This window comes from Nycticebus coucang, chromosome 23, assembly GCF_027406575.1.
Source record: "Nycticebus coucang isolate mNycCou1 chromosome 23, mNycCou1.pri, whole genome shotgun sequence".
In the NCBI taxonomy this organism is placed as follows: domain Eukaryota; kingdom Metazoa; phylum Chordata; class Mammalia; order Primates; family Lorisidae; genus Nycticebus; species Nycticebus coucang.
Genome location: NC_069802.1, coordinates 1,365,766 through 1,437,854, shown reverse-complemented (window position 1 = coordinate 1,437,854; position 72,089 = coordinate 1,365,766). Strand labels below are relative to the sequence as shown.

Sequence of the window (72,089 nt, the reverse complement as noted above, 5' to 3'; positions counted from 1 at the left end):
TGTGTTGCGAGGATAAAGTCTGTAAATGGACCTCTCCAAAGATCTTGTTATTCTAATATAGCCCAAAGAATACTTCATATATAACCTGTAAAAAAACTGGGGGGGGGGGAATTCCCCAATTTTGTGGATATAAACTCCACAAAAATAGAAACATACCTATCTTGTTCACCATTTTACCTCCAGTACTTAGTACAGTGGCACAAAGCAAAGACCTATTAAAGCTTTGCTGAAAAACGAAATAAGTCAATGATGATGCCTCCTATTTTAATCTCAGGTAAACTTCAAAGTAACTAATCTACATATTTCAATGGTCCTCTCTACTCTAAACCAATAGAAACAACTTCTCAGCCATGGAGGTCTTGATTAAATATGGAATGTTATATCTTTTTCTAAATAGTTAATATGTCTTCCCAGTAAAAGAACAACCAAAACAATTCCCACCATTCTTACCATTTATTGAGCAAGTAGTATAAAGCGAGTTAAGCCACTTGCCTGGTTGTCAAGCCTTAAAATAATCCGAAAAGGCAGAGATAAGATAAGAAAACCAGTTTTTAGCCAAGATAATAATTTGACCAAGGATATACTGCTAAAGCCCTAAGGCATTCAACTACTTATAAGCTGCCTGACTCCACGGCTGACTTGCTATAAACATCTAGCATACAATAGAACATGTGAGTGAAGGCAGAGAGGATTTTATCTAGTTAGGTTGCTTTTCCCCACGTGCATATATGGAGAGGCTACTCTTGGCAAATAGCTACTGTAGACTGTGGGATGTGTGTGTGTGTGTGTGTGTGTGTGTGTGTAGCAACTGCCTAAACAATTAGAAAGAGGAAGGAAGCACATCCTCCCTGACCTTTGGCCTCTCCCTTCCTCACCTTCTAGTCAATAGAGGATCATCCAAACCAGAAAATTTTTTCTACCTCTAGTAGAAATAGTGGCCCTAGCATAATTATTTTCCTCCCTGTACAGTTTTTAAAAAATCTGTTCTCATGGCTGGGCACAGTAGCTCAGTATACCTCCCACCTTGGCCTCCCAAAGTGCTAGGATTGCTTGAGCTCAGGAGTTTGAGAACAGCTTGAGCAGGAGCAAGGCCCCATCTCTTCTAAAAATAGCAAAAGACTAGCCAGGCGTTATTGCAAGCACCTGTAGTCCCAGCTACTCAGGAGGCTGAGGCAGGAGGATCACTTGAGCCCAGGAGTTTGAGGTTGCTATAAGCTATAAGGTCACAGCACTACCCAGGGTGACAGAGAAAGACTCTGTCTCTAAATAAATAAATAAATAAATAAATAAATAAATAAATAAAATCTGCTCTCATAAAAGGACTGCTCCTGGGGTTTGTTGATTTCCATTCCCTAACAGACACTCCATAACCCTGTTCCTCTTCCCCACAGAAGGTCTAGCTACCCACTGAACACAGATGGATATAAACATCCATAGAGGACACACAAGGATACCACTGATGTGGGCATGCAGGGGCCACAGGTCTGGTGAAGAAGCTCGTCCTGCCCAGAAACAGAAAATATGCTAAATTAGTCTTTAGTGAAACCTTCCAGTCTCTCATTAGTGTCTCTCTTCTCCATGCTGAAAACCTTCCTATCCAGCCAGACCCTTGTCTAGAAATGAACACGATTAACATATGGGCCTGAACGAGGACAAGTGATTACAGTGGAAATGTCCAGTTATTACAAGTAGGCTTTCATGTCATACAGGCTCTGTGTTATAAACCAGGGTTCCATTCCTAAAAACACATGTTATATCCTTAGATATCAACAATGATCAAAAACCCAAAAGAAAATTCTTATACATTTTCTTTTTAATATGAAATACCATAATCTAGAATAGTAGGTAAGACCTATTTATGTACTGTCAAAATAATAATTAGAAAGTTAATGCTTATCTTAACGTCCAAATCCCAAAAGATGTTCACTCCTGAGAACAGTTAGCTAACTGGCTTCTGGGACATAGCCGGTACCCCAGAAGCCTCCCCACATGCCCTTCACAATCACAACTCCATGTCCTCACTAGAGGTCATCATATCCAACCTCTAACGATAAAAAAAATTCCTGGTTGTTCCTGACAGTTTCAATATATACACATGTGTCCCCAGAACAATATAGAAATTGAAACTGTCCCCAGAACAATATAGAAATATGAGGGAAGTCTAGCTTGAGTGCTTTGAGGTTTCTCCATACTTCCTTCTGGAAAGGTTGTACTAGTTTGCAGTCCCGCCAGCAGTGTAAAAGTGTTCCCTTCTCTCCACATCCACGCCAGCATCTGCAGTTTTGAGATTTTGTGATGTGGGCCCTTCTCACTGGGGTTAGATGGTATCTCAGGGTGGATTTGATTCGCATTTCTCTAATATATAGGGATGATGAACATTGTTTCATATGGTTGTTAGGCATTCATCTGTCTTCTTTAGAGAAGGTTCTATTCATGTCTCTTGCCCATTGATATATGGGATTTGATCCGGCAATCCCATTACTGGGTATCTACCCAGAAGGAAAAAAATCCTTTTATCATAAGGACACTTGTACTAGACTGTTTATTGCAGCTCAATTTACAATCGCCAAAATGTGGAAACAGCCTAAATGCCCACCAACCCAGGAATGAATTAACTAGCTGTGGTATATGTACACCATGGAATACTATTCAGCTATTTAAAAAAAATGGAGACTTTACATCCTTCGTATTAACCTGGATGGAAGTGGAAGACATTATTCTTAGTAAAGCATCACAAGAATGGAGAAGCATGAATCCTATGTACTCAATTTTGATATGAGGACAATTAATGGCAATTAAGGTTATGGGGAGGAGGAAAAGCTGAGAGAGGGAAGGAGGGAGGGGGGCAGGGCCTTGGTGTGTGCCACACCTTCTGGGGGCAAGACATGATTGCAAGAGGGACTTTACCTAACAAATGCAATCAGTGTAACCTGGCTTATTGTACCCTCAATGAATCCCCAACAATAACGAAATAAAGAAATATGAGGGAAATTTTAATATGTAAACCCTCATAGACACAGGGCATCACTGTACCCGGGTATGCCTTTACAGTATCCCACAGGTTCTGATAATTGGTGTCTTCATTATTGTCTTGTTCCAAAAATTTGGTAATTTCCTTCTTAATCTCATTTATGACCCGGCTGTCATTCAGCATAAGATTTAGTTTCCATGTCTTTGTATGAGTATGAAGATCCCTGTTGTTTTTAATTCAACTTTTATTCCACGATGGTCTGAGAAAATGCAAGGAATAATTTCTATTCTTTTAAATTTGCTGAGGTTAGACTTGTGATGTAAGATGTAATCAATTTTAGAGGCTGTTCCATGGGCTGACGAGAAGAATGTGTATTCAGTTTTGTTAGGATAAAATGTTCTGTAGATGTCTGTTATGTCTATTTGTTGTAGGGTCAAGTTTAAGTCCAATATTTTTTTATTTAATTTATTCTTGGAGGATCTATCCAACACTGCCAAAGAGCTGTTAAAATCTCTGACTATTATGATACAGGAAGATATCAAATTGTTCATGTCTGTTGGAGTCTCCTTTATAAATTGAGGAGCATTCTGGTTGGGTGCATAAATGTTAATAATTGAAATGTCTTCATGTTGAGTGTTTCCCTTGAGAATATGAAGTGACCATTCTTATCTTTCCTTACCTTTGTTGGTTTGAAGCCTATCGTATCTGCAAACAAAATTGAAACCCCTGCTTTTTTCTGATTTCCAGTTGCCTAGAACATATTCTCCTTAGTAAACTATCTCAAGTATGGAAGAAAAAGTATCCAATGTACTAAGTACTATTATGAAACCAATTTATAATTACCTAGGCTTTCATATGAAAGATATAACACAACTATAGCCCAGCATGAAAGAAGGAGTGGAAGGGGGAGGTTGGATGAAGGGAGGATAAATGGTGGGACCACACCATATTGCAAGGGTACATGTCAAATCTATTAAGTATAGAGTAATGTCTCTTACATTGTGTTAAATGTCTTAACACAATGATTAAGTAAATGAGGTGCAGGCTATGTTAACCAGTTTGATGTAAACATTCCGAATTGTATATAAAATCAGTACATTGTACCCCATAAATGCATAAATACATAAAGTTATGATTTAATAAATAAATAAAATGGGAGGGCCAAATTATTATTATTATTTTAAAAAGAAAAGTGGTAATATTCAAAGAAAAACCATAGCTGAAAATGTTCTAGAAATAAAGAAATAAATGTGACCTTAGATTGAAGGAGCACACTGTGTCCTGAGCAGTAAAAATAAAAATAAATCTAAATCCAGATTGACTATAGAGTTATAAATATTAAATTCAAAAAGGAAAAATCTTAAATCTGCAGAAAAACCAACTATTTGTTAAAAAAACCAACTATCTCCAAAGAAATAACATTAGACAGACAGCAAATTCCCCATCAGCAATAATGCTCACCAGGAGACAATGAGATAATATGTCCACAGTTACGACAGAAAGCTGTTACCAAGAGTCATGTAACTGGCTAAACTGCCATTTAACAATTAAGGTGGAATAAAGATATCTTTATACTAACAAAAGTTGATGAATTTTTAATATGTAAACCCTCATAGAAAAGAATGTATGCAAGAAGAAAATAAAACCAGTAGAATGCATAAAATAATGAACAAAAAAGGTAAATGTATTATTAAATTTATATAAGAATTATCTTTTCCAAAAAGAACACTGGTTTTAGATCGTTAAATTTTAGTTAACTTGGAAAATGGGAAAGGGAATAGTTTAAAATTAATGTATTCTAAATTCCTATATTATTTGAGAAGAAGCTAAAAATATTTATTAATGTTTTACTTTGATCAGAATAGGTAGATTGTCTTAATGAGTGCTATCTTTAAGCATACTTTTTATATAAAAGTATTTTTATATAGAAGTATTTTTATGTTTTCTAATTTTAAAAATAATCATGTCATGTAGGCATTGTGCAATAAAGCACAAGTGGGATATGTAGCTTTCCACTGACAGATGTTCCCCCACCTTAAGGCTAAAAGAGATCAAGACTGGCCTCAGCATAATCCTATTCTCCTTGCCAATGACTGATTTAGAAATGGGCCACCTCTGACCACTGAGTGGCTGGCTGACACCTAGGGCAAGCAGGGTGGCAGCTTCTGAGGGTCATTTGCTTGCTTCTGAGAGCAGTGAGGATGAGGGGGTGTCTCTTCTGCCTCCTTCATTGTCTTGTTGGGACCAGCTGCAGCCATTCTGCTCCCAGTGTGATGCTGAAGTGGCCATGGACAGAAAAGTGGAGGGATGGGAAACACACAGCTGCTGACCCAGAGCAAGGCTGGAACCCTCCCTACCGCCACACTTCCTGTGATGTGAGGGGATACATTTCTAATCGTTTAAACCAGTGATTCCTCACTTTCACTGTGTCTCAGAATCCTTAGGGACATCTAAACACTACTTTTTATTAGGAAAACCTAATAGGTTTATTAGGTTATTAGGTTATTAGGTTTATTAGGTTTTCCTAATAAAAGGGCCTTTATTTTGTTTATTTATTTATGTATTTGTTTATTTATTTATTTATTTATTGTGGTTTTTGGCCAGGGCTGGGTTTGAACCCACCACCTCGGCATATGGGATGGGTGCCCTACTCCTTGAGCCACAGGTGCTACCCAGTCAGGGCCTTTAGAGGCCAGCCACTCTGAGTCAGGGTTTGATATTAATTACGTCTAAGACCATCTGACTGTGGGTAGCATCTGTAGCTCAGTGAGCAGGGTGTTGACCCCATATACCGAGGGTGGCAGGTTTGAACCCGGCCCCAGCCAAACTGCAACAAAAAAATAGCCAGGTGTTGTGGCAGGTGCCTGTGGTCCCAGCTACTCAGGATGCTGAGGCAAGAGAATCGCATAAACCCAGGAGTTGGAGGTTGCTGTGAGCTGTAACACCACAGCACTCTACCAAGGGTGACAACTTGAGACCCTGTCTCAAAAAAAAAAAAAAAAAAAAAAAACTGACTGAGATGGACACCTTTGGGGACATCCCACCATTGCTTTCCTTAAACTTTGAAGGCAGAGATTCGCTTTGAGGTAAGTTTCTTTGGGGACTGAGATCTTGGTTTCTAAAGTGCACTATTATTGATTTCTGTTTCATAGCTTTGTGGCTAAGCAAGGACCTGGAAGGCCTGCAGCACAGAGTGCCCAGGTCAGCAAAACCGTGCTGGGAGGAAAGCACCGCTCACTCCTCCTATCTCATCAATTGCCATTTTGTGTGATTTAACACTGCCCAGTATTAAATTTTTTTTTTCAGAGTTCAACTTTTTATCGAACACGTACCAAACCCCATGTCATCATAAGATTCCTCAGATTCTTCTTTCTTTCTTTCCACTTTTTTCTCCTCAGCTGGGCACTGGCCAGACCAGGTCCACCAGCCCTTACATTGTAGATGAGTCTCCTGATACTGACATTGGCTAGGGCCTTTGCAAACAAGACAGGTCAAAAAGCTCAACATTTACACCCACTGCTTTAATGAGGGCACTGATCTTATCCTCTGTGACCATCACCTCATCGTCATGCAGAATGAGGACCCACTAGATGCAGGAGAGCTCGGAGATGGAGGCCATCTCTGGCATGGGTGAGTCCTGGGGTAGTGCTGCTGGACACAGTGTTGGGTGCTGGATGAAGTGAGGGCCTCATTTCAATGCAGCCTTAGCTTCCTTGGAAGGACCGAGCACCTTGGCAGCCACTGAGGAAAGAGGCAATGTTAAATTTCTAAAAAGTATGTTAAACCATGCAAAACTGGTTCCAGGTGACTTTGGATATTCATTACAAATATCCAAAATCTAATGTAATGAATGAAACTTCCACAGTCAAGAAATAGAAGTGTTGATTTTATATTTTTAAAAATACATGGTGAGGCATCTGGGCAACGTGAGTCTGGGGAGATAGGACTCCAGGCATCTCTGCCTGGTGGGATCTGCCTATCATCACCCCTGTGAGAATACAGGGAGTCAGCGAGAGACTTCTAGACCCCAAGAGGAGGACTAAAACAGTGGAAAAACGGCACGAGAACTTAAAGAGCAAGAGGAAGTGAAAGGAAAATTAGGGCAAGGAAACAGTTAAAAAAAAATCACTCATGAGGAAGAATCAGCAGAAAACTCCAGGCAACATGAAGAACCAGTCCAGAACAACCCCGCCAAGGGACCATGAGGCAGCTACTGCAGAGGATTCCACAAATAAAGAAATGTTAGGAATGACAGAAAAGGAATTTAGAATACACATGATGAAAACAATGAAGGAAATGATGGAAACAATGAAGGAAACTACTAATAAAGTGGAAAATAACCAAAAGGAAATCCAAAAACAGAATCAAATAAGAGATGAATGCTATGAAGAATATAAAAAGATATAGCAGAGCTGAAGGAACTGAAACAATCAATTAGGGAACTTAAATATGCACAGGAAAGTATCAGCAACAGGTTAGACCATGCAAAAGAAAGAATTTCAGAGGTAGAAGACAAAGTTCTTGAGATAACTCAGATAGTAAAAGAGGCAGAAAAGAAGAGAGAGAAAGCAGAACATTCACTGTCAGAATTATGGGACTTTATGAAGCGTTCCAACATACGAGTTATAGGAATCCCAGAAGGGGAATAAGAATGCCCCAAAGGAATGGAAGCCATACTAGAGAATATTACAAAAGAAAATTTCCCAAATATCATCAAAGATTCTGACACACTGCTTTCAGAGGGATATCAGACCCCAGGTAGCCTCAACTCTAACCGAGCTTCTCCAAGACATGTTGTGATGAACCTGTCCAAAGTCAAGACAAAAGAAAAGATTCTGCAAGCTGCCAGGAGTAAGCGCCAGTTGACCTACAGTGGCAAATCCATCAGAGTGACCTCAGACTTCTCTAATGAAACTTTCCAAGCAAGAAGACAATGGTCATCAACCTTTAATCTACTTAAACAGAACAATTTTCAGCCCAGAATTCTGTACCCTGCTAAGCTAAGCTTCAAAATTGACAGAGAAATAAAATCATTTACAGATATACAAACATTGAGGAAATTCGCCACAACAAGACCAGCTCTACAGGAAATACTTCAACCTGTTCTGCACACTGACCACCACAATGGATCAGCAGCAAAGTAAGAACTCAGAAATTAAAGGACAGAACCTAACCTCCACACTGATGCAAAAGATAAAACTAAGCAATGGACTCTCACAAAATAGAATAGGGGCGGCGCCTGTGGCTCAGTGAGTAGGACGCCGGCCCCATATGCCGACGGTGCCGGGTTCGGACCCAGCCCCGGCCAAACGGCAACAAAAAAATAGCCGGGCGTTGTGGCGGGCGCCTGTAGTCCCGGCTGCTCGGGAGGCTGCGGCAAGAGAATCGCGTAAGCCCAAGAGTTAGAGGTTGCTGTGAGCTGTGTGATGCCACGGCACTCTACCGAGGGCGGTACAGTGAGACTCTGTCTCTACAAAAAAAAAAAAAAGACAAATAGAATACTACCACACTTATCAATTATCTCAATAAATGTTAATGGCTTGAATTCCCCACTGAAGAGACATAGATTGGCTGACTGGATTAAAAAACACAAGCCATCCATTTGCTGTCTGCAAGAAACACACCTGGCTTCAAAAGACAAATTAAAGCTTCGAGTCAAGGGTTGGAAGACAATTTTTCAGGCAAATGGCATTCAGAAGAAAAGAGGAGTTGCAATCTTATTTTCAGATACATGTGGATTTAAAGCAACTAAAGTCAAAAAAGACAAAGATGGTCACTTTATATTGGTCAAGGGAAAAATACAACAAGAAGACGTTTCAATTCTAAATATGTATGCACCCAATTTAAATGCTCCCAGATTCTTGAAACAGAACTTACTCAGTCTGAGCAATATGATATCTGATAATACCATAATAACAGGGGACTTTAACACTCCTCTTACAGAGCTGGACAGATCGTCTAAACAGAAATTAAACAAAGATATAAGAGATTTAAATGAGACCCTACAACAATTGTGCTTGATAGACGCATGTAGAACACTTCATCCCAAAGATAAAGAATTTACATTCTTCTCATCACCCCATGGAACATTCTCCAAAATTGATCATATCCTGGGACACAAAACAAACCTCAACAGAATCAAAAGAATTGAAATTTTACCTTGTATCTTCTCAGACCATAAGGTACTAAAGGTGGAACTCAACTCTAACAAAAACACTCGACCCCACCCAAAGGCATGGAAATTAAACAATCTACTGTTAAATAACACATGGGTGCAGGAAGAAATAAAACAGGAAATCATTAACTTCCTTGAGCATAACAACAATGAAGACACAAGCTACCAAAACCTGTGGGATACTGCAAAAGCACTTTTGAGAGGAAAATTTATCACTTTAGATGCCTACATTCGAAAAAAAGAAAGAGAGTGCATCAACAATCTCACAAGCCATCTTATGGAATTGGAAAAAGAAGAACAATCTAAGCCTAAACTCAGTAGAAGAAAAGAAATATCCAAAATCAAATCAGAGATCAATGAAATTCAAAACAAAAGAATCATTCAGAAAATTAATGAAAAAAGGAGTTGTTTTTTTGAAAAACTAAATAAAATAGATGAACAATTGGCCAGACTAACCTCAATCAGAAATGATAAAGGGGAAATAACAACTGATCCCACAGAGATACAAGAGATCATCTCTGAATACTACCAGAAACTCTATGCCCAGAAATTTGACAATGTGAAGGAAATAGATCAATATTTGGAATCACACCATCTCCCTAGACTCAGCCAGGAAGAAATAGAGCTCCTGAACAGACGAATTTCAAGCACTGAGATCAAAGAAACAATAAAAAATCTTCCAACCAAAAAATGCCCTGGTCCAGATGGCTTCACCCCAGAATTCTATCAAACCTTCAAGGAAGAGCTTATTCCTGTACTGCAGAAATTATTCCAAAAAATTGAGGAAGAAGGAATCTTCCCCAACACATTCTATGAAGCAAACATCACCCTGATACCAAAACCAGGAAAAGACCCAAACAAAAAGGAGAATTTCAGACCAATCTCACTCATGAATATAGATGGAAAAATTCTGAACAAAATCCTAGCCAATAGATTACAGCTTATCATCAAAAAAGTCATTCATCATGATCAAGTAGGCTTCATCCCAGGGATGCAAGGCTGGTTTAACATACGCAAGTCCATAAACGTTATCCACCATATTAACAGAGGCAAATATAACGATCATATGATCCTCTCAATAGATGCAGAAAAAGCATTTGATAAAATCCAGCATCCTTTTCTAATTAGAACACTGAAGAGTATAGGCCCAGGTGGGGCTATCTATGACAAACCCACAGATAATATTTCACTGAATGGAGTAAAACTGAAAGCTTTTCCTCTTAAAACTGGAACCAGACAAGGTTGTCCTCTGTCACCTTTACTATTCAACGTAGTGCTGGAAGTTCTAGCCAATACAATTAGGCAAGACAAGGAAATAAAGGGAATCCAAATGGGAGCAGAGGAGGTCAAACTCTCCCTCTTTGCTGACGACATGATCTTATACTTAGAGAACCCCAAAGACTCAACCACAAGACTCCTAGAAGTCATCAAAAAATACAGTAATGTTTCAGGATATAAAATCAATGTCCACAAGTCAGTAGCCTTTGTATACACCAATAACTGTCAAGACGAGAAGATAATTAAGGACACAACTCCCTTCACCATAGTTTCAAAGAAAATGAAATACCTGGGAATATACCTAACGAAGGAGGTGAAGGACCTCTATAAAGAAAACTATGAACTCCTCAGAAAGGAAATAGCAGAGGATATTAACAAATGGAAGAACATACCATGCTCATGGATGGGAAGAATCAATATTGTTAAAATGTCTATACTTCCCAAAGCAATCTACCTATTCAATGCCATTCCTATCAAAATACCAACATTGTACTTTCAAGATTTGGAGAAAATAATTCTGCGTTTTGCATGGAACTGGAAAAAACCTGTATAGCTAAGGGAGTTCTTAGTAATAAAAATAAAGCTGGGGGCATCAGCATACCAGATTTTAGTCTGTACTACAAAGCCATAGTGGTCAAGACAGCATGATACTGGCACAAAAACAGAGACATAGACACTTGGAATCAAATCGAAAACCAAGAAATGAAACTAACATTTTACAACCACCTAATCTTTGATAAACCAAACAAGAAAGACTTGTTTGGGGGAAAGTCTTGGGGGAAAGACTCCCTATTCAATAAATGGTGTTGGGAGAACTGGATGTCTACATGTAAAAGACTGAAACTGGACCCACACCTTTCCCCACTCACAAAAATTGATTCAAGATGGATAAAGGACTTAAATTTAAGGCATGAAACAATAAAAATCCTCAAAGAAAGCATAGGAAAAACACTGGAAGATATTGGCCTGGGGAAAGACTTCATGAAGAAGACTGCCATGGCAATTGCAACAACAACAAAAATAAACAAATGGGACTTCATTAAACTCAAAAGCTTCTGTACAGCTAAGGAGACAATAACCAAAGCAAAGACACAACCTACACAATGGGAAAGGATATTTGCATATTTTCAATCAGACAAAAGCTTGATAACTAGGATCTATAGAGAACTCAAGTTAATGCACATGAAAAAATCCAACAATCCCATATATCAATGGGCAAGAGACATGAATAGAACCTTCTCTAAAGATGACAGACGAATGGCTAACAAACACATGAAAAAATGTTCATCATCTCTATATATTAGAGAAATGCAAATCAAAACCACTCTGAGATATCACCTAACCCCAGTGAGAATGGCCCACATCACAAAATCTCAAAACCGTAGATGCTGGCCTGGATGTGGAGAGAAGGGAACACTTTTACACTGCTGGTGGGACTGCAAACTAGTACAACCTTTCTGGAAGGAAGTATGGAGAAACCTCAAAGCACTCAAGCTAGACCTCCCATTTGATCCTGCAATCCCATTACTGGGCATCTACCCAGAAGGAAAAAAAATCCTTTTATCATAAGGACACTTGTACTAGACTGTTTATTGCAGCTCAATTTACAATCGCCAAAATGTGGAATCAGCCTAAATGCCTACCAACCCAGGAATGGATTAACAAGCTGTGGTATATGTATACCACTAGATATACATGGAATGCTATTCAGCTATTTAAAAAAATGGAGACTTTACATCCTTTGTATTAACCTAGATGGAAGTGGAAGACATTATTCTTAGTAAAGCATCACAGGAATGGAGAAGCATAAATCCTATGAAGTCAATTTTGATATGAGGACAATTAATGACAATTAAGGTTATGGGGGGGAGGAAAAGCAGAAAGAGGGATGGAGGGATGGGGGTGGGGCCTTGGTGTGTGTCACACTTTATGGGGGCAAGACATGATTGCAAGAGTGACTTTACCTAACAATTGCAATCAGTGTAACCTGGCTTATTGTACCCTCAATGAATCCCCAACAATAAAAAAAAAAAAAGGGTAAATATGTGCCTTCCCAAACTCTAACCTCCACCCACAGCCTTCCCTTGACCTCTGCACAATGAACCATATTAAATTCCAGGAATAAAAAAGAAAAAAAAATACTTGGTGAAATGGTATATTTAATATGACACTTTCACTATGTATTTTGGCAATTGTTGGATTTGGGTACAACTGTTAAATGAATTCAGTATTCAAATATATACAGCTTTCCCCTCAGCGTGGCCTTGCTGACCCTGTGCTCCCTGCTCCAGGCCTACCTGGTCCTTGCTTTGTGTTTACAAAGCCACTTTCTTTTCATCCTACATCTAGGTAGAAGATTGGTACACTGCAGAAGGTACAGGGCTCTAAAATCTTCACACACTGAATTTTTATAAAGCCAATGAGCTTCAAAACTATTTTTTGATGCGATATATTCCTAAAATCACTCTTAGCAAGAAGGTGATTATAAATACAGTAGACCCTCCATAGCTGACCATCATCCTATACCACTTCCTTAAGTTGACCTAATTTTCACAGACCAGACATGCATTACATGTACCTATCTGTACAGTAGGCCTAGTTCCTTATGTTGACCACCCCTGTATGTTGATCAGTTTGTTACAGAGGTTCTACTGTACTACCTGGTTCAAAGAAGAGTTCAACAATCTCTTAGGATATCTGCTACAAGCATCAATTCTTAATACAGACCATTGAAAACACCAGGTCTGAACAGTTGATGGACAAATGGGGTAACAAAGCTGTCTCTTGAGGTAAATAGTGAAAAAAAAAAAAAAATCAGAGTTCCAACAAGAATGACAACTTTCAAACTTCCCCTGCTCACTGGTTACCAGGCCTAGGAGCACACTGGTCCCAGGAGGCCACTCTACACCTTCTAGGCCTGACCCTTCCCGCTCTGAGTGACACAATTAGCACAAGCTGTGGGCTGCCAATAAAACATAATAAGCCAGAGCAGAAAGGCACAAGATCACTGTGGGAACCCGGTCAGGCCCTCCACACTGCTGATGGTTTTTGTGCCATTTGCACAGCGAGTAGGTTAATAACTGCAGTGGTTTATCTCAAGGCGCCCTGCTGCTTTTAGTGCTTAACTCAAATGCAATGTTTCTCAGCTCTGCCAGTAGACAGGAGGGAGAGCTTTATCAGAGAATGTAAAGATGGCTTTGTGATTATTATTCTGCCTCAGGGCAAAGCTGCCCTTAAGTGCCCCTACCTACTCCTGGTGGGCCTTATCTCCTCAAGGCTCTGGAAACTGGTGCCCGAGCATTTAGAAGATTTCTGTCTGCAGCTACATCTCCCCTCCCCCAATGTGGTGGGGCCACATCTATGGTGCATCTTAGAATGGGTACAGGCGATTGCACTAATGCACAGCTATGATTTAACAATAAAAAAAATAAAATAAAATAAAAATTTAATACTGGGCTGTCTTAAATCACACAAAATGATGATTGATAAGATAAAAGGCGTAGGCTACAGCTTTCCCCTCAGCGTGGCCTTGCTGACCCTGTGCTCCCTGCTCCAGGCCTACCTGGTCCTTGCTTTGTGTTTACAAAGCCACTTTCTTTCCATCCTACATCTACTGCACAAACTCTGCCATCTGCTATGCTAAATGTATGAGATAGTCACACCGTCTCCTCACAGGGACTCAGGGCTTTAGGATGCAAGGCCTAATTCTTGTAGACTAAGAATGCCAGCAGGAGGCAGAGGCCAGGAGCGGCCTAAGACTTACTTCTGGTTAAGTGCTTGGTGGGAGAATCATTTAAGACAAATAACTAAAGCTTCCTAAAGTGATTCCCTCCCTAAGTATTCTCCATCATCATGGTGGACTGCAGATCCCGCCTGCATTTTAAAGAGAGCAGGACCCTCTCAACCTACAGTGAATGCTGATTGGATCTGCACAACAGACATTTTTTGCATTAAAATATTTCTGATTGGAAGATGCATGGAGTGAAGGAAAAGAGAAAGCCAACTGGCAGAAAGGTGACCCTGTACACCAGCCGTCCACCGACTCACAGAAGGGTGCCCCTGTACACCCGCCGTCCACCCAGAAGCACCTACGCTGCCCAGGCACACGAACACTGCAGGCAGCCTTGCTACCGGAGTGCTAACGGCATGTGTCAAAGGAACCAGCTTTTCTCAAGATTTTGCTTAAAAATCTCATATTTTAACTTGCAGCCATCTCCCCAGCATCCCGTCCTCACTGGTGGTTATTTTCCTGAAAAGCCACACTTATAAAATTGAAAAAAATTCTACGATAGGATTACAAGTGCTTTTTACTGACTGTTCTGTTCTTTCCCCATCTCAAAAAGTTTCCAAACGTCAAAAAGTTAAGTATGACAGAACAGCGCCAATGAATTTCCAAAGGTTGGGTTAGACCAGCAAAGAGAAGGCGCAGGGCACACGTGGTGTGGGCCCCGCCGGTGCGTCTCTCTCGCTCACTTTGGTGGCCTTGTTCCCGCAAACCTTTTCTACAAGGCATTGAGACATGTTTGAGATGCTATTTGTTCTGGTCCTAAATTCTGGAATCAGCTTCTACTACTTACTAACGGTACAAATTTGGACCGAAATGTTAACCTATCTCCTGCTGGGTTCCCTCTTCTGTAAATTGGTAACAACACTAAATGGCTAGCTCATCAAGTTGTCCTTGAAATATCCACAGAGTAACAAGTAACAGCTGCTCACTCTGTCTAGTAAACTCTTAGTAATTATTGATCATTATTGTCATTATTATTTACAGAAAATCAGTGACAGTACTAGGGAAGTGCAAGTGGCCCTGAGGTGAAAGCCATTTAGAATTGAGACTTGGCGTGTCCTTCCTCCCGACGGACTGTCAGCCCCACGCGGAACTATGGCTCTCGGGACAGTGTGGGCATCCGCAGGCAGGTGTTGGGGGAAGGGGCTTCCCCGAGACCCTGGACCCCGGCGCTGCCCCCAAACCGCATGGGAAACAGCAGGTGGGTGCCCCGGAGAGGCCTCGGTCTGACCTCAAAACCTCGGAAAGGCCGGGCCTGGCCCCTCTCGCCTCCACCTCCTCTGTTCGAGAGCCTGGCTGCTGCTCGAACAGTCCAGCCAGACAGGACAGCTGGGGTGGACTCCGAGTGAATTAGGAGCCGAAGCGCACCCTTCCTCCCGAGTTAAAGCATCTGTGCGGGGGTGACGCTTCACATCGCCGTGTGGTGAAGACAAATCCGGGTTCCTCAGCCTCCCTTCATCATCCCCCGGTCTCTGGGTGAGGTCCTCGCTGGCACCCCGGGTTAGGGGCCTGTGCAGTGTCCCCTGGCCCCGGGGGAGTGGGCCGAGCAGGACCCTGGCCTACAGGAAGGCCGGACACACGGCCACCTCTGCCCCCAGAGCTGTCCGACGCCAAGGCTCCATCAGCCCCTCCCAGGCAAGCAGCACGACCCTGACCACCCTCGTGCCCCGTGGAGCTCGATGCGCAAACCCAGGACCGTGGACACTTCGGCCGGAGCGCCAGTGAGGTCCGCGCCCTGCCAGTGCCGCGGCAGGACCTTCCAAGGCGCCCTGGGCTTGTAACTCCCCAGCCAGCCAAGGCCGCAGCCTCCGAGGACAAGCGACGCTACGGCCGTCCTTTGGCCGTCACGACCACGGAGTCCCCCGAGGGGCTGGCCTCCCATTCACTTTCCTCGAGGAGATTGTTGGAACCTTCTCAGCCTTGGCAGACACCGAAATCACTCCTTCCCTTGGGTTATAACAATTCAGTTAAAGTTCTTGTCTTAGGAAATTCTTGTGGGGAGGGGTGCGGAGTGCAGAGAGCAGAGCCTCCCCCTGCTGAAGGGCCTGGGAGCCCAGGCCCAGCCGCCCTGCCCAGCGGTGACTCACAGGCCACCTCCCGGCTCAGCCCAGCCGGATCCCGGCCTCGTCTCAGCGCCTCTTCCTGTCTCCAGTCCGCCCTGAGCCCAGACAAAGCAGAGGTCTGCAGTTCACGGCAAAGACTGAAGCGCTGTGTATATATTTGGGCGTCATCGGTGGAAGCAGCTATTTTGAAAACAAAAAAATAACTTCCTTGCCCTCAGAAGAACTTGGTGGGCTTTTAGAAATGCCTACTTTAACCATTTGAGCCTGAAACCTTGGTTATCACTTCTTGAAATGAGAGAGGTAGATTGGTACATCCCTTTTCCTGGTTCATGTAGTAAGTTTGGCATTTATTCCTTATTATGTATCAGGCACTGTACTAAGCACTGTACGTCCACTTTACTGAATCCTTGTAGCAACCTTACCAGGTATACATATTATTATCTCCTTTTCATGAAGGAGGAAATGAGGGCTCAGAGAGGTTGAGTAGCTTACATATGATCACACAGCTACTGAACGGTGGACCAGGTCAGAACAGAGGTCTGTCTCACGGGAGAGCCCAGCTTCTTGATGTCCAGTGTCCCTCACCTGAAAGGGAACTTGGAAGCTGCCTGATCCACCTGCGGCTCTGATGCCTCAACTCCATACAACTAATTAACCCGGCTCCAACTAAGTTATAAAACAATCTCTGCTTACCCCAGGGAGGGGAGACTCCAAGAGGCACAAAGGAAAAGGCATGTGATTGGGAATCAGATGACTCAGGGAACTTTCCTTGGAACCCTCTTCATGCATGAAAGCACAGCCCTTGCCCTCTTGAATCAATCATGTCCAGTCTGGCCATTTCCAGTTTCACAGCCATTCTTTTTTTGGAGATAGAATCTCACTGAGATGCCAGCCTAGAGTGTCCTGGTGTCATCATAGCTCACAGAAACCTCAAATTCTTGGGCTCAAGCAATCCTCCTGCCTCAGCCTCCCAAGTAGCTGAGACTATAGGCTCCCTGTACAACGCCGGGTTTTTCTAATTTAGTTTTTCTAATTTTAATAGAGATGAGGTCTCACTCTTGCTCAAGCCATCCACCCAACTTGGCCTCCCAGAGTACTGGAATTACAGGTGTGAGCCATGCACCTGGCCAATTCTTTCTGTAAGACCATCCTGATCCACCTCTACAGGGTATGCCACAGGTTGCCAAGCTCCTCTTAAATGTGGGTACGAGCATCTAGTGTCAGAATGCAAGTGGGTCTGAGCAGTGTGGACACAGCAGGACAGTTGTCTCCTTTGTCTCCATGTGTTTCTCTAATTATACAGCTTAAACTTCCTTCTCCTTTGTGGAAACCCCAGCATAGCCTGAAAACAGTAAACAAAATCCTCTAGGTATTTTTGCTCTTGCTGGTGTTAAGGATACCAGGTTAAAAATGTCGAAATTCAATTTTCTGAGAGCCAACTGACTAAAATTCTTTTCACCAAATGAACAATTTTATCATCACATTCAACAGATATTTATTGAGTGCCTACTACTGTTAGGCTCTGTTCTAGGTACTTGCTGGAGATAAAGCAGTGAACAACATAGAGAAAAACATTCTAGTACATGGAATTTCTCTAGCCACTTCTGTGTTCTTCTGATTCTTTTGGAATGTTGTTTTAAATTTTTTAAATATTTGAACATTGTTATTGTTTTTTTCACTGATTCCTCAATTGGCACATAAGCCTTAATTTTGTAGTTCTAGCAACTGGTGAGAAAAATTCAGCATTGATGTGATTAGCTTGAATCCCTGCACAGAATACTCATATAAATATATATATATATGGTAAATGGTAAATGGTAAATATATAATGGTAAATATATAATATAATCTTATACGATATTAATAAATTTAAATAAATCATTGAAAATGATTAAATATATTTGCGAGACATTTAAGTCTATATCCCTCAACTTTTGAAAAATTGAAACTTCTGTAAAATTCTGCTATGAAGGCAGAGTGAAAATCATTCCATTAAGCCTTCGCAGAAATCTTTAATGCAAATCACTATAAACCTTATAAATAATTCTTCAAAAATATGGTTTATTAATAAATTTAATTTGATGAGTTAGTCATTGAGCAAATTAATCATTAGACAAACTGATCTTGAATAAATTAATCATTGGCTACTTGATTTTTGGTAAAGTGATGTTTGCTAACCTCTTTAAAGCTGTTGCTAAAGTGTCTTATCCCAAAATTTTTATAGAAAAATCAAATTAGCTCATTTATTTCAGCTTTCAAATCCTGACTAGTGAGTTCTTTCTGAATCTTGACTCATCACACTACCAGCCTCCCAAGGCATATGTCATCCAGAAATTTGTTATTAAAGTACTGTGACAGTCCTCGTGAATATCTTTGAGCCAAATGGACCAGGAAGGCCAGTGCATTCCTTTGAATCTCGCATTCAGTTTGTTGCTGGTAAGGTAATTAACAATTTGTGAGAACTGTCATTCAAGAAGGTATAAATATACCCAATGCCACTGTCAGCCACATGCTCGTATAAGCTAACTTTTATTAAATACTCAGTATGTATCAAGTAGTGTGCCATGGGCTTTACACACATCTCGTTTAATCTTCTTCATTGAGGAATGTAAGGCTCAAAGGCTGCTAAGTAACTTGCTAAAGGCCACACAGCTAGTAAGTAACACATACACGTTCTTTCTTCTGAAAGTTAGATGTTTATTACAACACTGGGCTTTTATGTTTAGTCATTGCCTTGTGGAATTATCTTACAGATAAAGGTGGCTTAAAGATGGGAATGTTGAAGCCAACACAGATTGACGCAGACACATAAAGACACCAGGTCACCTTAACATGTAATTTTCATTTGGTTGGTTGATTTATTATAGGATGAGTCAGCTCACTGCCCTCCATCAAGGTAGAAGATCCCATCTTTGTTCTTATCTCAAATAAAAACATATCTCCAACGTCTTCAGCAGACTGGATTTAATCCTGGCACGTATGACCTTACACATTGAGGCTCAGGCTATTACTGCCAATCCTCCCTTGTAACATGGTAATGATAGCACTTAATGCAAGGGCCTAGTGCAAGGATTTAATGGGATAGTACATGAAGCTCCATGCCTGGCATGCAGTAGCTGATCTGTGTTAGCCCTCCACCCTGTAAGCTGCTCGGGTCTGAGTGAGGGCAGAGCTGCTTAAATCGTCTATTGCCAGGAGATAGAATAATGAACATTAAATTTGTAATTATATGTATTTATTTAAAAATTCTATTATGCTGTGATTAAATTTGCTCCAACATATATGTTGTGCAAAATCAATACTCACATGTGCTTTTATTGAAGTGGACGTAGTTGTTAACTAACTCTGTGAGATCCAGGGCAGGAATAGACTCTGGCATGACATCTTGCTGCCCTGTCAAAGAAGCAATAAGCCCTTCTCCAGGACAGAAGGTTGCAGGACCAAAAGCTGAGCCTGACTCAGACATTCACTGATGAATAAGGTGATAAGAGAAGAATGAGGGTCCTTTTCTCTCTTCATGACAGATCCAACCATATTAGGCAGGTGCGGGGGCGGGGGAAGGCCCAGCAGTACATCATGACCTATTCTTGAGGATTGAATGGAAGGAAAATTAATTTCTAATGACTCAAATACAAGCCACTGAAAAGAACTCAGGGTGATTTATACAGGAGTACACCTCGCTTTGTAAAACAGACAAACGAGGTATGACAAATAAGTTCATGAACTAATCCTATGAAAAGTTCTAAGTACCTCATTGCTGAATATCACTATAGTCACTTTCCCCTTTGGAGCTAGGCACTTACACCAGTGCCTAGTCCACCCTTAAGAATGATTTTGGAACTCTTTTTCTGGAATGGCCATCAGAGCTGTCATTATATTATCATTGATGTCCTGAATGTCATTAAAATATCTTTCCTTCAATATTTCCTCCATTTGGGGGGTAAAGAAAAAATAAGGGGTCAGATCAGGTGAGTAGGAAGGGTGTTCCAACAAAGTTATTTGTTCACTGGTTGAAAATTCCCTCAGACAGTGTCATATGAGCTGGTACATTGTCAGGATGCAAAAGCCATGAGTTGTTGGTGAAAATTTCAGGTTGTTTTCATCTAAATTTTCATGCAGCTTTTTTAGCACTTCAAAACAGTGAAGTTATTAACTGTTTGTGAAGTTGGTACACATTTTTTGCAATGTTTTAGTCAGTTCTGCTCATTGCTGGCCACCTGACCTCTCTTCATCAGTAATGCTTTTTCTCCCTTGAGGAAAAAACTGTTTAATCCATTTGTACACTGCAATTTCGTCATGGTATTATACCCATAAACTTGGAATAATATGTCCTTGATATCACTTCCACTCTTGCCAAGTTTAACAAGAAATTTAATGTTTGTTCATTGCTCTAATTTAACCTCTGAAATTCTCACAACAGCACACAAAAACACAACTATAACAAACGCTACTCAGCAAGACCCCCCACACATCAACTCAGAAGCAGCGGTGATATACCACAGTTATAATATACTTTGATATATGATATACACTGATATATCAAAGTTATGAACTCTTACTGAGTTGTTTGTACAGTGCTGCCAGCGTAAGTGCACAGGGGCAAGTCTGTGAACTTGTCAGGCCTCCATATGTATGAATGTTGTGTTACCTGATAATATTTTTGTTATGACCAAGAAGAAATCACTATATAAAACAATCCCTACTGAGTCATTTCTAGTAAAACTAAAAGCAATGATAGAATCTATTGTTTCTGTGCTCTGGATTTTCATCTATTGGAAAAGTTTAAAGTGCAGAACAGTAGCATAAAGGACAAAACTATGCTACTTATGGTACAACAGAGATCCCTTCTGTGTGGCCATTCACTCCTGCCAACGTGGAGTTTTTCTGGAGTACTAACAAAATCTCATCCTGCTTTTCAAGTAAAATGCAAATGTTGCAAAATGAGGTGAACCAGACAAAAGTAAACCTAATTTCTCCAGTCTTCAGTAAGAAGGTTCTTACCTGGGTTTTTCCCATGAGCACCATGACTCTCACGTCAGTCTAGCTGAGCATGGTGAATCTGTGCCTGAGGGGTGTGTGAAGTCAGATTTTACTCAAGAATGACTGAATGGGCCGGGCAAGGTGGCTCACGCCTGTAATCCTAGCACTCTGGGAGGCCGAGGTGGGTGGGTAGCTTGATCTCATGGGTTCAAGACCAGCTTGAGCAGATAAAAAAGCGAGACCCCCCCATCTCTACTAAAAATAGAAAAACTGAGGCAAAGAGGATTGCTTGAGCCCAAGAGTTTGAGGTTGCTTGAGTTATGATGCCACGGCACTCAAACCAGGGTGACAGCTTGAGACTCTGTCTCAAAAAAAAAAAGAGAGAAAGAAAGAAAGAAAGAAACAATGACTGAATGAAGAATGACTGGGCCAATGATAAGAACTACACTCAATTCATCACGGTGAGGCTGTAAGGCCACATAAAGGGATTCATCTCTGGAAGAAGAGCAGAGTGTTCCTCCTGCCTTGTGGTTCTGTTCATGACCCTTAACCATGCAGCTAAGAAAATGATTTTGACCACTGCATGGTAGGCTGTCTGGCACATAGTAAATCCTTAACAAACATTCGTAAAAACCATTAAGGAGGGTGGCATTGTGTACCCTACTCTGGCTTACCCCCCAGGGTGTACTGCAATGCCTATGTCTTCCTTTAGGGTCCCTATAACTAAAATAAGTTAATAAACTTTTAAAAAAAGAATATTTGGCATGTTATATGCATTTTATAGATGCAATTAAAGAAACAAATATACATATATGCATATATATATAATATTACTGATTTGAAGTTTAGTATTAAGGGCTGGATCTTTGGCACATGATTGCCTTGGAAGGCTTTGCTTTCTCCAACATATGGTATAGGCTATGGTCTGCCAGGTTTCTCGTTGACCTGGGCAATGAGCGTGAGATATAGCTGCTCGCTTTCTATCTGTAAGAGTTTGAATCTCTGCTTTATATCTAGGTTTTTTCCCAATTATGTTCTCTCTGTGGCAATAAATGGAATTTTTTCAATCCCCTTGACATGATAAGTCATTGAAGCTTAAAGGGATCCTGTGTGCACAACACCAGGATCCCCGTAAGCCTCTTCTGGTAACACTTACTCAGAGGGCCCCTGGTGAGTCCTCCATGTCATCTCATGGACCTGGAGTCCAACATTGTGACAGTGCCTTTAACTGAAGAACTCAATCCACTTTCCCAAAATTTATTCCTGCAAAATATTACTTCCCAAAGAGGAGAAAAGAAAGAGCAAAAGAATACATATATACATATATGTGTACATATACGAAATAAAACCAAAGCAAAAGCCCATTTTTCTTACCTCTATCCTTTTTCTTTTTTAAAGTAAATTTATCTCAGGTTAATGTGAGGGTACAAACAACCAGGTCAAAATATTTGATTTTGTTAGGTAGAGTCCCTCTTGTGGTTATGTTCTACACACAGAAGGTGTGCCAAATCCTCACACCCTGTGCCCGTTCAGTGAGAACACCTCAACCCCTTCATCCCTCATTACCCCTCCCCACAACTTGAATTGAAATTTTTCTCCTGTGTAAGCATGCATTGGATCATCCACTGACCTCATGTCAGTATTGAGTACATTGGATAATTTTTTTTTCCATTCTTGTGATACTTTAATAAGTAGAATATATTTCAACTCCATCCAGGATGTTACAAAAGATATAAAGTCACCATCTTTTTTAATAGATGAATATATATTGTACATATACCACAACTGGTTAATCTATTCCTGAGTTGATGGGCATTTAGGTTGTTCCCACATTTTGGTTATTGTAAATTGAGCTGCAATAAACAATCTGGTGCAAATGTCCTGACGATAAAATGATATTTTTTTCTTCTGAGTAGATGCCTAGTAGTGGGATTGCAGGGTCAAATGGGTGATCTAATTTGAGTTCTCTAAGGATTCTCCATACTTCTTTCCAAAGAGGCTGTATTGGTTTGCAGTCCCACCAATAGTGTAAAGGTGCTCCCTTCTCTCCCCCTCCACACCATCATCTGCAGCTTTGGGACTTTGTGATGTGGGCTAGTCTCATTGGGGTTAGGGGATATCTCGGGGTGGTTTTGATTGGCATTTCTCCTTATTAGGGATGATGAGCATTTTTTCATGTTTGTCAGCCATTTCTCTGTCTTCCTCAGAGAATGTTCTGTTCATGTCTCTTGCCCAGTAATAGATGGGATTGTTAGCTCTTTTTTTGGTTATTAATTTGATCTACAGTTCTGTATAGATCCTAGTTATCAGGCCTTTGTCAGATTCTTAATATGTAAATATCTTTCTTTTCCTTTCTGGAGGTTGTCTATTCGCTTTGGTTGTTGCCTCCTTAGCTGTACAGAAGCTTTTCAGTTTAATTAAGTCCCATTTGTTTGTTTTTGTTGTTGTTGCAATTGTCAGGGAAGTCTTCATAAAATCTTTCTCCATCTATCCTTTTCCTGTTACAATGTATCTAAAAATTAAGATCTTCAAACAGTAAGGTACCAATTTTCTGTTGGTCACCAATTTTCTGTTCTAAATTTCTTGGCATAAAAAGTGGGGCTAAAATACAAAATTAAAGCACATATTTTTCTCTTCATGGTTTAAAATTTTTTAACAAAAAAATATTTTTGGAAGAACTACTGAATTTACATTGTCTTAGCAGCATCAAGCAGTTACATGAAAATCATATGTGGTACGGGAAAGGAAATAAATGTAAGGTACCATTTTCTGTCTTCTAACCAACATTCCCTTGATATCAATCACAGTTTACTGTAACCCTGTCTTATCAGTGTTCATTAGAATGCTATTCCCTACTCAGAGTCCTTATCTCTGAGCCAGACCTCTCCTGGGTCTGGTATGTTCTACTGTGTTAGCTCCAGATCTTCAGGTCAACTTGGCTATTAAATTTCTGTATGTGTTGCTCCTCCCAGATTCCACCATTTATCTCTCCATTTCAGTCAAAAACAGAGTAAATTACTTTATTTTACTGTCTTGATTTCTATATGATCTATGTGCAGCCTATAACTTTTCCAAAAATTGAACTTAAAATTACCATCATAAAATTGATGATTTTTACTTATGTCTAACTAGGGGTGCACCTGCAACCCACACGCAGATTATTTGAGGCATGTTTTGCTCATCTGTGGTGTCCAATATTATGAAAAGTATGCACAGATTTTTTTATTTTTGCTCATCAGTTTTTAATTAATGTTTATGTATTTATTTAATATGTGGCAAAAAAAATCCCTCTTATTCTTCCAAAGTTAGACACCCCTGAATTTTTAAGATGGAAGAGATTCATTTAAAAAAAAATCAATTTTTAAAAACTGAATTAGAATGCCCTTTGAGCTGTACTCACTGAATGCTCAAGAACACAAAGATGTGCCCACTGCCCCGAAGGGAAAAAGAATGTGGAAAGATGTGTCTGAGAAATGATTCCCTGGGTTCGCCTGCACTGTATCATCTGGTGATTAATATCTGAGTCCAAGGTAGAAAGACAGACGTGTCAGGGAGGGATGGGAACACTGGGTTAAGTTAGCAACTACAAAGCTGTGGGTTTGAAGTTTTCACTTTTCTTCTTCCCTTTTATTGAAGAGGACAAAGGAATATGTGTTGATAGGATGACCTAATCAGGGGGCAATGAGCTTAATCCCCCTGCAGCTCTCACCTCTTCTGCTGGGCCCAGGATGCAGAGAAGAGACAGGTAAGTGGGAAAAAGATAGAAGGTGGGGGACAGAAGGGCTCCAGGGTAGGAGAAACATGAGAACAAATCTAGGGAGCACAGGACAGAGGGCAGGAGCAAGGGGCAGGGGGAGATCTCACCCAGAACACTGCAAACGCCCCCAAAGCTTTGAAGACAAGACCACGCAGGAAGCATTTTAAAAGCCACAGATTTTTCTTCAATACAGGTGCAGATGAGGAGAAAAGAAGAGCTAAGAACAAGAGCATGGAGACAGAAGGGAGAGGAGGCAGGCCAAACCTTGCCTCCTAATCATGCTGCCTGGGGTGCCGAGAGCATTTCTTAACAGTGTGAGGCGTCAGCTGAATCTAAATTCCGGGCATTGGAAGCAATGCCAGGAGCCACTTAGGAGAAACAAAATCTTCTCTTTTTCCTAAAGTGGAGAAAAATCCTGTTTTTATACAAGGTCTCCTCTGTCATGAATAACCTAGACTCTTCTTCCATCCATTCCCTGGAAGAGGTTATAGACGAGCCTGCTCCATAGTTTACCAAACTCTGTCAAAACACCCTGTCTATTGCTCTTACCCCAGCAAGTCCCCCGTCCCTACGAGCCATCCCCAGGATGACACAGACCCATAGCCTCCCTCTTTTTCATCACAAAGTTGTGCAGAATGTCTCAGTGACATGATAACGTTGGGAAAATGATACAATAAATAGCTATTTCCCTAACCACAGAGAAAAGAGGGATAATTAATAAGTGGTCCTTCCATGATTGACAATCTGCATGGAAAAGAAAATAACATTAGACTCCTATGTCACTTCATATATGAAGATTCCAAATGGATTTAAGAGCAATTAGAGAAAATTTAGAATTTGGGGTTATTTTAGAAGTGAGAAGACCATCCTTAATAAAATAAAATAAAATAAATCCTAGAAGCCATTTTAAAAAAGAGAAAGAGAGAGACAAGCATATTTGATTAGATATAAACATTTCAAAATCTTGTCTAAAATGTGTCACAAATAAGTAGGGTCACTTATTTGTGCCAGTGATTTATTAATTGATCATGCTGAATTCAGGCAAAAGTCTCCTTCACCATGGCAGCAGAGGATGTGATGGTTTGACCTGTGTATGTGCAATAAAATGCCACTGGAAAGTGTGCACAGGCTCCAGGCTTCCCTGCACTGCCCTGGGGTGGCCACCTGGCTCAGTGCTCACCCCCTGAGTTTCATGGTTGGCTTTTCTAACAAACAGGGGATTCCCAGAGGACCACAGAATCATTCACATCTCAGCCTGTCTTGACAGTCTAAAAAATGCTCAGAACATAAGGAAGTGTGTGTGTGTGGATTTAGGGGTTTGTGTGGGTGAATTGTCTCTGTGATAAAGAAGAGAAGGGAGTAACTGAGACCTCACACTCAGAATGCTCGTCCCCAAATTTGCTATGATAATGATGCATTCTATTTTTGCTAAGAATATATTTGTTGATTTATAAAGTATAAACATTTTATGAACATATCCTTTATAAGAAGAAAAAACAACCATGTGGAAATTGTCTGACTCCTCCTCCTCCACTTTAGAAGTGCGAAAATGTATAGTATAGTTGCTATAGGATAGGAACGCAACCTTGCCAAGAGATTCTTTCAAGTTTTTCAATTTTTTTTAATAAAATGACATGAATTGCTGAAAGCATTATAACCTTTGTTATGCTACATAATACTGATGCAAAACGTGAATAGTACAAAGTTCATTATATATAATATAAGGTTTTAATATATTACATTTGTTTCTACATAAACTGACTATAAATACATGTGCCATAGCATGTTGTATAGTCATCACCCCAGTACTTCACACTATGGTACCAAATGAAAAACACCGTTTCTTTAGAAGAAAAAGAAACTGAAAAGAACAAGGGCAAAAACCAGTAGGAATAGCTCTATATGTTAAAAAAAAAAAAAGTCTAAATAATACAATAGATGTTATAATTTTGGCTATAAAGTAATTTTTGAAATCTGGCTAATAATCATTCAGAGAGTGAACAAACCCCAACAGGTTTACTGGAGTGTAGAGGCCAAATAACTAAAATACTGATGGGGTTGGGGTAAGAGTAGGCTGGGGGTAGGGGAGGAACAAAAGGGTCGATTCCTTCCTGACACAGCTGACCACAGCTGGACACCAAACCCCTGCCTTCCCTCTCAGACATATCACAGCAGGACAGATGTGGGGTGCTCATCCAGAAGGCACCAGAGCCCTTCCTCACGGCAGGGAGCCTTGGCTGAATGTCCCTTCTTTGTGGGGCTCTGACAGAGGATGGGCCTGGGACACAGGAGCCAGGGCTGCACCATTTCCTTCCTGGGGCTCAGCCAGGAGACACGTAAGGGTCCGGAAGGAACGCTCATTAAGAGTCGGAAACAGCACAAGGAACCCTCCTTTAGCCCAACTGCGAGGAGCACGCAACCTTCTAAAACCAGAACCCTCATCTGAAGCCTTTACATTTCCTACCAGACCACATGCCCACCTCCCCAGAGCCAACACTGTGCTCTCAGAGCAAGCCAGAGTCCTCCCTGCCGTCTGTGCAAACCCCACACTTAAGACTCGGCTGGGGACCCACAGCCTACACAGAGCCTCTCAGCCAGACTCAGCCCCACCAACCCTTCCATCTCCAACAGCTATGGTACATATGTCGCCTCGTTTAGCACCTGCTTTTACAACAGCATCCACTCCCTGGGCCCTGCTACTTCTTGGAAGATGGAACCATTTCTTGACCATCTATGTTGGAAATCCATGTTGAGACCCACAGCAGGGGTATTATAAACACTTTTTAAATGAATGAAAAAGAGAAACATTGGGTGGACACAGGGAGAAGGTACAAGCACATTCTTGGGTCACAAGCATCTTCTCAGGAAATGCATAGAGGACTAAGATCCCTGCAGTCCAAGGTCCTTTTCTTTTCTTTTTGAAATGAAAATCAAATGTGGCTACTTCCTGGTGGTGGAAAGAACAACACTTGAAAATCCAAGCAGCACCTCTCGTGTGATATCCAGGAATGGGGGGATAAGCAGGAGGTGAGCTCAGGGTGCTCCTGCGTCAGGCTGGAGGATGTGGGCCATGCCGGCCTGTGCTCCAAGCTCCACCAGCTTTAAAAGTTCTGCCTCCTCACTGGAGTACACTGTGGTGTCCGTGTCATCAGAGTGATACCCAGACTGGTAGCCGCTCGTCTGGTTTGAGCCCTCAGATGCCACGGATTCCCTGCTTTTGCTGGGCACCATTCCACTGTGGAAGGAACGGCAGACAAATGAGTTGGCATTCTCTCCACTGCTTCCTACCCTAACCCTGTTCCCAGCTCCCTGTGGGCTGCAGTCTCCCCAGAGGCTCCAACTGCCCACCCATCCTGGCTGTTAATCAGCACATCAGGTTCACCCGACAGGGTCTATTTTCAGGTACTCCCAGGAATTAACAGTTTGCAGATAAGTCCTCTTACAAGGTCCAGGTCTTCCAAGCCTCTGAGGAGATGAAAGGCGGTTCTCCTGAGTTATGCAAAGGCTCCAACCAACAGAACCTTTTTACGGTCCTGCAGATTGACAAGTTTGTATACAGTGACAGCAGCCAAAGGGCCACTTTCGTGATATCCAAAGAAATTGGGATATTCGGAAAATTTGCTGTGTTCTCCGCCATTCTGCCAATCAGGGGACAATGTGGATGGTGTTAATAAAGTTCTTGAATGGCTTTATTTTTTTTATTTCGGATTAATGTGAGGATAAAAACAACTAGGTTACAATGTTTGCCTTTGTCAGGTAGAGTCCCTCTTGTAGTTGTGTCCCGCCCCCAGGAGCTATGCCACACACCCTGGCCTCGTGCCCACTGAGCGAGACACTCCGACCCCCCTCTCCCCACCTCAGCCTGAACTGAGCTTTTCTCTTGCCTGGGTGGGTATTAGACCGTCTACTGGCTTCACAGTGTAGAGCACATTTCTTAAGCAACTTTAATAACTTGAAGCATGTGGGTACAATCAGGCCAGACCTGTCAAACACTGCTTTTTACTCATCGAAATCACATTCCTTGGAAGGACTTAAGGACCCCAATCACTCAGCAGCAACTAGAGAATGTTTTCAGTGGCCTGTAATCCTGACAGAGGTTGATCATGTCAAAGCTTAGAAATGTGGACTTGCTGATCTAAAACTCCCAGGTTTACACACCCTGGAGCCACTGGAAGGTCTTTTTCCCCTTTAATAGGTATTCTACCCAAATTCTGCATACTAAAAACTGCAAAAAAAAAAGGATTTTATAAACTTTGTGTTCATATTTGGTTAAAAGTTACTTCAAATAACTAGAAATACTATTTTTCTTTTAATTCAATCCCAATAAAACTAGTTGAGGTATCTTAAGCCATGGCCTGGCCCCTGGCACACAGTAGTTGCTGAATAAATACTTCCTGAGTCATTAAATGAACCACATAATTGGCTTTCAGAATTTCTTACATATGCCTTAAAGAAAACAGTAAGACTGCACAATGGCATATTTTAATTTTTTTGTCTGAGTATCACTCAAAAATTCATGGGTCTTCCCATTCCATATAACAGATTATACCAAATTCTTACTTACAATGAACTCTTTAGCAAACAAGTCACCATTCTTATCCTATTACTCTTAGGTATTCATGTATTTGTTGGGTTAAAAGCAGCTATACTTATTCAAAGAAACTACAAATTCCTGCTGAGCAATATAGGGAAGAGATCATATTCAAAACCAAACTCAATACTTTTTCTACAACTTAATTCAGACAATAATATTTAAGTATCTTAAACAAAACATATATTGGCATATTTATATATTGTACTTTCCAAATACAGATGCACTCATTCATGTCCAGGTTTGAAAATTCTGCAGAATCCACAAAGGTCTTGATAGCTTTAGGGATTGTATCTGATTACCTCTTTGTCATTCAGCAAGTACCATAGAAACTACTGTCCACAGTAAATACATTCAGAAACTCTCGAGTATTCATACATTCCTATAAAAATTGACCAAATCTTCTCATTTATTTCAATTTAATTTTTACAGTTGCCGATTTCACTGTTAGGTTGGTTTCGATTCTTTGTTAGGTTGATGCTAATTTCTCCAACAAAAATACTTTAAAAGGGGAAAATCTGCACTTACATTGAAAGTCCTAAGTTTCTTCCAAAAATTCCTATTGAAATTTGTCTTTTTTAACTTAGCTGAGTCTTACCTAAAAGGTGGTGCTAATTTTGTTCTGTCTTCCAAAGTTTTCAGTTCTTCTGAGGCAAGAACCATACCACTATCCGTCTGGTTGTCCTTTGTAGGAGACAATGAGATGCCACAATTGGTTGAGGGATACACTGAGCGCTAGTGAGTCTGGTGTTTAACTCATCTATCAGACAATGTGCTCCAATGTCCTTCAAAGGACGGTAAAGATATCAAAGCTAGAAATCATGCAGGCTACAAAAGGAACTGCCTCTTATAAGTAGGCCTAGGCCAAGGAGAAGAGAAAATTTACAAAGCAGCAGCTAACAATGCCAGTTTTCATCCCTCTTTTCACACTTTAAGAAAGCTGAGCATAAAGTTAGACTATCTTGAACCTTGGACCCAGGGCTTTACTTAGGTAAAAACCAAACTTCCAACTCCATAGTGACCCCGGGACAGCTTTATAATGAGGCTTCAAGACTTTAATGCTTAGGGTAATATTTATCTAGCTAGTGTTTCATGCTTTGTATTATTTCTGAGACTATTTTTAAGTATGTACTTACCTCTGGGATTACTTTTACTTCTGGTTCTTCCAATGGGATATCTTCAAATGTTTTTACACTCACAGGCCGGCTCTTTCGCTTACTGTTCTGCAGATACTGACTGCAAAAGAACAAATATTTATATTTTAGTGGTGGTATATTTGGCTGCAGATACTACAAGTAATACCTAAGTTCATTATCTTGCAACCACAAGTTTAATAGCAAACTTCAAAACATCCTTTGGAAAAAGGAAAACAAAACAAAGCAAACAAATAAACAAAAAATCTTCCTCGGCTAGCACACAGTGAAGGCTTAATTTCCTGTGAAAGTCCATTTAAGATTTTCAAATCTGAGAAGTACTAAAATATGAAACACAAACTTTGAGTGATTATTTCTACTTTCCAATTATATTTTTAATTATCAAATGTACAGTATAATCTCTGGCATATACATTTGTTACCACCTTATACCATGTAAAATAAAGTTTAATTATACTCAAAAAAAAAAAAGTATAATATAATGGAGGAGCCCAGAGTGGTTCCTTGAATCACACTTCTGAGATTCACCGCAGCACCAGCAGACAGGGGATCGGCTGCCTTCCACTTGACTTCCTGATTCCAGGGAATTCCCCCAGTGGGCTGGAGACATTATCACGTGTTAAGCATCTTTATGGCCATCTCCTCACACAGTTTTTCATGAGAATGCTAATAGAACAACCATTCAATGAAAAATTTGGCAGAGGCAACACCTGTAAGTCTCCTTAAAGGATTCTGAACCTTGTAGTCATCCGAAGACCACTCTTCTTTCCCTGTGTGACAGCGGCTTAGTGTGCGGAGGAACACAGGCTGAGTTTCACTATCTTGTATTTTTGGCCCCCAGAGTTGCCTGTCTCAGGAAAGGGTAGTGGTTTGAGACTCAGAAGATATCTTGCCTATTTCAGAGTCTCCCATGGACTATAGAAACATGAGAAAGTCATGACATTTCTGTGTCCCCGATGTCCCATTTTAAAAATGTCTTTGGCAATAGCAATCCCTCCCTAGCTCAATAAGATACTGGAAAGACAATTTGGTCAGTTTCAAGTATATTGTTCTTAGGAAGAAAAATGCTCTGTTAATCAAAGCTTGTTTTTCCCCTTTGAATTCCAAAGGCTATCCGCAGAATAAGACATGTCAGAAGACAGGCCACCTCTTGCTTGGGAGGTGCTCCTTCTTGGCCACATGGCTTTGGATGAGTCTGGGTGATGCCATCAAGAACACATACAGCTCATGTGGACAGAGAGAAGTCCTTGTCGCAGGAAGGGCCCACAGGGACAGAAAATCTACTCTCAACTCTTACCCCAGCCTACTTCTCACTGCAAGTAGCCTTCTAAAACATGCTGGGTAGACCTTGGGCCAAAGGAAGAGAATGGAAACTAAATCTCTCTCCCCTTCCCTGGAGGCTGGTTCTTCCCCTTACAGAGAGGAGAGAATGAGGTTTACCAGTGTTGTACTCACTGAGAAAGCTCCACAAGAAAGAGGACATAATATACAGGGATCATACAAGGCCTACTTTCTCTTAAGTCCAGTCCCTAGAAGTTGAGGTTTTCAACTGGTACCACAGTCACTCATGTTTCTATTCACTCGTTCAGGAAGCCCTTACTGAGAATGTGCCCATGCTGGGTGTTCTCCCAACAGTGTCCCATGGCATCTTCACAATGGCTCCTCTCTAGGAATGAGTTTTACTGTTCCAACTTTTTGAATGAGGAAATTGAGGCATAACAAGGTCAAGAAACATCTCTAAAGTCATGTAGTGAGAATGTCCTGGCTACTCTTGAGAGGGCAATGAGGAGCCACTGAAGGAATTCATCACGAAACTGACAAGAAAAGATACTCCTAATTTAGAAAGCTGAGAAGGATAAGACCAGACAAATATCACTCTTCGCTGGAAGAAAGAAGGGTAGCCTGACTAGAGAAAAGGAATTTTTGAGGTTTGGGGAAGTGGACAGATTCCAAAGATATCTGGGGTGCAAAACCATCTCAAGTCGGTGAGCCTGAGCCATAATTCAGCTGACTTAGAAAGGACAATTACTTGAGTTCTGAGCCCAATAATTTAAAAAATAGCTTGGTCCTTCCCAACAGACAAAGCATTGTTGCATCTTCTCCCCACAAGACTAGGAAATAGGTCTTTTTATTATTTCCCATCTACAGATGAGGAAGCCAAGACTGAGGAAGAAAATGGCTAATAAAGGGTAGAACTGGTATTCAAACCTAGGTCTAAAGACTCCAAAGCCCATGCGAGGGTTGCTTGCTTTTTCTTTTCTTTTTTTTAATCCTACACCACATTGAATGCCTTTCAAGAGATGCAGAAAGGAAAGAAAGGACAGAGCAGCAGACATGATTACTGAAGTCTTCATTGAGCACCTAGAATGCGCCGAGCACTGCTCTTACTGCAGTGTGTGCACTAACTGCACTTGGGAAGAGAGGGGTGGGTGCAGGTAAGTGTGGGGCATGAAACTGAGAGGAGGGGGAGAAAGGACAGTTCCATTTCAGGGAGTCTAACAGCAGAGCCAAATTCAGGAAATGTGTAGTCTACTAGGTTGTCTCAAGCATCAATCTACAAGAGGCATTTAATCATTTAAGAGCAGCAATTAACCAAAATGAAGAAAATGGTACGTACCAAAACCTTTCTCTGGGAAAGAACTGCAAAGAAATCTTTGATAAGCTGCTGGGAGTGAGAGATGAAAGTCCCAGGGCAAATGACAGAGCAACCACAGTTGGTCCCCAAACTGCCCTCAAAGAAATGTGAGTCCAGCGATTATGTGTTTTCGTGCAGCAGGCATGCAAACTCCGGACCAACGCTGATCCACAGGGGAAATTAGAGGCACAGCTAAGTCTAGACACAAGGGGCCCTTGCCCACACACTTCTCAGCCTCTTCTCTAAATAAATACTGAACAAATATTTTTTAAATGGTTCAAAGGGTGAGGTCGGTTCCCACAGTGAGGTCTCTGTCCAGCTCTATTCATAATGCAAACTGAAATTTGGGATTGGAAAATCACAAAAAGGAAGCAAGTAAGAAAGACTCCCCCTCTTTTCTACTTGGCTGGAAATGTGAAAGAGGGTAGACCACATTCCCCCTGAGAGGTACCCCAGCCTCATCTCACTTTCCCCAGAAATGCAGAACCCAGGAGAGCGTCGAGATGAAAGTACCATGTGCACAGACCTTTATCTGTCTTTCTTTGAACCCAGATGATTAGAAGGTGACCAAGAGTTTTATTTTTTACACAAAGGAAAAAAGGTGGAGGGGGTTGGGAGAGGATGCAGACAAAAGATTTCCATTTCCACTTTATTTTTCAAATTATGGTCAGATAAAAGACCATAAATCAAAAATCACAGACAGAAAATAGGAGCCAGGCAGGGCCTGTGTAGGGAGCACAGTGTCACACTTGTCTGCGCTTCTGGGGATAAATGTTAGCAACACACAAACATGACTTCATCTCCTGCTCGGCACCATATGCAAAGCACCCAGCGAGCCAAGAGGCTTCTGGCTTGGATCCTCACTCCTTGTGGTCACAGCAATCACAAGAGATACAGGGCAGGATCAAATGGCTTTCCAATGAAGCAGTGGTTCTCAACCTGTGGGTTGCAACCCCTTTGTAACAATGAAAATATATCCTGCATATCAGAGATTTACATTATAATTCATAACAATAGCAAAAATAACAGTTATGAAGTAACAACGAAAATAATTTTATGGTTGGGGGTCACTACAATACGAGGAACTGGAGGTTGAGAACCACTGCAATCAAGGAAAGGCCAATAAGAGTGTGGTGGGAACAATTATCACACCAGAACCAGAACCCAGTTCCCGTTCAGAAGGCCATCTGACCGTGAACTAGGAGTCTATCAACAGGAGTGGAACTGCAGATTCATTCCATTGTGCTTTCTCTCTGAGGGGCCTCCTTGTATGGGAGGAGACAGCACTGAGTCAGACGTCAAAGGAAGTGGGTTCATCTCAGGGGTGTGATTTTAAGCAGTTCACTTAATAGCCATCTTTCATTGAGTGTTTTTAAGTACCAGGTCCTTTGAAACACATTATATCATGAAACTCTCCAGCCATTTTCATATAGCACCAATGGCCTTGACTCACTGCATAGATAAGGAAACTGAGGCAGAGGTTAGAGGATTTGCCCCAAGTCACACAGCTCCAAGAGGCAGGCTTGGGAGTTCCATTCATTCTACTCCCTGGATCGAGCTCAGCCTCCTGTCCAACATGTACATTAAAAAAAAAAAAACAAGAAAATAGTTTCCACCTTGCTGAACTCTGAGCATTGCCATGTGGGCAAAGTCTGGTGATCTGTAGAAAAGTCCTTTAAAAAATGCCAAATGTGTCTGACATAAAGAGAACAGTCAACTCTTGGATTGGCTTCTAACCACCCGAAGCTTTCTTCTCTTTCATCACGGCATCCCTGCTGCCCTGCGTTATTCCAGGGGTCACACTATCCACAGGGACTTCCTCAGCATCCCCTGTGATGTGGCATGCTGGCCAAGTGCCCCATACTTGTGGGAGGTTCTGCCCCACCTCGCAGCCATGGCACACTCAGGTGGGCAAGCTGGACCCACAAGGTCAGGGGTTCCAGTGATAGGAGGAAAACACCCAAAAGGAGTTGGGAAGAAACAAAGCAAAGAGAAGTACTAGGCTTAGTAAAAGGCAATTTTAATATACTGGAGAAACTCTTCTCAACTCTTTCCTTACACACAAGTGCTAGGAAAGAAAAAAGGAAGCTGCCTTCAGAACCCCTGAAATATCAGGAAAGAACTGCAGTGCATATGTTTTAAATAAGCGCAGACATCCCATTATGCAAATAAAATGCTGAAAATCAGACATGGGAGGGGCTTCTGAGATGCGTGTCCAGTCTAACTCAGGACTCCGGCCCCTGGAACCCTATGTCCTTGCCAGACAGCCGTAAGTGAACTCTCATCTATGCACAGAGCGCTTCCTTCCTGAATCTCTACTAAGCCATTTCATTCACATTAATAAAAGCATACATGGGGACCATTTAAATACAGATGTCTCTATAAAACTGGTCTCTTTTTCTGGAGATTAACAAACTGTGGCATTCCAACTATTGCAGCTGCAGGGCTGAGAGTTCTTAAAGGAAGAGCCGTGGCAGCAGCATGGGCTACAGATGGGAGGAAACTCACTTCCCAAAACTCTCCTGCAGAAACAGTCCCCTTCATCTTAGTCTCAGGGCTAAGGTTATGTGCCAGTGGGACACAGCAGCCTTAGATACATCTCCCTTCCACTCCCACCCCGCCTCCCTGAGATGGCCTTGAAGCCCCTCTGCCCCGGGGGATGTTGGCCATATACAGTACCTGATTCCTGCTGTGTTGTCATAATGGAATTTGGGGTCACACACTTCCTCTTCCTCCATACAGGAAACAGGTGAGGTAGGCAGAGAGAGTCCAGAATCCTCTTCCATGCTCAAAGTCTCTGATATTGGGAGAACAATGTAGTCTTTGCCATCCTGAAACAATAAACACAGCATACTATTGTTATGGCTTCAGTTCTTCAAGCGGCTTTTCATGAAAACAAAGGCCACAGGGGCTTCTTGGCTATAGGGTGTGTTGTTTCCATATCTGAACAGAGAACTTGAAGACAGCATTAAATGTGGCTTATCACAAACAAAAGGACACTTAAAAGGGACGTGCACACGAAGGCACCTTAGGAGAGACTCAGAACACAGCCGGATGAGGAGAACACAGGGGACTGTGTTTACGGCACATGTTCACAACCATGGAGACAGAGCCAGCTGTGCTCAGAGACACAACAGTGCCACACACAGCCCCGCAGAGCCAAGGAGCCACTTCTTCCTGCAGCCCTGACCCTGCGAGCCAGGCCCTTCAAAGGGCGTGGCATCAGTGTAGCCTCTACATTCCAAGGCAATGGACAAACTGGTGACAGTGTAAAGAAAAACAACTAACAGGTAGGAAAATGGGTCTTCTGAGAAAAGGTCACATAATTTAACATTATTTCAGCAAGTGAAAGAAATGGCAATTCAAACCTTTAAATGTCTGTAAGTTTTACTGATAAAATCAGATTTGACCCATCATCCCCCAGCCTTTCAAAAGAAAAGGAGGAGGAAATTGGCATCATTTTTTTTTCTTAAATTATAGAAGAGCATTTGGAGACATAGCAAAAAGATAAGTAGGTAGAGATAAGAGTGGTCTACTCCCCAGTTTTAAATTAGGATCTCACCTGTCTGCCAAGGGTATTACACCTTTTATTATGGTAAAGCATTATTGCTCAGATACGGAAGAAAATGGAATGGCATGGTGGCTATAAAAAAGTCAAGGAAGTAGGGAAAACCTTGATGCCTAAGTATTTTTGTAGAAGTTTCTCAAATGGAGGTTACAAACCTGCTGAGCATTAGCTTGAAGTAGATTTCCCAGATGTTCCACCAACTCTGAAAATGTGGGTCTCTGATCGGGATCCCCATGCCAACAGTCAAGCATAGTCTGGTACCTAGAGAAAAGAAACACTTATTTCATTCACTGCCTCTTTCCTCCTTGATCTGAGGCTAAAATTCAGCGCTTGAATAGCTAAACACTTAGCAAGAGCCCACCATGAGTCAAGATGAGAAACAGGAAAACAACACTATCCAGGAGACAGAGCCGACACTTGAGACTCCATGTCTAGAGAAGAAAACATTACAGATCAGCATCTAGTAACAGCTGACTGGTTAGGACAGATAAAGGGCTGTCATTTTAAGAAGTGATGACTTCACTTGCGATTATCAAGAAAGGCGAAAGTAGGCATGAACTGGGCCACGAAGGAGGCGGATATGCTGAAAAGTCTCTTAGGCAGGAGAACTTGTGAACAGAGGGAGAGAACAGAAAGGCATTTTTTAGGCAGGTGCAGTGGCTTGTGCCTGTAATCCCAGCACTCTGGGAGACTGAGGCAATGGATTTCTTGAGCTCAGGAGTTTGAGACATGCTTAAGGAAGAGCAAGACCCCATCTCTACTAAAAACGGAAAAACTAGCTGGGTGTAGTGTCAGGCTCCTGTAGTCCCAGCTACTCAGGAGGCTGAGGCAAGAAGATCACTTGAGCCCAAGAGTTTGAGGTTGCTGTGAGCTGTGATGCCACAGCACTCTACCCAGGGCAAAAGAGTGAGACTCTATCTCACAAAACAAAAAAAAAGAAAGTTATTTTTAAAGTCTTACATTTCTGGTGTGGTATAGTCAGGGGCCCTCATTCTAGTCCCTTCTTTCAATCGCCTACAAAATTCCTCATCGATCTTTACCCCGGGATATGGAGAAGCGCCTAGAAGAAAACAGGGAGAGGACATTATCTGGTGTGATTTTCTTTTATGGAAGGCCCTGGGCCTGATTCTTGCATAACCCCAATATTTATCGATGTTTTTTTCCTCCATTTAGATTTTATAACCCAAAACTTCCAACAAGTCTCACCTGATAGCAGTGAAGTACAGTTGGAAAAGACACCAACTTTTATCAACCTACTTGGAGTCTAGATGGAAGGACAAAAAGAAAAGACTTACCCAAGGAAAATATTTCCCAGAGCAAAACACCAAAAGACCACACGTCACTCTGAATTGTGTAGACTCTGTCAAAAATTGTTTCCGGGGCCATCCATTTCAAAGGGAGGCGAGCCTACGAAGAGAAAGACAAAGAATCAGAAACCAGATAGATCAGCCTGGATCTGAAGAGAACCCTCCTTTGGTCCTGAACACAGGTCCTGGAGATTACTGTGAGGAGTCTGAATTCTGTAACTGGACAGACCACTGGGTTCAACTTTGAAACTTACATCTCCTTTTCTGACATAATCTGGGTCTTTGTAAATATCCCGGGCCAGGCCAAAGTCGCAAATTTTAACCACGTTCTTCTCTGACAAGAGAATATTTCGTGCTGCCAGGTCCCTGTGGATACACTGCAAAGAGAAGGGGGCGTGTCAGGTCTCAGCACAGCTGATCTCTTTTACATCTGTCGTGACCTCATGCTTCCAAAAGAAATCCCACATCGGAAAACCAACTAATTAACAAGGACTGGGTTAGTGTCTTTCATAAACACTTCAGGAAGAAAGTCCATGAGTTTGGTTGAGACGCACATCTGCTTATTCCATAAACAGCCCCAGCCTTCGGAGTTAAATAATTAAGTTATAATACGATGATGGAGTCATGAACAGACGTCTCTGGGACACAGTCAAAAATGTGCTTCTGGTCACATCTACACATCCCTTTTGCTTGGCACCATACATAGTTAAAAATGTGTTGTTCTAAAGAGGCTCTAGAACAGGATTTATTTTGATTGAATGCACAGAAATCAGAAACAAGGAGCTCTGGTTGGTTCAGGGCTCTTCGCTAGTTTCCCCATTCCAGGTGGAACGGGAGCTGGCCCAGCTTTCATGAAAAATTCCCAGGGGGGGCTCACTCTGATTTCCAAGGGTTGGATTATCGCAGAGGTCTAGCAAAGCAATTCCACCCTCTCAGGAGTCAAGTCCTAGTGCACTAAAGAGTAAACTGGAATTCACCTTGGCTTTCCTGTCCTTCTATTCTTTTCAGCTTTTCATGTCTCCTTTCTCTACATCCTCTAACTTCATGTAACTTCCTACTACTCAGCTTCTTTAGTTTCACAAGACAAGAGAGACTAAGAGTCTCAGGGAGCATGACAAGCAAATCCAAGACTCAGGAGGATTCTTAAGTCAGCGCAGGACTGATGGTGTGAGCCGGGCAGTACGGACCGCCCCACGATTCACACCTGTATGGCATGCTCTTCTGAGCAAGGCACATTAAGAAACATATTATCAAAAAAAAAAGACAATACTTTCCACTGTCCCCCATCCCCAATCCCTTTTTGAGCCCATCAACCAAGTAGTTTTCAAGAAATCACCCAGCAGGTGCCAAGGAAGTTAAAGGATTCCCACTCCCACCTCCACACCCATTCCCTTCCTAGTCACCAAAAGGAGCCCTAACTGAAGAGTGATCCTGGCCTTAAAAAAAAAAATAATAATAATAAATCACAATCTCCAAGAAGGGCAAAGGGCCTTTTTCTTTGGAAAGCCCTGAAAGATCCCAGTTCTCTCCCTTCCCCTCAGAAATATCTGAGATCCTGAGGCTTTGGAGGCTGTGAGGCACTTTAAACTTTAGGTGAAAAAATGAGTTAGGGATTTCACTCTAATTAAAAAAAAAAAAAACATACACACACACACACACACAACAAACACTTTCTTTCCCCAGTAGGCTGTGGCAAAATACTCGGTCAACTAATAGTTTTTTCTAAAACTTAATTTGGATTTTTCTTGTTTAATGTGAAACTATGCATTTTTTTTTTTACCCTTTCCAGAGGGATGACTGCCACCAACCCCACTCCTTCCATGGTGTTTACAACCTTTGGGATATTTGTCACTTGTCACGTCCCCACCTCAGCTTTTGTTTGGCCTACTTTTCTAATTTTAGCTCTTTTAATCGCTCTCATCTGAAGCCTGTCCTTCCTGGCTTCTAATTATACTACTAACAAATACTTTTTGATGGATGGTAATGAATGTAAAATACATTAAAAATAGACTCTCTCACGCTGGGATATCTGTAAGGCTTGGTCTCTCCCCATCCAGGTTGTTCCTCCAAAGTCACATTCCTTCCTCATCCACTTGTTTAAAATCACAAGCACACACCCAGGAGCACAGTCACACACACTCACATAGCCCTCCTGCATACTCCATAACCATGTCCTGCTTTATTTTCCCCATAGCACTTACTCCCATCTAAACCATGATGTATTTCACTTGTTTATATTGCTTATTGCTTGCCTCACCCACTAAAATGTAAACTCCAAGAAGGTGGAGGGCTGATCCTGTTTGTTCATCAAGTATCCTCAAGGCTCAGAAGACTGCCCAGTGCTTCATAGAGCTAGGTAAGTACCTATATACAGATTAGTTCCATGAACCCTTTAGCCATCCTTAATTAGCAGAAACAGAGCCTCCACAAGATGCTCAGACTCTAACAGTCTGAGAAGTGGTGAATGAATTACAATTCCAAACAAAAACCCAATGGCTGGCAGTGGATACCTTATTTCCACACCTGTGATCTCAAGGGAGACAAGTTATTTCCCCTCAACTTGGCTTACCTTTCGTGAAGCCAAGAACTCCATGCCTTTAGCCACTTGGAAGCTGTAACAGATGAGATGCTCCAAGGTCAGGAAGTCCTTGTACAGATCTTCAGGAGCTGTCCAAAGAGGCAGGAGATGGAGATCAGTATTTCCACCAGTTAGTGTGATTTGTTCCTAAGTTTGTTAGAGTAATGAGCTTTTTGAGACATAGGGGTTAAATTTCAGGAAATAGAAGTAGAGAGTATATGCCTTTAACTTCTATAAGTTTGTTGAATCCCAGTGTCCTTAGCCTTCATCATACTCCTTAGGGAAAATACTGGTTTTTCCACTGGTTTTAGCCAAATTAAGCCAATAAATACAGTAGGTGGAAATAGAGGTAAAATTGGCGTAGGTAACAGGAAAAGAAAGAGGACATTTCCAAATTTGCAGTTTTAAGCTGTTGTTTTTTGTCATGTACTCAGAGGGATAAACAATAGTTTTTATAGCAAGAGCCCTAAAAATAAACCAATATTCAGGGTCATTGAATCTTTTCTCTCCAGGCTTTGTCCGAGGATGAAGACCAAAGGTCAAACCACAATCTACAATGAATAACTAAAAATATCCAAAACGTTTTTTTCTTCTGTCATTTTCAGACTTACAGAAGTGCTGTAAATACATTAAATCTTGCCTAAAAGGATGTTTTTTCCTTCAAGGATGTGAATGAGAGATAACAGGAACATGGAGAGAAAGATGAATTTATGTGAAGTGGTAGCATTTATTTCAATGCAACTGGTACAAATAAACACTAAGACATCAATGGGTGTTTCAAAATGATCTCTTAACTTTGGTCAGATAAGGTAAGACTTAACGGCTTCTTTCCCGGAAACAAATACCAGAGGAAATAAAAACTTAGTTGTAATAATAACCTCATAAGTATTAAAAAGTCTGCGAGCCTTTTTCTCAGGAACTTGTTATGTCACGCTTAGAGTAAAGGGCCCCCAGAGAACAATCAGTGAAACCTCCTTGTTTTCCAGATGAAGAAATGCAGGTAAGACTCTGGGCCGATGCTCTTTCTGCTCCAACACACGGCCTCAGTCCCTTACTTTTCCAGCTCACTCACTACTGCCATTTTTTGAGAGGGAAGGAACAGGTCCAGACAGCGCCACTCAGGCATGGATAACCTCCCCAGGTGCTCCTAAGTCTCAGTCCCAGCCTCACACCACCTGCTCGGCTTCTAAGAAAAAGAAGCTAAATCTAAGTCCTCTGTCTAGGTCCATGTCAAGGAAAACAGTGCGTTTCTCCCACTCTGTCCTGACTGGGTTCTTCTAGGCTCACTCCTCAAGAGGAGGCCAAGACCAGGGAGCCCCATCTCCACCTACACTCCTTCTGGGGAAGCAGGTACACAGTGTACCTCAGAGCTGGCTGAAGTCCTGACATTAGGCTGGGCCACAGCTCTAAAGAGCACTAACTTTCCTGAGAACATGACCAAACAAATACGGTGCATGTCCTAGGACCCCGCTGCAGAGGAGTGGCTTCAAGGAAGGCTCACGAACTTCTGGGGGGCAGAAACAGCATGCAGCTCCTGAACTGTGTGGGGAAGTTGGGTGTGATGAGCAGAGACTCCTTGTGGGCTGGTGAAGCTTGCAATGCGGGCTGAACCACTGGGGCCAGGCTCTTGGCCTCTCCACTAGCAATGCCGAGCCAGTACTTCAAGAATGTCACTGTGGTTGTCGCCGATGCCCAGCCCACCTGTGCCACCAGGTTTTTCAGGCTAGCACTGCTTTGCCACCCAACCTAACCCACTGCTGCGTCAGGGCTTCCACACTTCCCTTTCAGGGAGACTGGATGGAGGCAGCCAAGAAATTCAGATCTCTCTCAAATATATAGTATCAGATGGCTCCTATGACCAAATTCCTTGTGTCACCCCATCTACTCCTGCAAGAGCAACCGAGTTGAGCATGGAGGGAGCACTAGCAGGTACCTTCCTCTTCCTCCACATCACTGAGGGACTTCTCCTCCACAAACCCAGAGCTGGCGGAGCTCTGGCTGCTGGTGATGCTGTCCAGGCGGCGTTTCAGATCCACAGGGATTTCCCCCACATAGTCTTTCCCCTGACGGAACCGTGCCCCTTTGGACTATAAAGAAGCAAAGGAACAAACTCCTTGAATACAAAACAGGCCTCTAAAAAGCAGTAAACCGTGGAAACAATTAAAACCATTAAAAGACAGGAAGGAAGGACATCGGGTGTAGAAGCATGTAGTCTGTGGGCTGAAATTTGGGGCAAATTTTTGTATATAACAGGGTTTCTTCCATAACATCTAACTCCTTCTTTAACTTCTAGAGATAAATGCCTCATTTCAAGTTACATGTAGACAAACTTCCAGCATTAGCGTGCTTTTTTACAGAGGCGTTTACACTCCCCAGGGCCAAACATGGCTGGGGAAGACAGTGACCCAGACTGGCCTTCCCTCTGCCTTTGCTTTCCTGGACTGCACTCGCCTTTGCCCAAACTCCCTGTAATGGGGCAGTGGCTTAAAGTCACAAAAATGAAACATGACAAGCATACGTTCCTCCAGAAGATAAAAGAGGAAGTGTGATAGCCAAGAGGTAACGTGAGATTTCTCGAAATTCAGAACTTTAACTAAAAAACTAGCCTGAAACAAGAAAACAATCCCCCTAACCTGTACCCCCTTGAGTTTCCTTCATTTTACAACACTGCCAGAGTAGAGTTAGGAAACAACACACCTTGTAAGGGACAAATTCATTTCTCTTGCTCCTTAAATAAGTTGATAGGTTTCCAAACTTGCAGAATTCCACAATCACCATGAGGGGCCCTGAAGACAGCACAGCATGTCAGGAAAGGAAAAAGTGTTTTTACTCTCACTAAGTGCTTAATATTTCGATGAACCCAAAACACCTTAGAAGAGGGATGCTAACTTTCACTGGGAAAGGACCATAGAGACCAGCTGCCCCATTCCCTTAGGTTGTAGCTCTTTTTTAAAGGCAATTTTACAACAAGATTAGCCAAAATTTCAGAGTAAAATCCATCTACTTGCTTTCAATGCAATCACTTAAGGCAGTGATTTTCAACCAGTGGGCCACGAAAAATTTTAAAGATCATTAAACTATTTTTTAAAGAAGTTCAAAGCAAAGTAAGTATATTCTTTTTTTTACTCTTTTTTTTTTTTTTTGATCAACATAATTTAACTGTGCCATGGAAGTTTAACTATAGGTTCAAGTGTATTGTGAGATAAAAAAGGTTGAAAAACACTGAGTTGACAGGACTCCATTTGGAGAGGACCTATTTTTAAAGTCCTTTGCTTTCAAGTGTTTTGGAAGTTTATTTTTCTCATCTGAACATCAGTTACACAAGTAGCAAACTATATCATAGTGGTGAGATATTTTTAATTCAGAGGAAGTTTTAGAATTAACTATAATGCCCGTTAAACCTCCCTGTGTGAAACCTATTATATCTAGGAATCTGGGAAGTTTTCTAAGTTAAGAAAGTCAAGGCCTTGGGAGTTAAATAATTTCCCTCAAATACTAGCAGAGAAGCATGTGTCAAGATCAGGCAACCCAAACCGTCCACGGTTACTCACCCCCAGGCTTGGTGCAGGCCCCAAGGAGGTTGACCACGTTGAGGTGGTGGCCAATGTGAATCAGGATCTTGAGCTCAGACATGAGGGCTCGGTGCTCACTGTGTGTTGCTCCTTCTACAGATACAGGGCAGAGAGGGAAATCATAGGGCCAAGGGTCACCTCAGGATGACTGATGCCCTCTTGCTCCCACACGTCACTGTGCCATTTACCCTTCAGGGTGACACCACTAGTGACCCCTGATTTGCAGTCTAGGTGCATTTCCTCATGAGTCAAATGTAAATCCTATTTTCCAATTTGAAATAAAGTTCATACCTTAAATGAACCCAGATGTTTACTGAAAGGAATCCACTGTGAAGTCTTTTGCAAAGCACCGGATACATCCACCTGGGCTCACAGCAGAGTCTTTGCTTCTACGAAACTGGGCTTTCATACTCCAGGTTTACTGTGCTTCTTAGGTCTGATAATTTCAATGCTTCCTCACAAGGAAGCAACGCCATGTATTAAATATCCTCATGTTTTAGAGGCTACACTGAATGTTGCAGCCGATCTGTGCCAATCCATTCAGGCAACTTAACAAGGGCCAGCTGGCAAGGCCGGTTGGCACCAGAGGCTGACAGCATGAAGCCTATGTGTCTGATCCTGTATACACTGCTACACTTCCCTCTGATTCACAGGCAAGGTCCACACCTCAGGCCCTAATGAGCTGCCTCAACATCACACGCACCCTTGGCCACACCCAAAAAAGGCAGAAGGAGAGTTGGCTTTAGGACGCACCTATGGGCGAAGGTTCAGCAGCACGGCCTTCAGTGAAAGCGCAGCGCCGTGGGAGCAAGAAGTGTATGTGCATCATTCCCCAAATCGGAACAGCTACACCGAAATTCCACTACTGCTAGGACTAGCAATTACTAGCACAGCTTTGTCATTTAAAAAGAAATCACCTAGAATCCTTTCTTTCTAGCACACTAATTCTTTTTTTTGCAAATTATCTTTTATATATGAAGTTCTTTTATACATTCCAATTCCAGAGAACATGTTTTTGCTTTTTATTTTCCTTTCCATGTTTATAGCTCGTCTATAATTATCCTATGCCATAATATATCAAGAAATAATTTTAACATAACCACAATATTTTTTCCCTATAATCGGGACCACTAAGCACAATTGTGTTAGCTGAGCCCTGCACAAGGGCACCCAGACAAGGCAGGTAAAACCCCTCCCCATTTTCGCTTGCCAGGCCTGGCATGAGGCTACGAAGGAGGGGCCTTTATTCACTTTGCACGTGGAGTTATACAGGCTGCGGCATGCTTGGCTGGTGGGGCCCCTAAGGGTAGAGCCACCAGAACAAGCCTCCATCATATAGAGAGACTGGATAAAACACAGAGAGTGACACGTCACCGTATAGTTTGGTTTTTACCTTTCAACATTTTGACGGCCACCGTCCTGCAAGTTGCTGTCTTATCAATTCCAAAGGCATCTGCTTCAATCACTTGGCCAAAGGCACCACGTCCAAGAGGCTTGCCTGGAGTCAACAATAATGGCAAAGACAAAACATACTTGATTATTACACCACCAAAGGGATAGTCCAACTAGACGGGGTGACCCTATATCCCAGTTTAACAGGGTGGTCCACTGTGGTCCCTTGTCCCGGCTTTATTATTTAATAGTTGCTCCTTAGCTCTCCAAATGTCCTGTTTGGGATGATTATACAGGGACCTGGCTTCAAGTGACTACATGAGTGATTACCCAAATTCAAGAGATGGAATTAATATTCCTAAAGCAGAACTCAACCTCCGAATAGACTAAATGTGTCATCATCCTCATGGGAGGTGAGCTGGCCTTATAAACCCAATATGAAAATAATAGCAATTGAAAAACGCACCCAGTTTCAGCCTGTCTCTGGGAAATTCCCATTTGTTGGCATCATAAGGCAGGCGTTCACAATGCTCATCCAGGGGCAGTTCATCTGGGTCCATGACGATGGACAAGTAGCCCGTCTTCAGCTCCCCTCCGCTGGCCTGAAAAGCATAAGTCTCCCCAATAACACCCCCTGCCACCTGCCTGCTGTCTATGCCTTCTTGTTGTTGTTTACAGCAGCCTCATTCCTGAGGTCATTTTCTAATAAAACTCATGCAGTTTGAGAGTAGTTATATTATAATCCTGCTTCTAGTGTCCCTTTATTCCCCAAAGGAGCTCAGAATTAAGTTTTTAAATCTTAATTACACTAGACAGTCCAAACCCCTTTCCCCTCTACTGGCTTCTATCAATTAAAGCCTTGAGGTGCAGCCAAAAGAAAGTGGGCAAGAATGTTATTGTATTGAAATAAAAATGCCCCCATTGAGCCAATGACAATGGGAAGAAACAACTCAAAGGACCCCAGTCATCTCCATTAATCATTAAAACTAACGTGCATGAAACAGAAGGGAAATTATTTTGTTACCCGCTTAACGGTCCGTAGGATGATGACAAGAAGTAGCCAGAAGAACATGGCGATCACTGCAGTGCCTACCAGGATAATGACCTCCAAGTTTGTCTTCTCCTGCGCACCTGAAAAGACACAAATGAATGTCAGCAGGTGAAAATTCAGATCTTTTGATATAAGATGACGATGTTCAGCATGAAATTAAGATCTCATTAAACTCTTAGAAAATTTGGAGAAATCCTAAAGGACAAAGGTCTACAGGATTCTTCATGGGAAATTCAAAGTTTGCAAAGTATTGCTCACAAGAACCTTCCAACAATAACATTTTAAAGTAACTAAGAATAAAACTATTAATATCTTAAAAGACAAATGTAGAAAGTGTTTAGAGGAAGAAGAGTCTTTGATGGAAGAAAACAGATCATGTTCTACAGAGGAAAAAAGCATTTCTATTTGGGGAAAATTAAAGTGTGGTTTTATGCTGATAGTCAACACTTTGAGCTATGCAGAGTTTTAAAAGGGCCGTGTAAAAAGTCAAAAAAATTAGAGTTCTTTGACTAGAGAGCTACTGATTACCACTTACCTACCATGCACTCATCTCTTTAAATATATTTTCCCACTTAACCTTCTCAACCCTCAGTCTTAGATGAAGAAACAGAAGATTAGAGAGGCTAAGCAACCTGAACCAGGACACATAGCTAGTTGGCGGTCCAGTCAAGGGTTAAACAAGGTCTCTCCAACATGAGCTAAGAATTACAGACACTACCCTGGCCCCTGGGTGAGGAAAAGAGAGACAACTGAGATGACCACACCATGAACCGCCTGGGGATAGGAGTTTCAAGAGAACGGAAAACTACGGGTCAGCAAGGAAAACTCAAGACACTCAAGGCTCCAGAGAACAGCTCTGAGCAGGAGAAATCAAATGCAGAAGGAGGTTTTTCACTAAGAGTGAAGCAAAGAGGGCAAGCGCGGGTGAATGAAGAGCCCCTGGGCCTCCAGAGGGCAGAAGGTAAGTAATAAATTGGTTAGCAGAATAACAGATCACTATTGAGAGACAAGGGTCGAGTGTGTTGAGAATAGGTTTTGTTTCTCTGGTGGTCCTAGCAAAGTAATTCTTTATTTACACTAGAATTTTAGAAGTCCATTTGTACATAAAGGGTAAAAAGTTCATAGAGTCCATTTTCTATACAAGTTCATGTCTGAATATTTTCACATAACATTTGGACACCTAGTGGGAGGCTTCCTTTCTTAGCACTCTTTCCAGGTAGGAAGGAGCTATAAGGTCTATGCCACTGTCACCTCCTGGGGCATCTGTAACAGCCAACTGGGGGTGAGGCAGGGCACCAGGAAGCAGGATCCCCCCAAGGGAATGCATTTCCCTTTGGAAATGTAAAAACCACCATGTCCTTTGAAATCCTCATTTGTAAGTACAGTTTATGAAATGGTAATAAGCCTACAGATTTGCAAATGCATCAGTATATCTAGATGCAATACTTGGCAACACAGACTTGACAGATTAAAGGGATCAACATCTAGACTTCAAGAGACAAGGTGGGATGAGCTCCCGTCGTCTGTCACCTCTGTCTTTCTTCCCCATGCCTGCTATTCCCTCGCACACACAATGCAGTCGTATTGTTCTTTCAGTGGGTTATTAAAAAAAAAGATGTAGGAATACACTTCTTAAGGTAAAATATTCTGACACAAATTACTTCTCCTATCTGAGAAAATGCCAGATTTCATATCACTCCTTGCATACACATATAGGTTTCCTTTCATATTTAGATAAGAAGCAAAAATTTTCCATTTCAGAAAAACAATGGCCTATTGTTCACAGGTGAATCTTAATTATGTTTATCCAGTGGAGACTCTGAACCCTTGCGACTATAGGACAGAATTTACCTTCACAACTAGGCAGCAATTCTAATATTTTTCCAAATAAACATACAGGTATCATCTCTGTAAGTTAATTGAGCCATTCAAACAAAGAATCAGGGCAAGGAGGCTATTATAAGAATTTTTCCATAAGAACTATAAGGATAGGAAATTTGATGCAAGCAGAATCAAAACATCATTAATTATGTTATCTGGTAAAGAGAACACAAACTTCTTGAAGAAAAGTTATGAGGGACTAAGAAGATTAAAAATCATGTCCAGTCATCCCTCCCAAAGTGTGTGGGTGGATATAAGGTACAAACTAATCACAGGTCCAATGTGTCTATGATTAGTTTTTCCACTGACCCTCTATTATGAAAAACGCTTCCACTGTTGCGCAGCCCAGCGCGTTGCAGGCCTGGCAGGTGTAGAGGCCCTCGTCCTCCTTCCTCACTCTGCGGATGGTGAGATTCCGGTTCCCATCTTTCAGGACAATGCCTAAGACAGGAGAAACATGATTATTCTTATTTATAATGATGTGGTCTGTGGAGTTTTCCAGAAAATTTTATTTTTTTAATATAAATGCTGCCTTTCACACCCTGGGCTATTATCTAACTTTGAAAAATTACATAAGATCTACTGCTGACTTATCTCCCGTGGGGCTTCCACAGAATTAAACAAGTTTCCAAATATTCTGAATCCAAGTCTCTGAAATGAGCCAGACCACATATATTTATGTTGCTTACTTTTTAACCTTAAAATAAATCAACAAGTGATACGGGTTTTTATTAACATCCCTGGAAAACTCTGCAACCAAATAAACAGAGACAAATCCTACTTACCTGAGTCTTCCACAAGGGTTTCATTATCTTTAAACCAGGTAATCTGTGGATGGGGATTCCCAGACGTTATGCATGAAACCTCAATGGTTTCGCCAATATTTGTCGTCTGATTCTCCAGGTTTCCTGTGATCATGGGTGCCATACGCTCTAGGCATATAAAAAGAAAATCATGGAACACGTAGTTATAACTGGGAATGATTTTTAGTTATCAATACATTTTTTAAGCAGTTTAAACTTAGTTAACGGTAGCTTTGATTTACTAAGCTGCAAACACACAGAGGCTGATAACAGCACCACTGGCTACTAGGTACAGTTAGAGGAAACAAGTTAGAAAGCATAGCGAGAGGACTCATGTTTTTGAACGTTCCTATCAATGATTCCAGCTGGTAACCACATTGCAACATAAAGGTTCAGGATCACCTTAATGGATTTTCCTCTAATCAGACATGGCTTCCCAATGGGGAAACATCCGTCCCATGAAAGTTCTAGCCAATAAAATCCTAGAATGTTGCCATGTTTTTTTCTTGGAAAGTGCCAAATTTCCTTTAGTTCAACAAAGAAGACCTTGTATTTATTTCAAATTTTTTAAAAACTTGTTTATATGATTTGTTCCTCACTATGAGCCTTATGTGACAGGAAGAATAGGACCATTAGCATTACTTCACAGATGAAATAGCTGTAGTGCAGGAGCAGTTAAACAGTGTGGCACAATTGTTTAACTGCTCATACACAAGTTAAGTGTATGGTTTAACTGTTTACTGAATCTGCTGAGTCCAAAAGATTGGTCCAGTGCTATTTCTGCTAAAATACAAACAAACCAAACAACACCCTCCATGGATTTAAAGAAAATGAAGCCCTTGAGTATTTCTTCAAATGGCCAGGAAAAGTTTAGATTCACCCTTTCCCCAAATCATCAAAGTGCTGTGCAAATATCTTGTTCAAATCAACTGAGCTTCAAAAGGAATCATGCGGAAAAAATCCATTTTAACGCTCTAGCAAAATGAGATTACCTCAACAGTGTGCCACACTGGGGTTTAAGCAAATGTGCTGGATTCTAGTCTGTTTCTAAGAATAGATTTTAGGACAAAAGACAGGAGTCCTCAGATAAGCAAATCTGCCGACTGTGAGCACATACCCCTGGGTGTGGCAAGGCTCGGTGTCCCCTTCACAATCTCTTTCTGACTTTTCCCATTAGTTTGAAACCAGAACCACCACCAATGTTCAACAGAAAGTACACAGTGATACATGTGTTGCAATCTGAAGGGTCCTAGAGAAACTTGACCTCAAAATATCTTTTCTTCTGACACTTGAGTCTTAAACACAGCAAACCTTACGCTAGTACCTATCAGTGGAGAGCTCTGAAAATATTCCAAGGCCTCTGAGGAAGATATTATCCCTCTAAAACTTCAGTATAGATAAACTTACCTGGACAGATCCCCTTCCTAACAGTAAAAAACAAGAGTATACACACATTGTAGGAACTGGGAAGAGACCCTAGAAGGAGAAGAGGATGCAGAGCAAGCAGCCACAAAGAACAGGTGCACAGATCTGCCGGGTTCCCCAGACGCAGCCAGGGCTGCCCACTCCTAGTGCAAGGCACGAGGTTAGACAAGGTGTACAGAGAGGCTCCATGGGGAATTTACGAAGCTATCTGTTCATTAAAATTATCATCCCATTGACCCTGAACTACAGCTGACCACATGGGATGGCCTAGAGGCAAGGCAGTGAGTAGTGTGTACCCTTCGTAGGGACTCGTCCAGGTCCTGAACTCAGCCCATCATCCCCTCTCCACACAGCAGTCAGTGTGAGCTGCGCCCAGTATGTGCTGCTACGTTCTGTGGCCAGAACTACAGCGGGGAGCCAAGTAGAGCTCAATCCTGTCCTCACAGACTCAGAGACCTCACTGTGCTCTGACCTCCCAGTGGCTGCCATGTTCTCATCCTACACATCTTGTTCACCACCATGCACTTCTGGAACCCCCTCTAGTTCATCGCAGGCATTCCACAAATATGCACGCCAAATGCCCAGGAATAAGGCAGAAAATTTTCAGTTTCAAGCTCATACCTTGCATATACTTGAGTTACCCCATCAAGGTAACAAGGTTAACAGGGTTGAAAGGAACCATGTTATTGTCTTTTTTAATATATCATTTCACCATTACTAGCTTTTTCTGCTTCAAGCACTTTCAAGAGAGGAAGTGTGTTCTTCTCTACTTCCTAAGCTCCTAGAGAATGGTAATTTTTGCACAGCACCCAAAACCACTACATTTAAGCCATTTCAACCACCTCTGGACAATGATCCGAGTGCCAGAGGGCCTCCCTACCTAGGACTGTGAGCTGCCTGACCACACAGTGTCTTTTCTTGGTCTTCCTGTCTTGAGCAAAGCAGACGTAGTCTCCTTGGTCCTGCAATGACGCATTCTGGAGTTCCATGATCAAAATGTCATTTGTGCTATTAGAGAACATGGTGGCATTCAATTTCTGAAGAATATCCAGGTTCTTGCAAAGAGGTGTGGGCAAGTCCCCCACGTGGATCGGCAGAGCCTGGGGGCCAACCTTGTACCATGTCAGGTTCTCAAACATAGTTCTGTCTGCACTGCACCACAAAGACACGCTCTCCTGCTCAGATGGCTGGGTGCCAGGCTGCAAAGTAATTTCAGGACCCCCTGAAATAGAAAGCCACAGTTAGAGGGTGGTGGCCTCAGTTACTGCAGGGCACTGTCATCTTCTATAAAGGGCCCAAAGAGGCTCTAGCAATCTCAGACGGTGACAAGGGAACAACCAGGCTACACAGTTCAGGTCCCCAAAATTATTATTTGACTGAGATGTAAATTAATTTTCCCCAGATATTTATCACATAAACTTATCTGAGCTCTAAGCAAAGTGCTGGGATAAGAAAAAACCAAATCCAAAGCAGAGCATCTACTCATGATACAGAAGTTTTGAAAACTTAGCTCCTCTCTAACATGGAACACCCAGTGCTGGTAAAGCTACATTTATTCTAACCAATCAGCCCAGACTAAAATATTTTACTCAGCTGGACACGGTGGCTCCTGTAATTCCAGCACTCTGGGAGGATTACTAAATACACCCCCACACACACTTTGGGTGGGGTGACTAGAGATGATTTTTAATCAGAGTGCTTAGTAAGTCAAAGCACTCTGGCACGCTTCGGGCGTGAGCTCAGGAGTTTGAGACCAGCCTCAGCAAGAGAGAGACTCCGTCTCCACTAAAAATAGAAAAACTAGCTGGGTCTCAAGCCAGGTGCCTGCAATCCCAGCTATTCAGGAGGCTGAGGCAAGAACATCACTTGAGCCCAGGAGGGAGAGGTTGCTGTGAGCTAAGATGACACCATGCCACTCTACCCAGAGCAACAGGGTGAGACTATATCTCAAAAAAAGAAAAAATGAAAATAAAATATTTTATTCAGTATACTTAGCTAAGGCTTGTCTATAAAATTAAAGCGCATAGGCAAAGCCAGCAGTGCGGGGAAGGTACAGCTCCTAAGTCATTCTGAACTCTTCCAGGGAGCCCACACTCGGTCGAACGGCAAGTTCCCAGACACCAGCCCCATACCAAGCACCAAGCCAGACTCCCAGGACTGAGACCCAGATACAACACGGAGCTTGTGGTTCAAGCCATCTGTGAAACCATTCTCTCTCTACTGACTTCACACAAGCCCAGGAGATAGCTGAGGAGTTATGAACTTTTAATTTATGAACATTTAATCTATGAACAAAAGCAGCACATTATCAATCCAAGCTGTCTTCCTAAAAGCCATGGCCCTCACGTGACTGGCAAGGACGAGAGAGTAACACAGCTTCCTGACCAGTCCTTCAGGATCCGACCCCCCATCCAGAGAAGTGACTTACTGGTCACGTGAAAGGGGATGATCCTTTCTCCTCTCCCGACTTTGTTGACGGCCTCACATTTGTACAATGCTGACACATTTGCTGCTTGGACAATCAGAGTACTTACAGTCTGTGAGAAAACACAAATCCCAGACCATAAACAACAAGGGCAGTGTGTGCCTGTGCATTCAGACTCAAATTCACCAGCATCCCCACGGCTTTGACCTGCCCACTTCACTCCCACTTCTCCACTGCCCACCCTCAAATTTATAAAATCACAAGCTGACAATCCCTTGTCCAAAATGCCTGGGACCAAAAATGTTTGAGGGTTTTTTTGGGGTTTTTTTTTGCAGATTTGATACATTTGCATAATATATTTACCAGTTAAACATCCCTATTCTAAAATTCATAACGCTCAAAAGAGCATTTCACTCAAGTGTTATGTCAATACTCAAAAAGTATTAGATTCTGCAACATTTCAGATCAGGGTAGTAAATCTGCATAATTATCATGGGGTGTAGCTCAAACATACAAAATGAGCTTTGGAGACCATGAAATTAATGGTGTGTTTTCATATAATGATACACATTTTCTCATTCTCCTGTTTATAAAATCAGAATCACTTTACACAAATGTATGATTGAATGACAAGGGTATTTTTTTTCTGATAAGCTATTAAGAAATTAATAGTACTGTTAAAAGCCAATGATGTTTTCAAACTGATTTTAAAATGCCAACATTTTATTATACAGACTCTATGATTACTGATCTCCAATATGCCTCACATACAATTGTACCATCCTTCCATTAAAAAGAGAGAGATTTTCAAATTAAAAAACGTCAAACTCACTTTGTTTTTCCCTTCAACGAGGGCATACTGATTTTTGTTGACTTCCATTTTATTTCCCCCCTGGAAGTCCTCTACACTCCTCCATTCCTTACAAGCATGTGGGTTTATCATTGAGACAGCTTGGCTGTAGGAAAGACAAACAGATTATGTTAGAACCAATTTTTCTTCAGTTCAAATCAATAGTAAGGGAAAGGGTCAGACTTTGGTTTCTCTGTTCTTAGAAATGACTTGCAAGGTGGCCTACCCCCTTACAAGACTTGGTGCCAAATAAAAATAGGCCTGGGCAAGGAAGGGAAAGGTTGTAGGTAGATTCATTCAGGATACAGGAGGGAAACAGCTATTCTGGGAACAAACCTTCATTCATAAAAATTGGATCGACAAGACAATTCAAGTTAAATGAGTTCAAAGGAAGAAAGGAAACTTAGAAGACACTGGGCTTCTGAAAGCAACTTCTCTGGCCCCACGGCCTCTGTGAAGGAAACGGTCAGCCACTGAGAAAGAAGCCAGTTGTAGCCCTTTCGAAAACAACAACAGGAAGTGGACTGCTCAGGGTGCTGGTGGGCCGGCTGTTGTAGCTGTGCTTTCCCTGAGGATGTCTGGGCTTGTGTTAGAACATGATAAGCTGGGACCCAGAGGCTGAGGGCTGGGGCTGGGTCTGTGCCTGCCTCACACCCATCAGCAAGCAGCAGCCATGTGGCCTTCACTAGCTGATTGGTACAGAAGGAAAACCCAAGAGTGGCACGCAGCCAACTGGGTAAATCAGCCTGCCTCTGGAGAAGTGTAGGTAAGGGCTAACCTCCTGAGAGAGCTAGCTAGTCCCACGGGGGATACCCCAAGCAAAGACATCTCTTAAAATTTAAGACACAGTAAGAAGGGCGATTCAGAGTACCACTTGAGGGGAGACTTTCGTATGGATAGCCTTGTAGGTTCAGAATAGAGCACAGTATGGCTTGGCCATAAGAAATGCAAGACAACAGGACAGGAGGACAGGAAGGGTGGTGGCCTGCTCACCCGGGCATGGTGGGGCACTCCTCCTCCAGCTGCCAGTACCAGTGGATGTTGTGCGCGGGAGGGACAGCATAGACCGTGCACGTCAGCGTCTGGGTGCTGCCATACTGGTAAGAATCCACAGGAGAGATCAGAGACTTCTCACCAATCTGGGGTGGGACTGAACACATGAAGAATAACTTTTGGATTGTCAATCAGCTTCGAAGAATGAAAAGTAGAGGATTTCAGTAACTAAAGTGGACCCTTCATTAAGCATATGATTCTGCCCCTTCTTTCTATTTCAAAGAACATCTAGATTTGGAAACAGATCTGAGTTCTAGTGATACTCATAAAACTAACTATAACCCATTAATAATAATAAGTGAATAAACCAAATGACTCTAGGCAAGTCTCCCAACCCTGTGCCTTCGTTCCTCTCATCTGCATTAGAGACAGTTCTCTGTCCTCCACATCTTGTAAGATCAGAGTGAGACGACAGAAGGGAAACGGCTGGAATAACATTTATTACGTGTCAAGATTGTTCTAAGTGCTTTGCACTAAGTCACTTAATCCTCACAACCACCATCACTGTCCCCATGATACAAAGAAGAAAAATGAAACACAAAAAAGTTAAATGACTTGCCCCAAGTCCCCCAGTGAATAAGTGGCAAAACTTGCAACAACTTAGACCCTCTGACTTCTGAACCAAAGCACTGAACCCACTTTGGAGGAAGTTGTCAGTCCTCACAGAGTACACGCTGTCGCCACCCGCTGAGCGTCTCATCCGCTCGCCTCCCTTCCTCCTCACTGGTCTCCCTTTCTTCTTTCTTTTTCGGCGCCAAAGTCATTAGAGCAAAACTATTTCCTTATTACTATCAACATTCAAAACCTGACCTGCTTTTTAAGTTTATTTCACATAGCGAGTAAGTGCCAGGGAGAGTCAGATGCTCAGTAACTTCATAAACTGATGAGATGTGTCCTCACTGCCCATTTTCCTGTGTTTAATTCATGTTCATTTCTTTCTCTCATCCTACTACAAGATTTCCAGTCCCCCCACCCCAGCTCTCCACTCCCAGGCTGCTTCTAAGAGACCTTTCCAGAACCTGTTATTTTTAAAATACTCTCTGAAAATAGAAATTAAGCCAAGCTCCCCAGGCATACAGAGCCCAGGGGAAGAACCTTCACATCATGAGAGAATACCCTGAAATGTTAACAGACAGTGCTGGGAGGCAGGACAAAACCTCCGCAGAGATGTGACTTTCAAACTATCTGGAACAAGGCATTAATAGAGTACTTGGAAAGTACTCTTGTCATGTAAATTTGTTAAACTTTGAATACTCTAAGTCTCTCCCCTTGAATGTTCAAGGCTCTGAGAAGTCCTGCAATAAAGAAGCCTGTTTCATGTCACCTTAGTGCTTCCCACACATCCTTCTCCTTCCACCCAAACATTTGTTTGTATCTTTCAGCTTGAGAAAACAAAGTTCAAATCATCCTTAAATCAAAAACATACTATCTTCCCTTTATAGATTCAGAGTCAGATGCTAGACTCCTATCAAAAGAAAAAAAAAAAAGACTCCAGCTAAGTCAACGGTGTCAACTTCAAAAGGCTTCAGGGTTGAAATGTGCCTATGTTGCTGCATCAACTATAACATCAAGCCAGAAGCTTCCCACACAATCCAAGGAGAGGAGTTCTGCACATCTGCATGCCAGGTTTGCCCCGAAGAAGCAGGGTACCCAGCTCTCCATATGTTACATGGTCACCGTAACAGAGGGTGGGCTTCACAACTGTCCCTGCAGGCATTCTTGTCTCACGGCATTTGGCCACCAGTTGCACCTTCCACTTTAACCTCGCATTTGACCGCCACACTGCACACCTACACAGCCTCTCACCCAAACATGGCTGGAGCACACTGGTTCACGTCTCCTCCCCACAGCTCCCCACCCAGGATCGTTTCCTATACATGGGCCCGTCGTGGTGTGGGAGAAGCAGTGGGAGACAAAGGAAGGTGGCTTGGTGGCTTCGGGAGACATGGTCACACTCTTCATGATGCATCTTGGCAGAGAGGAAAACCGCATGAACTCACCATTCACAGCCAGGGACACCACGTGACTCTGCTTGTCCTTTGAAATGGGGTTGGTCAGGATGACAGTGTAATTCCCTGTGTCTTTTTCACTCACTTCCATGATTGTCAGTGCATGCCCCACTTTAATTGTGTGATTGGACTCCATGGGTCTTCCATTTTTATACCTATAGGAAAAAAATTCTCAGGAATGAGAACAATCCAAGCTTTGTGCCCTCATGTAAAACAATGTCGTGGACTGATTCCCGTAGTTACCATTTTATTTCAGGGGGTGGGTATCCAAGGTACTTCACTGGGATCCTGACGTACTCCCCCACCGAAGCTTCCACCAAAGACTCCATTCCACTGTCAAAAGCGACAAAAGGTTTTTCTGGAAGAAAATAAAAATAATTATTCTCGTAAATGTCAACTTACTGCTATTATTTGGTTTTGTTTTTCATTACAAGGGAAAAGTCAAAGTCATTCTGAGATTGCCCATACTCCCTTTCAATGCGTTGGTCCAGCATCTTCCCATGTCCAGTCTTTGCATTTGTTTTTCTCAGCCTCCTACGATACGCCCACACTTGAGCACTGATTTCTCAGGACTCAATTCAAGCATTTGCTCCTCTGTGCAGCTTTCTCTACGTCCCCCTTCTCCTCTGCTCCCACCACACCTCTCCACACCTCCCCCAGTAGCGTCTCCTCTGCTCCCACCACACCTCTCCACTCCTCCCCCAGGCGCATCTCTTCTGCTCCCACCACACCTCTCCACACCTCCCCCAGGTATTGATGTCATCAGTCCTCAAACTTCTCTTCATTTCCATCTTCCTCCAGTCTCAAATTTAAAGTATCCTTAACACACCTCCTAACATGTATATATCTCCTGCCCTGACTTCTCTGGCTTCTGTGTATTAAATATCTCCACTTGGATATTTAAACGGCATCTCCAAATGAACACTCATCACACTGTTTCCCCAAATCTCACTCTCCCCTAGAACTTCCCCATCTCGGTAACAAACAGTATCATTCACTCAGTGGCTCAGGCTACAGCTCAGGAGTCATCTCCCACTCTTTTTCCCTTACACCCTGTGCCAATGACTCGATCAAAAGATACTGTTGACTCTTCCTCCAAAATATATCCAGAATTATGTCACTTCTTACTATCTCCACCTTAACTGCCCTCGTCCAAGCCACCCACCATCATCTCTCACCTGGATTATTGCAGTAAGCCTCCTAATTGACCTCACTACTTCTGCCCTTACCTCCCTAAAGTATTTCTATAACAGAGTAATGCTACAAAAACATGAGCCACAGCATGTCACTCTTTGCTCAAAACCCTTTGATCCACTCCCATATTATAAAATCCAAAATCTTCACCAAGCCTGGTAATCAGGATGCCATATAAAGTATCAATTAAACAGACAGTTATGTGCGTGAAGGAAGTAAATTAAAAATTAAGGTGGTTTACTCAAAGTGAAGGAAGTAAATTAAAAATTAAGGTGGTTTACTCAAAGCTTACATATAATATACAAGATACATATCAAATCAGTTAATTGTCATGGGTGAGACTGCTGGTCAACAGTGGGCTATTAGTAGTTAAGTTTAGGGGAGTCAAAAGTTATGGGGATTTTTGACTATGTGAGAGTTCAGCACCCCTAACTCCTGCATCATTCCAGGGTCAGCTGGACATTGCAAAATGTTTCCCCAATTTACAAAGCTCTTGATTATTCAAGTAGGCCTCTCAGCCTTGCAATAAAATCAAATTTTAAAATATACCTCACATATAACTTAGATAATAGCACTCTAAGGGCTCTTATCTAGCACTCTACGTGCACTCTAAGTGCACTCTCGCACTCTAAGTGCTATTATCTAATAGTAATAATTAAAATAGTAATAATTAAAATAACAGCAACAACTATAACAAGCAACATTTAGTGAGCACTTACTCTATCAGCTCATCTCATCTTTAAAGTTGAGATTTGAACCTACGGTCACATGGCCTCCAGGCAAGAATTCGAAAGTATCTTACAAATGAACAAAGTAAGAATCACTAATGATCTAAATTTACTTAAATCACAAAGATGTGGAAACAATCCAAGTGCCCTTCAACACATGAATGTATTAATAAATTACAGTATATGTATACCATAGAACACTATTCAACCATAAAAAGATAGAGATTTTGTATCTTTTGTAACAACCTGGAAAGATTTGGAGAATATTGTCTAAACCAGTGGTCCTCAACCTTCCTAATGCCTCCTAATGCTGTGACCCTTTAATACAGTTTCTCATGTTGTGGTGACCTCCAACGATAAAAGTTATTTTCATTGCTACTTCATAACTGTAATTTTGCTACTGTTATGAATCATAATGCAAATATCTGATATACAGGATGTATTTTTATTGTTACAAAGGGGTCATAACCCACAGGTTGAGAACCACTAGTCTAAACTAACCATCAGGAAAATGGAAAAACAAGTATCACCTGTACTCAGTACTAAACTGAAACCAGTAGATTAACATTCTAGTAGACAAACTCGTAGATCTACATACTCACATGAGAGAAAAACTCAAATTAAATTCAAGTGGGGGGAAGGGGAGGGATTGAGTAAGTCCCCGGCCAATGGGTACACTGGACAGGGACAAGGCGCACTGCCTGGGTGAGGTCACAGCTACAACCCAGACCTCAACCTTACGAAAGCAAACTCTGTAACCTAATCATATGTGCCCTCATTTTAAAATGAAATAAAAATAAATATTTTAACTTACCAGTGAAAATAAAAAAGGAAGAAAGAAAAGAATTCATTTAAATTATCTCACTTGTCAAGGCACAGAATAATTTCGAAGGAGATCTTAGCTTACCATGGACCCTGACAAATGTCATGTTATTCTTGGTCATCAGCCCGCTTGAGGCCGAACAGGAGTACCAGCCTTGATCACCACGCGTCACACGATCTATAGTCAAGATGCTCAAAAATTTCTTCATCTCACTCCCAGACTGAGTTTTTAGGTCCCGGATTACAGGTTTCTTATGCTGCTGATGAAAAAAGCATTTACTGCCCTTCCAAAGCCCAGCATAACCCTACCCAATAGCTTCTAGTTACCCAAAATTAAGTGTTGGGCTCTGGTGAACATTATTTAATGCTAATTATAGGAACTCCACAAGCTTTAACATCAGGCAGACAACAAATACATTTGGTTTCAGGGGAAACAAACGGAACCATCTGAATAAGGACTTTACAAACATCAGTAGTGAGAATGAGCTGTACACAAACTGCAGAGACACAAGCAGAGGTGACCACAGTTAAAGAGAAATTCCCTTAAAGGGAAAACAGATCCACGACTTCACAGAACAGAGAAATCATGTGGAAAGATGTTATCACTGGGAGAAAACCACTTTTCACAGCCTGACTGTGGCAAAGTGGGCAGCGCTCCCAGCATTCCATCTTTTTGTGGCACTGTATATTGAGTGTGCACATGTGTGGGTTTGTTTTCAGGTCTTTATATTTCATCTGGTCAGAGAGGCCCCTATCTCTCAAGCAAACACCTTTAGGACTTATTATCAAAGCATTAGGAAGCCTGGTTTTGAATTGTTAGTGTTACCTTCAAAGAAGGGTAGTCCCAGTTGAATTCAATTGCCACATTCAGTTCAGTTCTTGCTGTGCAATTTAAGACAAGCTTCTCTCCAACAGACATCTCAACTTTATGAGGGGGGCTCAGAATTACATCATAAATCCTATACCCTGGAGCAAGTCAATTGAAAAAAATAATACTAATAAGAGGGAACGCAAACCTGTAAGTTGCCACAAGTTATTTTAAAAGTGATATAATTTTAAAATGGGCCACATCCTTTTCCCTGAGGATTTCACCAATACTTGGTAGTTCTTAGGAAAATGGGCTACAGAAATTTATAAAGCACTTCCTTCTTGGATTTCAAAGATGTTGAAGTCCATTGGATAGAAAAGTAGTAAAATCCCAGTGGTTTGGAGACCTGGACCAATGGGGCCAGCTTTAGCAAATGGCTGAACTTTCCATAAAATAAGTGTGATTAAAAGAATTGATACCACGCAGTGTTCTGAACATTGAATTTTTCATAAAATTTGCTCCAATAATACAATTTTTTTTATTCCTTGGTCTAGGCAAGAAAGGAAACAAGTTTAATTGCACTTGGGTTTTTCTGATAGAGAAGAACAGTTGGAATGAATTGTCAAACACTGTATCCTGAACTAATGTATTTTTCAGGACTTCAGTCCTTTACCCTACACTTCACTCTCCAGGATCTTCATGCAGGAAGGTCTGACATTAATGACAGGAAAGGAGACATCCTCTCACCTACAGTCACAACGATGTACATGATAGACTGGTAACTTTCATCATTAATCTTGGCTTCACAGAAGACCATGCCTGCATAGCTGATCATGTAGCTGGGAATAGTAAAGCCCTTCTTGCTGTCCCAGGAAATCCTGTTACCATCAGGAACAAACCTCTTTTCCGGATACCTCTGGGTAATAAAAAGAAATATCAAATATTTACTCCAGTACCCCAAATGAAGGCCATGTACGATGATCACTAATGCATTTGCCTTATTCCTAAGAAAGCAAATTGGTTTTATTCATTGTCCTCTGACTCCTTCTAAAGCATCTTTTAATACTCATTACAGATACCATATTTTAAACAAGTTACCCATCTTAATATTATTACAGCTTAAAATTATAAAAACTTGAGAGATGATTGAAGCTAACATAACTTACCGCACAGAGTGACACATTGAGGTTTGAAACGGACCCAAGACACGGAATCACCACAGTTTTGTTTTTGTTTTCAGTAATGTACACAACCCCTTGTTGGTCACTAACAGATGCAATAAATGGAGATCTGTAATCTGGAAGAGAATTCAGTTCCATTAGTGGGTTAATGGTATTCCCTAGAAAAGCTGGTCATCTTTCGGGTTGGGTAGCCAGAGAAGTGAAAGATTGGAGCTGACACCTCGAGCAAGCAAAGGCAGCGGCGAGTTGGTCTTCAGGTAAACACATGGCTCCGCGGGTAGGCTGCAGGCGCGCGTGCGCACGCGCAGATGGAAAATGTGAAAGAAGTCCTCCATACTGAGATCACCTCTTTTACAATGTTCACCGAAAAGCAGAATATATTCTATAGATTCCACACTTCAACAGACTGGTCATTATAACTTTTTTTCAAAATTTACCCTAAAATTTAAAATTAAATCTACACATTTTATTGACAAGTTTTACTGATGTTAAAAAAAGAATCATGCTCTCTCTCTCTTTAGGTAAATATCATAAAATAAAGGTAATAGCATGAAAATAAATTAAGGGATCTCAAAGGATCTGTAAATTAACAGGAAATGGCTAACAATTTTTGAATTCAATGATGTTTATGAGAACATTTTATGTGGGCATATTAAGATTGTAAAGACCAGAGATACGATTCTTTGTAAAATAATATTTAACAGTTATTACATTTAATTTAAAAATTCAGTAGTCATTAATGTCTCTGATGACAAAAATTCAAAAAGCCACTATGCCAAAGATCCAGAAGAAAACTAAAGCGATGTTAGGGTCATTTAATCATGACTCACAAACGGCTAATCCAGGGCTGGGAACCTACTCCACTCCCCAAGACAGACATGACATGGTATAGACTCATGCCTGGAGGCTCAAAGAGATGACATTTTACCTTGCTGCACCCAACACAACTGATCAAATATTTTCAGAGCACTTCACGATGGTTGTCAGTCAAAGCAAAGAAAGAGTTAATTAAACCAAAGGGGAGGCAGCTAACTCCCTACACCAGCAGAAGTTTGATTTCCTTCCCAGCTGGAAAGCACAGAAAAGCAGCCAATCTAGCCTACCACATGCCACAGCCATTATCTTATGAAGCCAGGGCCCACTTCCTGGCTCCATCCATTGCTGGAGAATGGGGTCAAAAGACGAGGGAAGTGAGGTGGAGACCAGAGGGGACATTAAAGGCCTGTCCATAGGGAATACTTTAGTGTTCTTTTCCCATTGTTAAACTTCATGACTAAAATTTCAGATAGCCCAAGTACTAGAACTTACATAAAAAGGCTTACATAAAAAAGGAGCATTTACTGGTATACCCAAAGACAGGTAGTATATAAATATAGTGCACTAGAGATTGCTACTTCTCAATATTGCCTACCGTTCATCCACATGTCTTGAAAAATTATATAACTTGCTTACAGAGCAAGACTTTGGAAGCTAAGTTAACCCTTTGACGTAAAACTGAAGCTATTCAGTAAATCAGTTCTATTTCAGTATCCCAGAAAAAGGAAACAAACAAAAGAAACCCAAACAACCACCCATCCTCTCAAAATAAAATATTTACTGTAACTCATGAAATGAATTTTCACATGTCTCCAAGTTTCCTGACTTAGGGAGAAGGAAATAATGAGATATTATGGGAGAGGTTCATCTTGTAGTATTTCCAGACAGGCTGAACGCAGGAAATCCTTGCAATCTTCTGAGAGAGCCTCATCTCCCAGGACTGCCAGATCAAAAGGAGCCAGAAATTCTCTAAGATCTGAGCCTTGTCTCTTTCAAATCCTGCAGAGGGGAGGAGGAGGGCACAGAATTCTGTCTTAGACTACGCATACTCTGGGCAAAAATAATTCTCAAACATTGCACAATCCAGGAGTGACATAGGTCATTTTGATATGGTCTCCACTTTCCACTACAATGATCAATCTGTACTATCAAAATGTAAGTGGAGTTATGTAAATGTGTTTCCCAAAGCTGATGAAATTCCTGTTCTTTAAAAAAGACTTTGGAAAAAAGTCCAAGTCATCCTCACCTGTCTTGAATTCTCAAATGGATAAATAAAATGTCGCTAAATGTTAATCGTCACTGAAAAAAATAATCTAGTGTATTCCAACAAAATACGATGCAATGATTACATTCCCCCAAATTATATGATAAATATCTCATTAAACTTAACTCAGTAGGTTTTCACCAGAAAAATAACGTAGTGCAAGACTGTTGAAACACAAAAGAAAGTATAATTCATGTTATAAATACTGAATGTGTCACATTGTATTTTATACCATAGGGATCTTAAATCAGTCTCCACAGTGTCAAACCCAAAGTGCACATCCTAGGAGGTTTGCATGTCATCCACGATCTCAGACTGAACAAGAAAGGGAAAGAAACATTGTTCTCAAGAGGCCCTTTGAAGCACACAAGTATAGAAATCATTTTTTATAAAGTATAAATAAGAAAAAAGTTCCTATGTACAAAAAAACTCCAGAGCCTTAGCAAGAATGCTTCCCTATGCATTCTTGGGGAAATCTCCTACTCAGCTGCAGATAACTTATCTCTTTACAGAAACCTCTCCATAATTCACCCCTAAACTTCCTTGATTTCAAGAATTTCAGGTTTTCTTCTTAAACATCAGAAGGCTCTTAGTAAGTCCCCATGGCCAATGGTGAACATAGATTCACCCTGCAAACAAAGGTCGGAACCAAACCAACTGGGCAGAAGAGATCCAAGCGGGCGGGGGCCATGTCCCAGAACCAGTCGGGAGCCTCATTTCTCAGAGGAAGCCTCAAGAGAATTTTGCATATTCCAGTTGGCAAGCAGCCTTCAGAGCAAGCCTTTTGTTATGCTTTATTCTTCTTTGCACCTATTGTGTTTCATAATTGGTAAACTGGCGTGGGAAGGGAGTTCTACCCACCGCTTACCTTGAACATAGACGTAGATGACGGAAGCCAAGTCAGCTTCCCGGTAGAAGCACTTATAGGCTCCAGTATCATTTCCGATCACTCTGGGGACTCTAAGCGTCTTACAGAAGAGGCCATCGCTGCATTCTGTTATCTCCACCCTGTCCTCAGTGCCACTCTGACTGTTGGGCCAAAGCCAATCCAAGTCCTGCTGTCCCCTACAAAATTAATTCCAGGGAGGAATTAAGGTGAAGCACCCCACTATAAGGCTGTCTCTAAGAAAACAGAAGATTTGGTTCTCAAACTTTACACAGATGTCTTAACAGCCAGATTTGAAGCCTACTACCAACAGTGACAGGTTGGCTTAACATGCGGCCAAAAGCCATAGGCGCAGTTTCAGAAGTCACTTACAGAAATCCCTGAGTATTCTAATAATCAATGCAGTCTTTCATTCAAATACTTACTAAGCATCTACTATTAGCCAAATATTTATCGTTAATCACTGGGCATACAGCAGTGAAGGAATTAGACAAAAATCAAGAGCTTTGTGGAACCTCAGTCTAGTTGGAGGAGACAGATAATTAAAAAGTAAATAAAAGTTTTGGTATAAAAGGTATTGTTTACGCCTATAGAGAAAAATATAAAAGATGAATGAAAGCGTGAAGAGTTCTGAAGGGAGAGACTTGATGAAGCTGGCTGTGTGGACCTCAGGAGAAGCAGCATTCCACGCAGAGACCACAGTACAGGGAAAGGCCCAGGGTGGGCGACTACCTGGTATATTAGGAGAGTGGCAAGGAAACCCAAGTAGCCAGGTCAGAGGGAGCAAGGGCAAGAGTAAGATGAGGTTAGGAAGTAAAGAGGTGGAACTAAGAGCCTTGTTGACCTCATCAGGCCATGTTAAAAAACAGATCACTCGCACTGTTTCTCTACTTCAGGAAGGGAGGGCCCCAAGGAAGACAGTCGGCACCAAGAAGAACGTGACATTATCGGCACTTCAAAGAACTCGAAGTCTCCATGAAGTTACAGCTACATCAATGAAGTTACTTTTAACATACTCCATAGCCTTTTCAGAACATGAGAAAAGTTTATGCAGAATTTTAGAAGGGAATGTGAATTATTTGGATACTAACACAGCCTTTGGTAAACAGCCTTTGTTTTCAAGGGCAGGTTAAAAGAAAATCTACTGAGAAATGTGTCTTCAACTACTTAACCTACAGATATAGCACCTGTTCCTGTGTTTTTTTAACCTTAGAGCTAGGTTTCCCCTACAATATGTCATCTAAAATATTAACGGATCTGTGACAGTCTGCTGAGTGCTTGGTACTCATCGCACATGGAGCGATGGTTCTTTTGGCCCCCGTGCCCCTCCTGGACGGCAGCATCACTGCACTCATCACGATCTCTGCCCAAAGCACACCAGTCCTGAGGAGCCTCCAAGTCTCTCACATGTGACGACTACACGAGACCCCAAGATCGTCTACCTTCCCTTTTGAGGCAGGGCCTGGAAGGCACAATTTAAAGTCCTCTTAACTCTTGTCAAAGAGGTCTGTTTCCCCAGTTACCAAAACCAACACCACGACTTCTCGTTAGCAAGTGGGAGGAGAGACATGCCAGAGCACTGAGCCAGGGGGCAGTAAACTGCACAGAACACATGCAGTGAGATTATCATAAACATTAAATGGAGACGGCACTCAGAATTTTACCATAAAATCAAATCCTTGGAAAGGCTAAAAAGGTGTCCAAGAGTCATACTGAGTATAATAAATATGGCCCAGAACATCTCCAATTTGATCCCTAGGGGTCATTTATTCACCCAGTGTTTACTGAGTGTCTGTCATATGTCAGGTGCTCTACAGTGTGCTGGGTGTGTGTGTCGGCAGGGAGCAGGACAAAACACCAGCAAAGTAACACAAAAGCTTTGAGAGAAGAACTTTCTTATTTTTTCTTAACTTATTACATTAGTTACTTATGAACAATTACTACAACTTGATTATAATTCTTCTGTATTGGAAATTATTTTCCCTCAATAAACAATGAGTTATTTAACACGGGAAATCTGAATCTAGAATGAATCCTTACCTGCAATTAATCTGAAGAGTTGTATTGGCCATAATCGTAAGTATATCTTTTTCTATGCTGAGCTTGGGTGGAACAAGAGAAACACCAGGCAAACCTAAAAACGAAGTAAATAAAAGAGCGCAGTTGCCACTGAGTTAGACCCAATAGGAAACACCTTCCATAAACAATGCACACTCTATACTTTCAAAGACCTCTTCAGCAATTCAGTGTATAAAACTGGGAATTTACTTTTCACCATTCTCAGTAAAAGTTCACAAGCTGTGTCATAACAGGAAGAATGGGCAGATGGTCACAAACCAACACAACAGTTCTGCAATTCATGGAGCTAGGGTGGAGTTCCTGTTTTCCTGCATTGCCAACTTCAAGGTCTTACAAAAGGATATGGGACATTGAAACAAAATGAACCTTCATCTGATGATCTCACTCCCTTGGGGAAGGACCCATTGACATTTCTTATAAAACATAGGATGCACACATTTGACTAAATTGCTGATTAATGAACACTACTTAGCGAGACTGCTCTACCGTTCATCCATGTACCCTGAAGGGCTGAGAGAGTCTAGGACCTTGTCTCACTTTCCTTTATCAATTTTCTAGTGTACTTCCTCTGGACTGAACTGTTGAGGTTGAAATAATGGTTCATATAGACTGTACATTAAAACCTGGGCAGAGGAATTAAGAAAGAGATAACATTTTCCAAGTTCATACCTATACTCATATCAACATACTTTTCTTCAGAAAGCAGTACTAAAAAAAAAGTGTAATGCTAATGAATTTCAACTAGGGAATCTCACCTTACTCAACAAAGCTCTCAGCTCATCTTGACACCAAGCTTGGAATACAAGAAACCTGCCTTTACCTAAAGGCTAGAAAACCAGAAAAAATACTATGGGACAGATTCCTCACCATGGTCATAGCAAGATAACTGCGTTCTTTGGAAGCTAAATGTGAAGAGCTACCAGGTATTGAAAAAGGCATCAGAGAAAGAAACACTGTCCACTGTGCTATGGTCTTAACACAAATCAAAATGCTCAAAACATCACCTTAGAAAGCAATTGATGTTGACCAGGCACCCAAGCTTTCTAATTCACATCAACTAAGAACAAATGACTCTCTAGATCAAAATTGGCATTGACTTTGTTGGACAAATAAAGTAGTATGAACAAACATGGGCAAGTATGAGACAATATGAATGAAGAAAGTCTAAGCAAACATCCAGTACACTGAGTCTGTGGGCCCCAAGGTGCTCACTCCTACACTGATGTGCACAGCAGGCTGCTTACGCAGCCGTGGATTTGTTGATCAATAACACAGTTCTTTAAATAAGAAACCTAGAATCTAAATTACATCAACAAATCTCAGAAACTAATTGACATTGGTGCATTAGTAATTGTTTTGTGCAGTGGTTCTTAAAACTTTAGGCTGTGTCAGAATATCCCTAACCCTATAAATCTGCATTTCAACAAGAACTTCAAGCACTCCATTGCACGTGGTCTACCAGCCATTCTTAGGGAGCTACTGGTCTTGGTAGTTAGTATGAAGGAAATAACTGCCCTCAAAGAAAGGAAGCAAAAAAGCCAAAATGTTTAAAAGTGAAAGAAAGTCACTGAATAATGGAGTCCTACTTCGTTTAACAAAAGGAAAAATAAAAATTCATTTGAATGAACACAGATTTCAGACTTGACAGGGAAACACTAGGCTGAGAAACACGTTAAATCACGACAACAATTCATACAACAATCCAAGTGAGAAAGAAGCCACGACATGGGCACATTTGGGGGAGGGAAGGTGGTAGTAAAAATGACTCTCAGTCAGCAAAGCCTACCCTGTCACCAAAACAAGTGACTCCTGAAGGTCCCTAAAAATTGTCGTAGATCTCAGACTAGTCTCAGCAGGCTTCCCTATGTGATATTTCTTTTAAAAAGAGACATGCTCTTCATTCATAAGAAACCAAGACACAACCATACTATTCTAGAGACACCTCTACAACAAAAATCTATTCAACAAGGCTATTACTGTTAACTTCTAATCTGTATCTACAGACCAACACTCAATTTTTTTTGCTCCATTAAGCTTCATTCATTTTCACTGGCAAGCTTGAGCTCTACTCTGAAGTTCTAAAGAAATAACTGTAAGAGGTACATATGCTACTATTCAATAAAAAGCCTTTCTATGTTCAAATCCCATAACCAATATTAATTAATTTGGGCACTGTTGCCCTTCCAGCTCGAAGACTGGAAGGAAAAACAACAGTGCCTCTGTCTCTACAGTTTGATGGCACAATTACAGCCCGATCCAATTAAGCAAGTAGCACAGTCCACAGGGCGAGCTCACTATCATATTCAGGGCACCTATGAGCACCACTGATGCACCAAGAAACACCCCAGGCTGAGAAGCAACTCACTGCTTTCTGGAACACAGAACAATCACGTGTTCCAGATCTTCATTCTCTTCCCATAAAGGGGGAGTGAGAGTCCTTGTGAGGGACAAATGGTGGAGCTGAACCTGTTGAACCAAGTCATTATCAAGAAAATTCAATAACTGTGGACAGCTGATCTTGGTACTGCGTGCAAATGTGCCTGTCTTTTAAGACCTGCGATTCTTTTCTTCTGATGCAAGGATTTTTTTTTCCCTTGAATTATTTGACTTTTTTTTTCTTTCTCTGACCCTCTTCTCTTCTCACACTCTAAAGGGTGGAAGTCTGGGAAGCAGCAAACCATGGCTGCAGAAAAGTGATACCATCTGGGAAAGAAAGGGTGGGGGACAGAATAATAAAAGAGACGAGAGAAGTAGGGGCAGAGAAGAGAAAAGAAAAGGAAAGAGGAGAGAGAGAGAGAAGGAAAGAGCTATTGTATCAAGAACCTGGGTTCCCAACTGAAGGATACGGAAATTTTAGGCGTCAGGGAGTGTAACCCCCAGCTCTAAGACGAGGTATCAAGCCCCCCGCAGGTTAGGTTTTCAGAGCTTGAACTTCTGACTCCGCCTTTAACCAAGGATCAAAGTTCTTTGAAAGATGTTAAAAATTTTACACCGGAGACTTGACTGTTTCTTGGAGACACTGGGGAAGTTGTCACAGCCCTGGGGACTGGTCGTAATCTCTCCGAGGAGAGTACCGTCCTGCACCAAGAAAGGAAAAACACCGTTTCTGTCCTCCGGCCTCGCCGCTTCACACAGTACGTGTGCTTGTGTGTTTGAACCAAAAGCGAACAGCCGCCCGAGGTCCCCGCTCGGCTCAGTCCGACGCAGAGCGGCGTGCACGGTGCGATCCCTGCAAGGCTCGTTTCCCGGCGCCGGGGCTGGGCTGTTTCGCGCATCCAGACACGTTTCACCGCCTGTACTCGCCCGCGGGGCACCTCCTGCCTGCCAGCCCCGGGCGCTTTCCCATCCCGCCTCCCCAGAGCCTAAGGGTGTGTCGGCTCCGCAGGACACGCTCCAGCCGAGGTCCCTGGCGGAGACCAGAGTCAGGGAAAAGCAACCGAATTGGAGACCAGGAGGACACCGGCTGGCCAGGAAATCTGAGCCTCAGTTTCCCCAGTGGTAAATGAAAGAACATAAAGTGTCAAGTCTCTTTCATTCGCCAGCTCTAAGATTCCAAGTTAGATTGGTTTCTCTCCGCCCGCACCCGACCTCTCGCCTTCCTCCTAGGGAGTGGGCTCCTTACCCACAGAGGCCGCCTGGGTCTGCACGCAGAGCCACAGAGCCACGGCCAGCAGCGCCTTGCTCTCCATCCCGCACCTCCAGGCGGGCGCAGCGCCCAGACTCGGGAGACCGTTCTTTCTCCCCACGCCTGCCCCTCGGAGGAGGCGCGGAGGTGGACCGCGCGGCGCAGCGCAGAACCCCGGAGCGCACAGGGCGAGGATGCCCCGGCTCCGGGCGCGGCTGCAGGGGCTTCTGCGGGTGCCTGTGGTAAAGGATTTCCCGGCTGCGGGACGGACTCTGGGCTTGCTGTGCCGCGTGAGCGATGCTCTGCGATAACAGAGGAACCGCAGCAGCCACACACCGCCCGCTTTCGGGACACAGTGCCGGGCGAGAGCCAGAGGCAAAACTCCAGAGCGCGGGGGCGGGGCTCGGGGCGGGGCCTAGGGGCGGGGCTCTCCTGTGCCGCCGGCCCCGCCCCTCGCCCGCGCGCCGGGCCAAGGGCCCGCGGTCCCCACGCTGAAGTTCCCCGCTCCGGCCCGGAGTCGCTGAGGGGAGAACGTGTGGTAGCAACAACTCCGTTTCTGGTGGGAAAAAACGTGGGGTAACGGCTGTGAGCCACTCCAGGGTTGACTTGGTCGCTGGCTGTAGATCTGGGGAGCACCCCCGGCCCTCGCCAGGCGCGTCCGAGCGCGGGGCGCTCTTGGCCGGAGCGCTGGCCAGGTGGTTAGACCCACCGGACAGACGTGGACACGGAGACAAGACCAATGCAAGGTTTCACACTGGCAGTGACTCCAGCCAGCAGTTTCGGGTTTTGTATTAGTGTTTGTTTGGCCAGCTCAATTTTAGTTTGAAAACCTGAATCTGATTGCCTTTAATCAGAAAATATACTTGCCTGGTTCGGCAACTTTCTGGCTATTTCCCTTCCTACCTGGCGGCTTTAAATATTTTGAAGTTGGCTGCCTAAACCCCAGAAGGGTTTGGAACCCCTGCCTAGCTCTGGCCAAAAGCCTAGGGCAGGGAGCTGGGAATGGAGGTGAGCCGGGCTCAGCGCGAAGGTCACTGTCCCTCAAATGAGACCTACCATAATTTTGGCTAGCCCCTTTTCAGAGCAGAGCTTCCAGCCAAGACACCCTTAGGCCGAGAAGCCTTTACTGGAAGAGCAATGAAGCGAAAGCACCAGGACACCCTGTGACGACCCGCGCAACCGTGTCCTCCGCGTGCGGCCCTCTGAGTGGAGGGAGCTCAGATTCCTTCCTCATCTGGTTTGTTCCTTCTCGTTTTCTGTCCGTCTCTCCCCACGACTGTGGAATGGTGTGAAATGTTTCGAAACCTCATTAAATAGGGATCTGTCTGAAATATAATGAATGTATATTGTTAAACCTTTTTTGGAAAAGTACAAAAAGGTTT

General features: G+C 42.2%; 1 protein-coding gene across 2 annotated transcripts; it reads right to left on the bottom strand.

The window, feature by feature from the left end:
• Nucleotides 1–26,611: 26,611 nt before the first annotated feature.
• On the bottom strand, nucleotides 26,612–71,046 carry KDR (kinase insert domain receptor). Of its 2 annotated transcripts, none has more exons than XM_053577812.1 (30): nucleotides 70,705–71,046; nucleotides 67,044–67,137; nucleotides 64,986–65,182; nucleotides 62,023–62,153; nucleotides 61,604–61,772; nucleotides 60,875–61,014; nucleotides 60,134–60,308; nucleotides 57,548–57,662; nucleotides 57,296–57,459; nucleotides 55,236–55,392; nucleotides 54,225–54,348; nucleotides 53,396–53,504; nucleotides 51,848–52,189; nucleotides 49,525–49,671; nucleotides 49,049–49,180; nucleotides 46,832–46,938; nucleotides 46,274–46,409; nucleotides 45,809–45,913; nucleotides 44,395–44,508; nucleotides 43,541–43,629; nucleotides 42,777–42,930; nucleotides 40,835–40,932; nucleotides 38,520–38,642; nucleotides 38,254–38,365; nucleotides 37,919–38,018; nucleotides 37,114–37,219; nucleotides 36,070–36,221; nucleotides 30,739–30,838; nucleotides 30,201–30,286; nucleotides 26,612–28,246 (listed from the first exon to the last, which is right to left on the bottom strand). In XM_053577812.1, exons 1-30 carry the CDS (start codon nucleotides 70,769–70,771, stop codon nucleotides 28,045–28,047), a joined length of 4,047 nt encoding a protein of 1,348 aa, XP_053433787.1. In that variant the 5' UTR covers nucleotides 70,772–71,046; the 3' UTR covers nucleotides 26,612–28,044. The 2 variants fall into 2 exon arrangements, with proteins under 2 accessions (XP_053433787.1, XP_053433788.1); XM_053577813.1 differs by having other exon boundaries at nucleotides 60,134–60,305.
• Between the last annotated feature and the right edge of the window lie 1,043 nt (nucleotides 71,047–72,089).

Excerpts from the sequence above, each read along its gene's own strand:
- KDR (XM_053577812.1), bottom strand. The coding sequence starts at position 70,771 with ATGGAGAGCAAGGCGCTGCTGGCCGTGGCTCTGTGGCTCTGCGTGCAG. Across the intron at positions 60,309-60,874 it reads GGGACTACCCTTCTTTGAAG|CAGCATAAGAAACCTGTAAT; the intron begins GTAACACTAACA and ends TTTTTTCATCAG. Across the intron at positions 36,222-37,113 it reads TTCAAGCTAATGCTCAGCAG|GATGGCAAAGACTACATTGT; the intron begins GTTTGTAACCTC and ends TTATTGTTTCAG.